At 39.1% G+C, this 72,089-nt stretch overlaps 2 protein-coding genes across 5 annotated transcripts; one reads left to right on the top strand and one right to left on the bottom strand.

Moving 5' to 3' along the window:
• Positions 1–3,543: 3,543 nt before the first annotated feature.
• ZNF248 (zinc finger protein 248) lies at positions 3,544–24,507 on the bottom strand. Of its 3 annotated transcripts, XM_035008538.1 has the most exons (7): positions 24,410–24,505; positions 23,552–23,623; positions 22,718–22,819; positions 22,576–22,617; positions 12,952–13,078; positions 12,572–12,667; positions 3,544–7,959 (listed from the first exon to the last, which is right to left on the bottom strand). In XM_035008538.1, the coding sequence occupies exons 4-7, from the start codon at positions 22,588–22,590 to the stop codon at positions 6,461–6,463; spliced, it is 1,737 nt and encodes a 578-aa protein (XP_034864429.1). In that variant the 5' UTR covers positions 22,591–22,617; positions 22,718–22,819; positions 23,552–23,623; positions 24,410–24,505; the 3' UTR covers positions 3,544–6,460. The 3 variants fall into 3 exon arrangements, with proteins under 3 accessions (XP_034864429.1, XP_034864430.1, XP_034864431.1); XM_035008539.1 differs by lacking the exon at positions 23,552–23,623 and having other exon boundaries at positions 24,410–24,507; XM_035008540.1 differs by lacking the exon at positions 24,410–24,505 and having other exon boundaries at positions 3,544–7,956; positions 22,718–24,082.
• A 6,963-nt stretch (positions 24,508–31,470) lies between these two features.
• On the top strand, positions 31,471–60,175 carry LOC118012944 (zinc finger protein 33B-like). Of its 2 annotated transcripts, XM_035008529.1 has the most exons (5): positions 31,471–32,020; positions 35,034–35,096; positions 43,800–43,926; positions 44,185–44,280; positions 55,726–60,175. In XM_035008529.1, exons 1-5 carry the CDS (start codon positions 31,865–31,867, stop codon positions 57,966–57,968), a joined length of 2,685 nt encoding a protein of 894 aa, XP_034864420.1. In that variant the 5' UTR covers positions 31,471–31,864; the 3' UTR covers positions 57,969–60,175. The 2 variants fall into 2 exon arrangements, with proteins under 2 accessions (XP_034864420.1, XP_034864421.1); XM_035008530.1 differs by lacking the exon at positions 35,034–35,096.
• The last annotated feature ends 11,914 nt before the right edge of the window (positions 60,176–72,089 follow it).

The raw sequence follows: 72,089 nt of genomic DNA, 5'->3' as shown, positions 1-72,089 counted from the left end.
CTCCCCCAAACCCATTTACTGACCTCCTTCCCCACCCCAGGAACCCCAAAACACAGACCCTGGGTCCATCTGCAGCTTATCTTTTTTTGCAAACCCTGCCTGACATAAAACAATAAAACTAGAAACTTACAAAATAAATTATAAATAAAAATAAAATGAAGCTAAGGACATGAGCCAACACTAAGCAAGAAACTGAAGATGAGCAGTCAATAAATAGTGTTGAACTGCTCAATGTCTCTAGAAAATCAATTCAAGATTATGTAAGGTTGGAAAAGCCTGTAAAAGAATAGGATCCATTATGGAAATGGGTTTGGAGAACTCACATTTCCAAACTTTGGATGGATCTGAAATTCATATAGCTTTTCTGGAGTCAATTTCATCAGACCTGAAAATGAACTTACCTTTTAATCCAGAAATTACAGTTTTAGAAAGAAATCCAAAGAAGAAAACTTGGAGGAGTGTAGAAAGGTATATGCCCAAAGGTATTCCTCCACAATGTTAATTTATAATAATAAAAATATTGGAAGTCACCTAGATGAGTATCAATAGGTTATAGGTAAAATGGCATTGATCCGTAAGAGAGAATCCTAGGTGGTCATTAAAAATGACCACATAAGGGCAGAAAAGCCAACATGGACAAGATGTTAATCACATATTATGAAGTGAAAAATGGGAATTTACAGTATATATGTTATCCTAATACTGTGTGCATGAGTGTGTATTTCCAAAAAGAACACTGAAATAGAAGCAGCCAAACCAAAAACCAGAGACAAAACTATAACCCACCTATGGAGAACAACAGGGAGCAGTATTACTATTAATTTTCCCATATAAGTAAAATTGAAGAACACATTTCAGAGAACGTAGTCTATGACTCCTGTGTAATATTAAAGTCATTTTATTTATATTTTCTAAGCATGATTACTTTTTCATTGTTACCTGCCAAACTAACAGCATGCTGTTTCATAAGTAAAAGTTTTTCACAGGCTTCCATAATATCTGCTCTTCTAAAGTTACTGAGGTTCAGGTATGTTTTTCATCACAACCACTAACATTAGCAGTTTTAAAACTTGTGGATACATTTTATAAGAATTTTTAAATGTTTTAAACTATAATAATATATAATACCTGCACAAATCACCGAATCATCTGGTAAGGGAAAAACCCCCCAAAACATAAACAATAGTTGTTCATCCATAGGTTATTAAAAATTACATGGTTTATTTCTCTTCAGTAGCAATTACAAATACAGCTTTTTTTTTTTAAGTTTTTTTTTTTATTTATTTATTTGAGACAAAGAGAACGAGAGAGAGAGAGAGCACATGAGAGGGGGGAGGGTCAGAGGGAGAAGCAGGTTCCTTGCTGAGCAGGGAGCCCGATGCGGGACTCGATCCAGGGACTCCAGGATCATGACCTGAGCCAAAGGCAGTCGCTTAACCAACTGAGCCACCCAGGCGCCCCAAATACAGCTTTTGCAAATCACTGGGCATGACAGCTTTAAAGTTGTCTAACTCCAGGCAACAACATATCATTTGGAAATGGCATGGATACTTTTGCTTGCAATATACAATTTTAATATTCCGACAGTATTTCTGATTTGCCCAAGTCAAATGCCCGTAAGAGTCCGGTCTATTATAACTTCTCCAGAGGTAAACAAATATGGATTAAAATGCATGGAAAAAGGCCTAGGATACATGCTGAACTAAAAACCACCAGTTATTTTAGGAGAGGCAACTATTGAGAGGCGGGGGAGAAGACTCATGTTATATTTTCCTTAGAATATTTATGCCCTCTTCCCCCAACATGGGCAGCTGGTATGGACCACTGGCACAGGAGCACCCAGTCCTAGGAAGGCTAAGGAAGTCCGACTAGCCCCTGGGCCCTAGTCATGGTTGCCATGCTTCTCCAAGTTCCTTTTCTATTTTAAAGTATGTGGTTGGAGACCCAAAAGAGCAGGATAAGCCTTCACCAGGGGCTGGAGTTCAAGTAGTTCTAAACTCCCCTGCTGTCCTCTGAGGATGTGAACTTCTTTGGGTTGGGGGTGGGGGGAGTGAAACGAGAATTTTTGGCCTGTGTGTCACTGCAAGTAAGCTGAAACTAAGGCCTGCTCTTTCAGACGGGGATAACTATTCCCATCTTTTACATGAGGAAACTGAACCAGAGAGGCTCAACCATCCCAAACTATGGACTCCAGACATGGTAGAGCCGGCAAGATATCCAGCATCACTTTTCCAATTCCCCAAGTATCTGAGGGGACCTTGCTCTTAAAAAGTAGTGCCTAAGAGGAGATATCAGTTCTTCATTGTCTGAAAAAGAAGCCTGGGGAAGTGCAGAGTCTGAAAGGAGGGGCAGGTGGGGAAGAGGAAGGAGGCAGGAGATTACGTAGTGTCCTGTCACTCAGTGGTACATGAAGATTCTGTGGAAATAACGGGAATCAGAACAGGCTACGCCTTCCCCAAAAACACAAAGGACGAAGGAGTTGGGCAAGGGCAGCTACAACTGCAGGTGCCTACTGGGAGCAACAAGCGGCATGGTTGAGGGCATCTAGGATACCCAGGGGTTGAACCTTTCCAGAGGCAATGGCTCTCCCTTTTCCTGCCAAGTACAGGCTGGATGTGAAGTGACGGGGCACATCAGGCACGGGGAGGCCAAGTTCCACACAGAAAATGGGCCTAATTCCCAAAAGAGAGGTTCTAGAGAGTTTACCAGGAAACAATTTCCAGGCACTGAGAATGTGAATCGCTTAGTCATTTCAGAAGGCCATACCTATGACCCAGCCATTCCTTTTCTGATTTTGCACTTCAGCATTAGTTTTTAAGTTCTGGGAGATGACCCAATCACTGGCTGTGAAATCAGTTTAGTATATGGGAATAAGCATTTCTTTTAACAGAATGTGGTACAATACAAAATAAAGTATCAAAGTGTATTACAGGTAATTAGGGTGCTGTTTCAGGAAACAAAACCATAGGTACTTAAAATTGTTGGTTATACATGTACATGTATTACACACACACACACACACACACACACTCTCTCTCTCTCTCTCTCTCTCTCTCCCCAGATAACCAAATGGCTCACTCCCTCCACTGTAGCCTTCCCAGTGAGGTCGTCCCTTCTCCATGCTATGTAGACTGAAACATCTTTCTGACAACTTTTCCTATTTTCATTTTACTTTACAGCACTTATCGCCGTCATCTTCTCCTTTGCAAACATTTTCTTGATAGGACTTCTGACAGCAACAAGGATACAAACTATCTGGTCACAATGACTTGTGAAAAAATAGTCTAGGATAAGTTCTCATTGGCCTATTTTGTAACAAATGACCATTCCTGGATCAATACAAATGCGGGTCCAGGAAGAGATGGTATCATCTGGGATAAATGTCAACTCTTGTGTTCACAAGGACGGGCTATCTTATGGGAAGAATGTAGAAAAGTTGCCTCAAGCAGACAAAAAGTAACAGCCACTACACCTAATATTTAAGTACATGCTAAAAATGCCCTAGCAAGTGGACAAGGAAAAGGGTAAATTAATCAAACAACGCAGGGACAACTGGCTATTTATTTGGAAGAATACAGAGCTGCTTATCTCACAACACATGTAACAAGAAACACCACACAGGGACATATGAAAAATATCATTTAACATAATGTCTGCTTCATGCATGTCAACAGACATACCTGCCACAGTGCTCACTTCCAAAAGGAATTTACTTGTGACAATACAAAAGCACAATGAAGTAGAAATACTTAACTTTCAACTAGTAGAATAAGTTTATTTCTAATACTGAGACTTTACATAGGAGTTTACAGAAATAAAAAAAAAAAAACACCGTGCTGCTTATTATCCATTGGCTCCACCTAGACCTTCTCTCCGCTTTCTCTGTGCCCACCTGGGCTAACCTGCAGATCGCATCTGGTTGGGTTCTCCAAAGGGAGGCACCAGCAATTCGGTGCCACAATGCTGGTGGGGACAATATCCCCTCGGAGATGGTCTCTCCTCCATGAGAGCAACTCTTATTGGGCTCTGGTGACACTAGTTTCTTTCCATCCTTTGCCCCTTTGTGAGTTAGAATGGTCACGGCTTCTGGGTGATGCTAGTCTCTAGGTGCTTCAGTATCCCTTGTTTCTGGCCCACACCACTGTAATACGTCTACCATTACAATCCTCTTGGTTGGGGTAGAATTCTGTTTTTCATTAGAAGCAGGGCTGATACAAAAGCTATCATCCTATTAACTTGTCAAAAGAAGTCATTCTTCCCCCAAATCACTGTATAGAACATGAATACTTAGAACTAAGTACTTGTCTGTACCAGCTGGAATGCCTTCAGCTAGAAGTAACAGATAGCCTTAAGGATAAATAAGCAACTATTATTACCACAGTAACAGAAAGTCCTAGCCAAGAACAGGTCCAGATGGAGTTGTGCAGCTCAGTGACGTCTGAGCCAGGCTTTTCCCATTTTGTCTACTGTTATCTTCAAGCTATTACCCTTCAGGGCCACAAGCTATAATTTGGTATAACATACATACATGAAAAAGTCCAGCATAAGAGAGACAATCTCTACTTGTGTCTTCTCATGTTACAATAGTTTATCACTGAGATCTTTCCCAGAAGTACCGCAGAATATTTTCCAAACATCTCAACAGAATCACTAGAATAGCATCTCCACGATTAACTTAGATTAATCTGTATTTACTCCTAAATCATCTGGGGGAAGAATGGAAAGAGAGACAAAACAGAGCCCAGCAAGTAAGCAGCAGAGTAGTGGGTGGGCAATGTCTCTTGGAACTGCTCATCAGTGTGTTCCAAGGAGGTGTGGGAAAACAGTAGGACAAAGGAGGCAGGGACAGTGTATGACACCCTATTATTTTAAATACAAATACATAGTTCCTGGGGCACATACAACAGATCATGCCTAAATAGATACAACAATGAAATACCAAGAGTAAGAAAGTGGCATTCGAGTACATACCACTATTTTTTATTTGTGGAGTGCAGTGAGTATTCCTGTTCATAAATGATGTTAACCTTTGCAAAATTCATTTAAACCCCGTTATTAACAGCACTTACAACATTATAGGACCCCAGAGGCAGCTGAAAAACCTCAGAAAAATATTATTTGGCTTCTTTGGGAAGTAGTAGTAGATCAGTAACAATGGCCATACTAATTCCTATTTGCCAGCAACATCAGAGGGAAGGTTGGTGATGTGGTTGTAAAATAACATATACCGGCCAAACGATAAAGAGACTCAGGTAGTATTTACAATTAAGACTGGTGCAGAGGTAGTTAAGAAACCTCACAAAAACAAATTTGGGGTTCTTTACTGAAGAGGCAGTTCAGCAATAATGGCCATAGCCATTTGTTTATGTCAGGAAATGGGAGAGGGGGTATGTAGTTTGTACTTTAAATTGTCCAGATATATTTTCATATATACACAGTGGTGTGCTGGTAAGTATTTGACAACAGGTTCTCTGAGAAAATAAAAACCCCGGTTTGTAGAGTTTGCCAATTTCCAGGGCATAAATGCTCCCACTAAAGCCAAGCTACCAGAAGTACGACACTGAGTGCAGAGGTGGGAAGAGATGTGCAGTAGCACATTAGATGGTATTTTTACCATGTGACTTGATAATATAAGTGACCTAAAGAACAAAGAGCAAAATGTTATAAAGTAATTAAGAAGTGATGAGTGTGAGTATTTATTACCTTTTTAATATAATTTAATTTTTAAATAATAACTATGTTTAACAACCGGCTCACAAAATTCCCGAAAATTTAACCATCGGCAGCTGCAAGCCAGTGTGAGCTTACTCTAACACACCACTGCATACATGTGGGTACATGTGTATAAATATATTTACATATACGTATATATACATATATAATTATATCAACCTATAAAGAGACTGGTGGTATTTAGTGTGGGTGATATAAATATAGACCATAATAGCTATTTAATTAAGGGATATTTTCTCTTCACAAGTATGTTGGACTCCAATATGCAAATCAAGCATACCTCTAACTTCTGCTATATTACTATACCCACATCAGGCCTTCAAACATCAGGGACTCTTCATAAATGTTTAATGTTGTTGCGATTCAACTTTTTTTAAGCTTCAGATTCCACTGTGAATATGGGTATGAATGAATACCATCCACTATATTTACAATAAAATTTGGTATCACATCTGGAATATGACACAACAAATTCTAGACAAAGATTTCTACCACATTCTTTAAGTGAATAAATTTCCCCTCAATATAAATTTTCTGATGAAAAGTTTCAGTTTTTCTTGAGAACTTTCACATATTCAAAATATCAGTAAAGTTTTATGCTAGTATTAATTATCTGAAATATGGTAAGACATCGCTTTCTAGTAACATGAGGCATTCTTTGGGCTTCATTCTCTCATTTTTAAAAATGGTGTAAGAATTTGAGAGGGCATGTGAAGGCTTCTGGACATCAGGATGTTGAGAGAGCTTTCACCCTTGTGTGAATTCTCTGATGTTTTGTGAGTACCGACCTCTGACTGAAGGTTTTCCCACATCCATCACACTCATAGGGCTTCTCTCCTGTGTGAGTTCTCTGATGTTTAGTGAGAGCTGATTTTTCACAGAAGGTTTTCCCACACTCGTTACATTTATAGGGTTTCTCCCCTGTGTGAGTTCTTTGATGAACAATGAGGTTTGACTTCACACAGAAGGACTTCCCACATTCGTTACACATAAAGGGTTTCTCTCCTGTGTGTGTTCTCTGATGGACAGTTAGGGCTGACCTGTGGCAGAAGGATTTCCCACATGTATTACATTCGTATGGTTTCTCCCCTGTGTGTGTTCTCTGATGTTCCGTGAGGTTTGACTTTACACAGAACGTTTTTCCACATTGCTTACATTCATAGGGTTTTTCTCCTGTATGTGTTCGCTGATGGTTGGTAAGGTGTGGTTTCTGACAAAAGGATTTCCCACATTCCGTACATTCATAGGGTTTCTCTCCTGTGTGTGTTCTTTGATGTTGAGTGAGGTTTGACTTCTCCCAGAATGTTTTCCCACATTCACCACATTCAAAGGTTTTTTCTCCTGAGTGACCTCTTCGAAGCTGGGTGAGATGTGACTTCTTGTTGAAGTTATTTCCATTTTCATTGTGCTCATAAGGTTTTTTGCCCATGTGTACTATCTGACGTTTAAAGAGGGTTGACTTTTCCCACGTTTTAGGACCTACTTTATATTCATGGGGAATCTTTCTTGTATAGGTTCCCTGATGGATAATGAAAGTTGAGTTATCACAGAAGGTTTGCCCATATTCATTGTATTCATAAGGAGTCTCTCCTGTAAGAGTTCTCTGATGTCCCAATCTTAAATCTGTATAGAAGGACTTCCCACAAATATTGCATTCATATGGCTCCATCTCCAAATGAGTTCTCTGAGATAAACTGAGTTCTAAACTGTGGATGAAGGTTCTTCCACATGCATTATATTTACAGAGCGTCTCTCCTATCTGTATTTTCTTGTTTGTGAAAAAGGCCGCTTCCTCATGGAAGGTTTGTCCGTTTTCATTATACTCAGAAGGCAGGTCAAAAATTGGCTGACTGAGGTCATGGCTATGATTGAGCACATTCCTTTTTTGATTATATTTATAACATTTCCCTCCAGGAGGTGTTTTCTCATGCTTAATATCAAGGAGCAATTTCTCATATACATTAAACTCATCAGGCTTCTTCCCAGAATAGCTTTTTCTACTAATAATTAAGCCTGAAATATTTTTCAAACTCATTTCACACGAGTCACATATCTTATATGGAAAATTTCTTGAAGGAACAGAATCTGTGCCCAGATTGAAAGCTTTTCTTACTCTATCACCACTATCTACATTTAACGTTTTGTTGGTGGTGAAAGCAAGTTGCCAAAAATGTTCGTCTTCATTGTCCTGGCTGCTCTCTATCAGGTCATCAACTTTCCAGTCTTCTAGAAATGAGAAAAATAACCACATCTTATGAATCCTAGTACACTTCTAATGGGACTAAACTCACACAAATGCCCTTTTATGTAGTCGATTCTTTTGTTTTAGGCTCAGTTTCCTGGTGTGAACTAAAACCAAGCAAAGGTTTCCTTTATCCTCCTGGTCTCAGTGGAAAGTAAATACATGCTGCAGTGGAAACAGGGAATGGAAACTGGCAAGGACATTTAACATTTTAAATATAAAACCTTCAAAACTGGACGGAAAAGGGTGAAAATTCAAAACACAGGGAGCTGGGAGTGGCTGACTCGGGAAACTCAGAGAATGAGGTGAGCCAGACAGAGACACTGAACACTAAATAAAGTGATGTGGAGACTAGTGGACATGGCTTTCAGAGGATGAACTATGTGTGGTGGAGACAGAACAGTTCCGTCCTAATCCCCTCATATACAGATTCCTGGGGTAGGATTCTGGCTGGAGCACATGATTCTACTCTGCGCACCAACACCAAACTTCCTCGGGTTCAACCAAGAAGTCCTATAGCCCAGCATCTTTCTTTTAACTTATTTTATAAGAAATAATTATTTTTTTTTACATGCTGTAAGACGCAGGCTAGAGAAAGTGAAATAAAATCAAGATACACAGTGAGCAAGGATTAGAGATTTTCTGAAAGGTGTCCACTTAGAAAGCAGGAAACTCAGAAAATTGGAGAATTCAACAAGGGAGCTTTTAAAATAAAAAATAAACTACAAATAGACTGAGAATCAGTAGAGGAAGAATTCAGAGACATCACGGTTCATGTCCTTATCCTCTCACAGCTTGACTACTACAGTAGGATTCTCACTAGTATGCATGTTGCCAGTCCTTTTTTCCCCTCCATTTGATTTATAAGAATCAACATAAATTTCTGAAAGCGCCTCCTTCCTCATTTTTTAAGGAACACTGCTTTACCTCAGACTCTCACTCTCCATCTAGCTGAGATTCACTACACCACAAATATCCAAAAGGAAATACAAAACAGATGAGGGGCAGGCCATCTCTGCCGAAGGACCAGGTTCACTTTGTTTTCTCACAGCTGCTAATGAATCTGTCCTGACCATCAAGTCATACATTGATTCACTTCAATCTGCTGGATTACTTCTCCCCAAAGCCATTTTATGTCTGAGGCAATGTTGATCTTTAAGTCTGCTATTATACCTAGGTTTATCTTTTGTATCAAGGTTTTCTGCTTTTTTATCTAGCCTCATCTGTAGTTTTTACCTACTAGTGAGACCCATAAGGATCATGTTTCTCTACACGGTTCTGAGACCTTTGGTAAACTTTATCAGAACAATCCTTGGCTGTGCTTCACTGTTGCTACCCAATGCAACAGTGTCAATCACGTGAGAAAAAACTTCGATGGCAGTCCTGAGCCCACTGCTCCAAGGGCCAAATAGTAGTAATTACTAGCCAGCAAAAACAAATCAATACAAAACAAACTTTCCACCAACTGGATTCACAGTTAAGTGTCCAAGCCACCACATCACATGTCCAAGTAACAGTATTTCTGTACAGCTCCAGATGGGCCTCTCATAAACCACTCACTCCCAGAAACACAATGCAAACTGCATTCCAGCCCTGGCTCTTCCTGGAACCTGGACATCCTTCCGGAAATGCTGCTTTCTTTCATTGAAAACAAGCCAAAAAAATAATAATAAAAGAATAAATGCCAACAAACACTGCAACACCCCAACCACTTTCAGCCTTCACTCACTGTCTTTAAAAGTTTACTGCCTGTAAAATTCACCATAATTTGGTGATGAAGTTCTTTGCTCAATGCTACACCCTTTGTCAAGACCACAGTCTAGCTCTTGGCAGGTGTTACCAAAATCCTGCTTCCTCTGACCTCACAAAAGAGACAGAACATGAATAATTCATAAATGCAATGTGCATATGAATTATTTCCAACCTGTACGTGATGAACTGTAATACACGAGGACAAAATGGGAATGTGCTTTTTGGAAAAGTACTACGGGATGCTTTCTGAATGGATGAAAAAGAGTGATCTCTTCCAAACTTGGCTTCACAGTTAATCAAAAAAGTAATTAGTAAACTATCAGAATTAGGAAAAGAAAGGGCCTTCTCTGTGGGAAAACAAAATCTCAATAAAGAAAGAAACCCTAAGCAAGAGTAATATGATTAGTTCTGAGTTTTGAGGATATAGCCACTAGTGGGTTAGGGTCATAAAATATGGGTTATTTAAATTACAGGGAAAAAAAATGAGCTCTAATTTAAAATAAATGAGATAACAAGCCATTACTATGCACCACTCAATGTTTAAACACTTTACACATACAATATTAAGTATCTGAGAAGCAAAGTAAACAAGAATGAAAGCTGTAGATAGAAGAGAAAGCATTTATACACGAAATTTAAGATACAAGACAGTATGGGGTTTAGAGGAAATTCTGGAGAGCAGAGAGAAAAGAAACGAGACAGGTAGAATAGGAGGACCACATTATAATAGTCAATGAAAGGAGACTTTAATTTTAATTTCATTTCTTAGTAAGTAGCAACTTTGCCAAGCTAGTGAAAGATAAATCGGATGCTTCAGGTAAGAAAATAAAAATCATTTAGGGATTAGATCAAGCCAGGAAAGAGAGAACACACAGTTCTGGTTTTGAGTGGGATCAGTGAGAAGTGAGAAAACAAAGAGACGTGAAAGCTGGTTTTGAAAGGTAAGCGACCCCGGAGTATAAGGACACTAGCAATAGGGGATAATGGGTTTAGTGCACTGATCCCGGAGCTGCCATGTAAGATAGTAATAGGACGCTAGGATATTCCTTACCGGATTCCTGAGAAACCAGGCTCTCCGGTTTTCATAGTACTCAGACTGTTCCTCAAGCTCCTCTTGTGATGAGATTTAATAGATTTTCAGGCCTCGTAAAAGAAGAATTGTTCCAGGACCACTGATCTCATGTGCAAACCACCACTTTCTAGGAGTCTGCAAACTATGACTGCTGAGCAAAGGTCCTTGAACTACAACTGTTTTTTACATTTTTAGAGGGAAAAGACAGAAGAGGCAGTAGGGAGGAGTGAGCGGGAAGAAGAAAGAGGGGAGGAGAGGGAAAAGGAGAACCAGGCAAGAGGAGGAGGAGGAAGTGGAGGAGGAGGGATCACACCCAGACCGCATGTGACCCACCAGACCTAAAATATGTGCTACTGTCTTTATATAAAAGTCCACCAACCTCCGACCTGGAAGCTCTCAGCCAACCTTGTGCCTTTACCACCACCCACAGCTGACGCCTCGCACACGGGCCCTACTGGCTCTGGCCTCAGCCACGAACCAACATCCTTTTCAACACACAGCCTGGGCTCTAGCAGTTCTCTCCAGCTTCTCGTGTCCAAGTTTAGGTATGTCGTAAGTCCCCTATCATCTAATTTCCTCTCAGTAAATGGCACCCTGATTTACCCAGTTGCTTAAGACAAATCAGTCAAGTCATACTAGACTCCTGGCTCTCTTCCACACTATCAATCCAACAGCAAATCTTGTTGGCCTCATCCTCAAGATCTACATACAAACCTACCACTCCTCAGCACTTCCAACATCGCCTAAGGATTATCCTCTCTCCTCTGGAGTATATAATAGTCTCCTAAGTGGTATTCCTTCCTTGCTCGTGCCTAAGCACCACCTAACCACCAGATTGTATTTAGTGCATAAACTATAAATCAGATCTGATTATTTAATCTGACTTAATTTACTCAAAAAAAAAATACAATGATTTCTCACATCACTCAAAATAAAATTACCATGATCCATGCTACTTATGACATCACCTCCTATCACTCTCCCCAACACGTATTCACCTCCAGCCACAATGGCCTCCTTGCCATTCTTCAAACACTCTAAGAACACCGCTGAGAAGTTTGGCATCTGCCTGGAACAGCTCACAGTTTCACTTTACTAGGGTCTCATCCCTCCTTTGGACCTCATCAAACAGGCTTTCTCTGACTTCCTTACCCATTAGCACAGGCCATTATTCTCCACCCCGTCCCCACTGTTTTAACTCTCTCCACAGTGCTTACCACCACAAATACTGTATGTACATGTTCACGCGCATATGCTTGTGCATGTGCACACACACACATACTTCTTGTCCCTCACTGTAATACACACTCCATGAAAAAGGGATATTATTCTTTTACCTAAAAACGTAACTGGATCATAGTGGGTACCCAACACATATTTGTTAAATGAATATGTTAAGTATAGCATGAATACACACCAGGTAACAAAAGGTGTCCGAAGAGAATAGAGGGAAGGTGAACAATTTTAAAAGATAAGCTAACCAAGAAAAATCACCTAAGATGAAGCCAACTCAGTTTGCATTATAGGTATTAGTAAATCACTCTAAAATATCATAGGACAAAGGAAAGCATTTATGAGGGGAAAGTGACATGTGGAGGAATGTGATTAAGGTAATGGAGGGAGATGTGAGCCAACTGTCCTTTGTCACTCCCAAAGGTCTAAAGTTTAAAAAAGAAATTTCTGAAGAATATTTCACAAGTGATAAACCCTAAACCAAAGGCCTAAGATCTCATTCCCTTGTTTTCCACCTGCCTGTGAACTCACTAACTCACCTTGATGGCAGTGGCTTGGGAATCCTGCCTCTAATATCCAGGGCTCTTCTCCTTGCTCTATCTTGAAGACCACTTCTGGCTTAGTAATGCAATATCCTGTTGAGAAAAAATAATACAAGATGATAGCTAAATAGCCTGGCTTCAGGGACTCTGAAAAATGATGGGGAAGAAAGGTACAGCCTCAGGAGCTGCCCAAGGGAGATGCCCAAATGAACCAACCCCTGAGGAGGTTAAGAACACAGCATTCTGTATGGTGGCCAGAGAGACTGGTCATCTCAGGGCCTTGAATCTCAAGCATCGATCAAAATTCCACAGGCAGTTCCTGTTTCAACAACTAGAAATGCATGCTAAGGGTAGTCACAAGGAAAAACAATTCTTACCTACTGAGACAAAATGGCTGTAATTTTCTAGAATCACATCTCTGTATAGTATCTTCTGAGCAGGATCCAGCAGATACCACTCTTCCTGAGTGAAGTCCACACATACATCTTTGAATGACACTTGTTCCTGTAATGGTATAATCCTTTTCTATATGAAGCCGTCAGAACTATATGACATGGAAGAAATTTAAAAGGGCTAATCTCTTTAGAGTTTGCTAAAAACTGACAGATAGGATGCCTTCTTTTGTGTTAACTTACTCTGTAGGATAAAAGAAATATCTCGTACAAACCACGTTCCCACTAAAGGCTTAGAACTGTTCCCCTTGCTGCAAACACTACTGATGAAAACAAACACCATTCCTGTTCTCAAAGTGCTTATGATCTGATGAGGAGACATATACATTAACATTTATTAAGTTTTTTTTTTTTAAGATTTTATTTATTTATTTGAGAGAGAATGAGATAGAGAGAAAGAGCCTGAGAGGGGGGAGGGTCACTGGGAGAAGCAGACTTCCTGCTGAGCAAGGAGCCCGATGAGGGACTCGATCCCGGGACTCCAGGATCATGACCTGAGCCAAAGGCAGTCGCTTAACCAACTGAGCCACCCAGGCGCCCAACATTTATTAAGTTATACACAAGAGCTAGCGGGATGCACACGGCAGACTGCAAAGGAAAGCAGACCAAGAAAAAATTAGTTCTTTAATATTATCATTTATATGATATAAAAAATAGACAATAAAACAGACAAAGCAGACCAAAGGGGATCCAAATACTGGAAATAATAAACAAGAACTTCAAAATGGATTATGATTAATATGTTCAATAAAACAGGAAAATATGAACAAAATAATTGGGAGAAGTTCAATGGATATATGGTATGTGTACTGTGCAGAAAAAAATTACTAGAGCAGGCTGAGACTGGTCTGCTTTGAAAGGTCTGCTGCTATGAGGGTATCCCTTGGCTGGCATCTGGGAACTTAAATTCCCTAATAAGAATGGTTCACTAAGCCTAAACTGTTTGTGTAAGCAATATGGTTTATACTGCACACATGCATTCCTTCTAAGTCTGGAAGTTTCTGTGCCAAGCAGAGAGTACCAATGTGATCAGCTCCCGAATAAAAACATTGAGCCCTGGGTGTCTACTGAGCTTCCGTGGCAGACATTTCAAGTTTGTTGTCAATCTCATTGCTAGATTTGGGAGAAAACTCTTAGAAGTTTGCTCCTGGCTTCCTCTCAACTATGCTCTGTGTGCACCTTTTCCCCTTATTGATTCTGCTTTACCTTCTTGCACTTTAATAAGTCATAGCCATAAGGAGAACCACTTGCTGAGTCACCCTAGTATAGTAAGTCACTGAGCCTGGGGATGGTCTTGGGGACCTCTGATAGATGTGTATACAGACATAGATAAAATGGGCATTCTAGAGCTGAGAAATACAACACTGGAATTAAGAACTCATTAAATGGGTTCAAAAACCTAGTAGAGAAAACATATATCAATCTAACAAGAGTATCAAAACATGTATGTATCTAACTAAAGGGTACCAAAATACATACCTCCAAAACTGATAGAACTGAAAGGAGAAATACATAAATTTATAATCCTAGTTGGGAGGCTTCAACACTCCTCTGTCAATACTGAGAGATCAAGGAGGCAGAAAATCAGTAAGTATAAAGATGATCTGAACCACACTATCCATCAACATGATCTAATTGACAGTTACAGAATACCCTATCCGAAACAATAAAACACACATTTTATCATTCTATTCTAGCTCATATGTAACATTCACCATGACAGACCATAGTCTTGGCCACAAAACACATCTTAACAAATTTAAAACAATAGCTATCATACAAAGTACATTCTCTGACTACAATGGAATAGAAATCAATAAACAAGAGATATCTGGGAAATCACTCGAACACTTGAAAATTAAACAACACACTTATAAATAACCTAGAGTTCAAAGAGGTCTCGAAAGAAATTTTTAAACATTGTACATGAAATTAAAATAAAAATACCACTTATCAAAATTTGTGGGATGAATTGAAAGCAGTACATAGAGGGAAATTTATAGCAGTGTATATATTAGAAAAGAAAAATTTTAAATCTGTAACCTAAGTTTCCATCTTAGTACACTATAGAAGAAAAGTAAATTAAGCCAAAAGCAAGCAAAATAAAGGAAATATTAGAATAAATCAATGAAATTGAAAACATGAAAAAAAAAGAAAATTAATGACACCAACAGCTGCTTCTTTGAAAAGATCAATAAATTAATAAACTTCCAGAAAACTTAACCAAGAAAAAAGAGAAAAGAAACAAATTGTGAATCTCAGAAATGAAAGGTCAACACTACTGATCCTAAGGACATTAAAATAATAAGAGAATACTACAAACAATTCTATTCCTGAAAAATTAACTTAGTTGAAATGGATAAATTCCTTACAAGACACAGCTACCAATTCATACAAGGAGAAATAGATAACCTGAACAGATCTGTATCTGTTAAAAACAAAATTGAATTACTAGTCAAATCACTCCCAAAATACAAAGTACTAAGCTCAAATGGTGTCACTAGTGAATTCTACTAAACATTTAGGGGAAAAATACTAATTCTCCACAATCTCCTGCAGTAAATAACACTTCCAAACTCATATTATAGGGCCAACATTACCCTGATTCCAAAACTAGATAAAGACATGAGAAACTAAAGACCAATAGCTCCCATTAGCATAGACACAAAAATCCTCAAATATTGGCAAATCAAATCTGACAATATATACAATGAATTATAAACCATAACCAAGTGGAATTTATTCCAGGTATGGAAGGCCAGGTTAATGTTAATAATAATTAAAAAATCAATCAATACAATCCAGCACATCAATAAGAAGAAAAATTACATGATCAAATCGATTGATGAAAAAAAAGCATTTGACAAAATCTAACAGCCATTCATGATGAAAATTCTCAGTGCACTAGGAATAGGGGGAATTCTCTCAGCTTGATAAAGACCATCCACAAAAACCTTACAGCTAACATCATATTTAATGTTAAGAGACTGGACACTTCTCCCCTAAGGGCAGGAATAGGGTGAGGATGTCTTACCTCAATGCTCCTATTCAACTCTGTACTAGAAGTCCTAGGTAGTGCAGTAAGACCAAAACCAAACCAAACCAAACCAAACCAAAACCAGAAATAATACATATGTGATTGGCTCTGTATCCTGTTTCATTATCTATTTTTGTGCCAGTACCATACTGTTTTGATTACTATAGCTTTGTAGTATATCTGGAAATCCGGGACTGATCAATTTGTGAAACAAATCCAGCTTTGTTTTTTTTTTCCTAAGACTGCTCTGGCTATTCAAAGTAGAATAGAACAAGGGCGCCTGGGTGGCTCAGTCGTTGGGCGTCTGCCTTCGGCTCAGGTCATGATCCCAGGGTCCAGGGCTCAAGCCCTGCATCGGGCTCCCTGCTCCGCGGGAAGCCTGCTCCTCCCTCTCCCCCTCCCCCTGCTTGTGTTCCCTTTCTCGCTGTGTGTCTCTCTCTGTCAAATAAATAAATAAAATCTTTAAAAAAAAAAAAAAAAAAAGTAGAACAGAACAGAGAGACCAGAAATAAACCAACAGTTATATGGTCAGCTAATCTTCAACAAAGGAGGCAAGAATATCCAACAGGAAAAAGACAGTCTCTTCAACAAATGGTGTTGGGAAAACTGGACAGCTAGCCACATGCAAAAGAATGAAACCGGACCACTTTCTTACACCACACACAAAAATAAACTCAAGATGAATTAAAGACCTAAATGTGAGACCTGAAACTGTAAAAATCCTAGAAAAGCACACAGGTAGTAACTTATTTGACGTCAGCCATAGCAACTTCTTTCTAGATATGTCTCTGAAGAGAAGGGAAACAAAAGCAGAATCAAACTTTGGGACTACACCAAAACAAAAAGCTTCTGCACAGCAAAGGTAACCATCAATAAAACAAAAAGACAACCTACTAATGGGAGAAGATATTTGCAAATGATATATCCGTTAAGGATTTGATAGCCAAAATATATAACTCAACACCAAAAAAACCCCAAATAAGCTGATCAAAAACTGGGCAAAGGACCTGAATAAACATTTTCTAAAAAAGACATTCAGATGACCAAGAGACACATGAAGAGATGCTCAACATCACTAATCACCAGAGAAACTCAAATCAAAACCACAATGAGATATCACCTCACACCTGTCAGAATGGTTAGAATCAAAAAAAAGAAATTACAAGAGTTGGTGATAGTGTGAAGAAAAAGGAACCCTTGTGTACTGATGGTGGGGATGAAAACTGGTTCAGCCATTATGGAAAACAGTGTGGAGGTTCCTCAAAAAATTAAAAATAGAACTATCCTATAATCCAGTAATTCCATTACCAGGTATTTACCCAAAGAAAAGGAAAACACTGACTGGAAAAGATATTTATATGGCAGCACTATTTACAGTAGGTAAGATGGATAAAGAAGATGTGGGGGGTGTGTGTGTGTATAAAATGGAATATTACTCAGCCAGAGAAAAGAATGAAATCTTGACAATTCCAACAACATGGATGGATCTAGAGGGTATAATACTAAGTGAAATAAGTCAAAGACAAATATATGATTTCACTCATATGTGCTATTTAAGAAACAAAACAAAGCAAAAAAGAAACAAAAAAAGAGACTCCCAAATATAGAGAACAAACTGGTGATTACCAGAGGGAAGGTAGGTGGGAGGAGGGGATGAGACAATTGGGTGTATCACTGGAAAGGAAAAACAAATTCTCTTTATTTGAAGTCAATATTATTATCTATGTAGAAAATCTCAAGTAACTTACAAAAAGAAAGAAAAAAATCTACTGGAAGTAATAAGGAAATATCAAAACATCACAGGATACAAGGTCAATAAAAAAAGTCAACTGTTTTCCTATATCTGAAAATACCATTTACAATTGCACCCCCAAAAAAGGTACTCAAGTATAAAATCTAACACAATATGTATATATAGAAAAACACACCATTTGATGGAAGAAATCAAAGATCTTAAGAAATGGAGAGATAGTCCATATTCATCAATAGGAAGACTCAATATGCCTAAGATGTCAATTCTTTCCAACTTAATCTATAAATTCAACACAATCTAAATAAAAACCCCCAGCTATTTTGCAGATATTGACAAAATGATTCTGAAGTTTATATAGAAAGACAAAGGATCTAGAATAGCCAACACAATGTGGAAGAAAAATGAGAATTCACATTGCCTGATCTTAAGAGTTACTATAAAGCTACCAGTAACCAAGACAGTGTGTTAGTGCTGAGAGAGACACATAGATCAACAGAACAGAGCGTCCAGGAATAGATCTACCAAAATAGAGTCAAATGTTTTTTGACAAAGGCATAAAGGCAATAAAAGGAGAAAAGATAGGCTTTCAACAAATGGTGCTTGAACAACTGGACACTCATGCAAAAGAAATCAACCTAGACACAGACCTTACACAAGGATTAACTAAAAATGAATATGAGGTCTAAATGTAAAATGCAAACCTTTAAACCTTCAGAAGAAAATACAGAACAAAGAATATAGGAGAAAAATCTCTGTGACCCTAGATTTGGTAATGAGTTTTTAAATACAACAGAAAAAGCATATTCCATGGGGGGCGGGGGAAGCATAGGTTGAATATTATTAAAAATAAAATCGTCTGCTCTGTTAAAGACATTTCTAAGAAAATGAGAGGACAAGGCACAGACTGGAAGAAAATATCTGCAACACATTATCTAATAAAGGATCTGCATCCAAAAAATACAAAAGAAGTCTTAAAGCTTCATAAGAAGAAAACAAATGACCCAATTGAAAAATGGGCAAAAGATCTGAACAAACATTTCACCAAAGATATAAGGATAACAAATATATATATGAACAGATGCTCAACATCACCTATTAGTGGGAAAATGCAGACAACATGACATTATTTATTAGAATGTGTTAAATTAAAATTTAAATCCAAAATTATGACAATACCATTTCAGGTCCAGAATCAGAACAACAAAGATTCTGATTTGTAGTTGGTAGGAACACAAACTGATACAGCACCTTTGTAAAAAATAGTTTGGCAATTTCTTGCAAAGCTATACATACATACATACATACATAAATACATACATACATACAAAACTGACCCAGCAATTTCACACCCTATGTGTTTGAAAACTTATGTCTGCTTAAAAACCTACACATGAATATTTCTAGCACCTTAATTCATAATGGCCCCAAACTGGAAGAATCAAGAGTCCATGGGTTAACAACTCTGAAATCATGTATGTGTATTCTGGAATTGAACTATCAAATAAATGAAATTCAGATGATGTCAGCTGGATTCTCATTGTTAGAGTGGAGATTACAGACAAACAAGGAGAGAAGGTTACAATGTTCCATGTGGTAATGATTACAACGGGAGACAACAGTGTGAACTAATACTTAGCTTAATATACAGATGGTTACATACTGAAATATTTACAGACACCTGTATATACATGAGAGAGTATACGCGTGTATTTCCTCTTTCAGTTAGCTGGGAGGGTCTGCGAGCAATGACACACCAGTAGCAGCAGACACACCTAGTCCCCCAATCTTGGTTTCTCATACTATGCTCCGATGAAAAGAACCAGAGCTATTTAGAGAGAAAAAAAAAAGGCTAATTCTAAAGCAGGAAAGATGTAAGATGAACCTGGAAAACCTACTAACAGGGAGGAAGGAAGAAGTATTCAAACAATAACGGGGTGTGTCAAAAGACACAGGAACCAACAAAAGGTACCTTTAAAACATTTTATTTACTTATTTTTGAGAGAGAAGGAGAGGGAAAGAGAGCATGAGCAGGGGGAGGAGCAGAGGGAGAAAGAGAGAATTTCAAGCAGGCTCCACGCTCAGCAAAGAGACCAGGACCCTGAGATCATGACCTGAGCCGAAATCAAGAGTCAGACACTCAACCGACTCAGCCACCCACGTGCCCCTAGAAGATGCTTTTAATAACCAACCTGGAATAACTTGAGCAGCGAAAGAAAACAAGGCAGCATTGTACTATAACCAAATATAAAATAACTATCCATGAATTCATGCTGATATAAATAAATGGATTAGTAAATAGGAGAGAACAGAAAAATCTCCTGTGAAGAATTCCTGATAATTTATGTAGATACTCCAGCAGGAAGGAGGTATCGTGTAACTCCCACTTCTTTCCAAAGAGTACAGTATGAAAACAGAGGAAACAAAGAGTAGCTTTACTGCTACTCGTGACCACATTACTTCAGCTAAGTGATCAACAGTGATACATCACTGTAATAAGTCATGTTAACAACACTTACCCTTGATATGATGTGACCAAATGACGTTATATCTCTGTGGTCTTCCTCCAAGAAGCCCATAACCTCAGTCTTACATTGAAAACAACAGCAGACAATTCCCAATTGAGGGACATCCTACAAAACAACTGAATGTACTCCTCAAAACTGCCAAGGTTATCAAAAACAAGGAAAGTCTGAGAAATTGTCACAGCCAAGGGGAGCTTAAGGTAACGACTAAGTGAAACATGGTATCCTGAAACAGAATACCTGCATGGGGGAGAAAACACCAGGGTCAATTATCAAAATATAAATTATATACCATAAAATAATAGTTTGCAACCTATATAACAGACAAGCATTAGTATGTCTAATATATAAAGAGCTAGACACCAAAGAAGAAAAAAAAAAAGCCAGAAACCTAAGAGCAAAATGGGCAAAAGATATGAACAGAGGGTTCACAGAAACATAAATACATCTTTCAGATACATGAAAAAGAAATTTAACCTCACTCATAGTTTAAAAAATTGCAAATACAAACTTTATAAAATACCACTTTTTATCTATCCATTGCCAAAATTCCCGAAGTTGAACCACATGTTCTATGGGAGAAGCTGTGGACAAAACAGCACTCACTCAGGGTCAATGGGAGTGACACAAAATGATACCATAATCCCAACTGATCAAGTGTATCAATTATATTCACCCTTTGACCTGGCAACGCACTTCTGGGAATTTATCTGAGAGAAAAAACCTATATGTACAAGGTCATTCATTAGAATATGGTTTGTAGTGGCAAAAGGTTTGAAATAATTCATAAGTAATAATCACCAGTTTAATAAACAATGGAACATTCATGCTTGAATTACTGTGCAGTTATAACAAAGAAAGAAGCAATCCATGTTCTGTTAACAGAAAGATGTCTGGGACAGGCTGAAAAAAGTGAAAAAAAGCAAAGAAAGAATGGAAAATTGTGTATAGACTTGCTACTCAAAGTGTGGTTCCCTGAGCAGCAGAGTCAGTTTCACCTGGGAGCTTTTTAGAAATGCAAAACCCAGGGCCCCACCAGATCCACTAAATCAAAATCTGCATTTTAACAGGATGCCAGTGAGGTACAGGTGCATCTAAGTTTGAAAAGCCTTAAGGATGATGGATTCCCTTCTAAATAAAAGTAGGGGGCATACAAGAATATTCTTTAACTGAAAAAAGAAACACTGGGAGGACAAACAAGAAAGACAGATATCTACAGCAGGATGACCCTATATTCCAGTTTGTCTGGGACTGTCCCAACATATGCCAGTTGTCCCGTCATAACTTTATAGAACCTCTTTCATTCTCAGTGGAAGTGTCTCCATTTAGATGAGAAATAAATGTCACCCTTCCTAGAGGGAACATCACTTAACCTTTTAACCATGTTAATAAATTACTAATTCAGAAGTATTTTATTTAAAAAAAAGAGAGACAAAACCAGTCAGGAAAAAAGATAGACTGAAAAAAGCAGTGAGCCAAGGATGGGTAAGCAATAAACCCAAGGAGAGGCAACGTCTGGGGCAAAAGGGAAAGACAACTTCGTGAGGAACAGGAAGGGAATGTAGCAGAGTTAAGAAAGGAGAGCTAGGAGGGAGATGTCAGAGACAACAGAGACTGAGGACTACGCCATAGGTAGGTCAAGTAAGACAAAGACAAAAACTGGATTTGACTACAATTTGGTGGCCTTTTCCAGAACTGCTTCAGGTGAGTGGTGGTGGTGAAGGAGCAAGAATGCATTCATGAGGTTGAAATGCAAATGAGAAATGCAGAGACCAAAACCAGAACAGTCTGCTACTCAAGCTAGAAATACAAACAAGCTGACGCAAACAGTCATGGAGAGTTATCTGGAGGATGTCCGGTCCCTCCATTCTGCCAGATCTTCAAAGTCTCATTCCTGGATTAAGCAGGACCATGAGAGAGCTGTCTACTCAAACCTCACTTTTGGTCCCCTGAAAAGCATCCACACATCTTTGGCACGGTGCTGTGTCTATCAGATGATTACAGGCAATTTCAGTGTTTTGATTAGAAAGATCAGAGAAAATTTTACAACTTGCACAACTCCGTAAAATTAAGAGTCCTACATCTAATTCTACCAACTCTTTGAATTTGCTACTCTCGACATATTTCCCTTCAAGTAATTCTTGCGTAGTTCTCTTTTCTCGTAAAAATATGAATCCTTACAAACTTTAGAATACCCATTTTAAAACAAAGTGGGAATAAACAAACAAAAAGCTCACCTGGGATCTGTTCATTTTCTGCTCTTAGTGAAGGAGGGAGAGCTGAGGAAAAAGGAAGGAAGAAGGAAGTTAGGAGAGACTTGGCCTGCCTTGCAGTTCCTGGATTTACCTGCCTACACAGCTCCACATACAAGATACTTACGTGTCCATGTGTGGCTCCGATATATGTTGAGCTTAGACATGATACTTTTCACTGAGTGAATGTAAACATTTGTTTCTTATTGATTTATTACCAATTTAGGTTCTGTGACACAGAAAAATTAAAAACATGAGAAGATGAGTTTAACATTTAACAGTAACCTAAAGGAGGAAACACTATGGATTTGTCAGAACTGATGTGGTAGGGAAAAATTAAAAATCTCAAGTCACATTGTTAATCTGTTTTCCTGTTAACACTATGAATCCCTTGAGGTCAGATAATCCAAGACACCTCTGAAAAAAAGAGATGGGGGTGTTTAAGGCAAGATAAAAAATTGTTTAATGTTTGTTCTAACCTTCTTACAACTTTTAAAAGGTCTTTTAATTAAGAAACTATCTTTGACTTAACAGTGACAAAACGGGCAGGGGCTTGGGAATTTGCAGACCTGACTTTTAACCATGGTTCTGCAACTAACAAACTGCATGATCTCCGTCAGTCACCTTCTCAGACTCAAAATCCTTTTTTCATTTTTCAAATAAGGTCAAAGCAGATAACCTCTTGCCTGCACTACCATCCTGCGCGTCTATAAAGCCAGGAGAGCGGGAACCTCAGCATCTTTCTAGATGCCATTCTCAGCATTTTTCTAGATGCCATCAACAATGGGAAATACTGAACGGAAAATAAGGGGAGTAGGGGGTGTTCGGGGAGGGGTGAGGACAGAATTTCCTTCGCTATGGCTGGTGAGCCTTTCATTCCCGACCATGCCCTCACAAACTCTCTAAAGAGGTCACATCTCCTGTGTAGCCTGCGTGCCCACCCCTCTCAGCTCCAGCTCACCTCGCTCTTCTTAAATTTGTCCCAGACCTTCCACCGTCACACAGACTTCGATGGCTTCAGGATACTGTCATGCTTATACATAACAAATAACAAATGAATACATAATAAATAATAACTGGGGACCTGGGGAATGTTAGAGCCAGGAAAGGGCCTTGGTGGCTAGCTAGTCCAGCCTCTTCCCTCTTCCATTGCACAAATGAGTTAACTGAGCAATGAAGGCCCTAGAGACTTGTCCAAGCTCCAGCCGCATGTATTACATACGTAACAAACAAATACAATAACAGCTAGCAAAATGTGAGTGCTCAGAACAATGCCATGCCGCAAGAATTACTGATATCCACACTTTACAGATAAGGAGACCGAGCCGCATGTCAACTACTCGGTCAGAGCAATTCATTCACATCTGACGCCCTGCCTGGTTCTCCTACAACCGCGCCCCTCCTAGTAAGCCCGGCGCACATACGACGCACGCACACACGTCACAACGTCAAGCGCGCACGCACGTCGCGCACGCGCACTCACTCCTCCCCGGAGCCCCCACCCCCTCCCCGTGGGCCCAGCGCACACGTCACGCACGCGCACTCCCCACCCGCGGCCGCACGACGGCGCAGCCAGCTTAGCGCTGGGGCTGGACACCGGCGGACCCTCCGAGCCCGAGAGCCCACGTTCCCACGCGGGACCCTGGTCCCTTAGAGACGCCCCCGCCCGCCGTCCCTTCAACTCTGTAGGCGCCGCAGACGCCTGGGGTCGCTCCGGTGTCCGCGGAGCTCCTACCCACCACCCGGCACCGCCGCCCCCGCCGGACCCCCGAGCCGCGCAGGGCCCTCTCGGCCCACGCCCCCACCCCCCGGGGCTCACCCGCAGTTCCCTCGCCGCGTGGACCCGGAAGCCAGGGAAGGTTTCCCACGAGGGGCTGGAGGCCGGGGACGGACGAGCCGGGAGGAGAAGGCGGGGATGCACATGCGCAGACGGAGGGAGCGGCGCGGCGGCGGCGGGTAGCTGGAACTCCGCTCCTCGCCGCTGGGGCTGGGAAAGTAGCTCTACCCTTAGAAGGGATGCCTCACCTCTTAGTCGTAAAGAGTAAGCTAATAGTGCCGAGCTAGCAGGGTTTTAGTGAAGAGGCCTTTAGACGTAGATCTAGCAGGTAAATTGTTAGTACCTCTCTCGAGATTCTCTTCCCCGGTGTGCACCATGCCCATTTCTTGAGAAATCAGCTGGAGAGTTTCTGCCGACTTTGCTGAGTTGAGAGATTACTGAGATACCCATGCCTGCTGCCTGGAGCCAGGGTGCTTTCTGTCCTTGCCTCTCGACCTGTGCATCAAAGCAGTGCACCTTTTAGACACAAGCCGAGAGAAGGAAAGCTGTGCTTGAATTTCATTTATGTGCGTGGTATCTGTGGCCAGCATGGTTATTCTCGAATGAGAGAAGCAGCGAGCTAGCAATTCGGTATTAATACTAAAAACCGTTCATGTGTAAAAAACTGTTCGTGTACCAAACTTGAAAGCACGCTGTCATCTCCCGCAACCTCCCGTATATACTTCACCCAACTTTCCCCAATGTTAACATTTTACAGAGCCATGGTACTTTTATCAAAACTAGGAAAGTAACTCGGGTGCAATTCTATTAATTAATTACAGAGTTTATTCAGATTCCGTCAAGTTTTCCACTAACGTCCTTTTACTGATCCAAGATTCTATCCAGATACCGCAGTACATTTAATCATCATGTCTGCTCCAATCTGTAAGAGTTTTTTCGTCTTTCCTGGTCTTTCATGACCTTCACATGGTGGAAGAATAGTCAGGTATTGTGAAGAATGTCCCTGAATTTATGTTTGTCTAATGTTTTCTCCTTATTTGACCGAGGTTATAAATTTTTAGGAAGAATCCCTTGGGAAGATGTGCCCTACCTATATATCAGGTGACACATGATATCAACTATCATACTAACCTTTTTTACTTGGTTAAGATGGTATCTGACAGGTTTCTCCACTATATAGTTAGGATTTTTCCATTTCCAGTTTGCACTTAAGAGTGGGTTGCTAAGTCCAATGCACACTCAGGGGACAGAGGAAATTAGCTCCATTTGGAATTTGTGGTCATATTTTAAAACCACCACGTGTATTAATAAAGTTGAAGGGAGACCCTCTGAGGCTACCCAAGCATACTGTTTCTATTTAGAGTTTTGGCCACTAATTTTAACTTTCATTGCTGGATCTTGCCTGCAACCACTTTTACTGTGGTGTTCTAAATGGTGATTTTTCTATTTTACTTCTTCTATATTTATTGGGATTCTTAAGGAAAGGTTTTCATTTTCCCCATTTATTTATTCCATCATGTATTTATGTCAGTACAGGCTCATAGATAATCTATTTTTTTCTTCTCCATTGTTAATCAACCCATCTTTCTCACCCAACGCTTCGATCCGTTTTATGTTTTACAACTTTGTCCTTTTCGGAATGTCAACCGAATTATATGTATCTCCTGAGTTTGGCTTTTTTCACTTAGCAAAATTCATTTAAGACTCATTGGTGTTGTTGCTCCTTTTCTCAAATCAGCATATATATGTATCTCCTGAGTTTGGCTTTTTTCACTTAGCAAAATTCATTTAAGACTCATTGGTGTTGTTGCTCCTTTTCTCAAATCAGCTCCTTTCTCCCCACTTTTTTCATTTCATCTGATGCTATTATATTATTATGTTGCTCAGATTGTTCCAGCTTGGGCATTGAGAGCTATCACAGGTTAGCTTTTGGGTCCTTTTAACAAATCCTTATCATTGTTTCTAAAGCACTTCCTTACTTTTTGACATACAGGGTGCTCCAGGCTCCTTGTATTTTCTGTGTCATGAGATCAAGTCCCGCATCAGGCTCTGCACTCAGTGTGGAGCCTGCTTAAGTTTCTCTCTCTCCCTCTCCCTCTGTTTATTTGGATGGTAGTGCTGTTTATGTTGAAATTCTTACTGATTTTCTTTCCGCTGAAAAAAATGTCAATGTCTCCAATTAGGGACTTTTCTATTTTTTCTTTCGGTTCCATCAGTTTTTGCCTCCTGTCTTTTGAAGCTCTGTTGTTAGATGCATACACATTTAGAATTGTTATGCTTTCTTGGATAATCGGTCTCATTTACATTGTGTAATGTTGCGCCTCATCCTGGATTATATTCCTTGTGGTGACATCAGTTTATCTAGTATTCATAGAGTTTTTTCAGTTTTGTTTTGGTTAGCGATTGCATGTTATATTTCCATTCTTTTCTCTAAACCTATGTTTATATTCAGATGTAGTGTGGGTTTCTTAAGAGAATAACCTTAAATATTTCTTTAAGCACTTTATAGGTGGCATTTTATTTTTTTCTGCTTAGTTTCTCGTGAGAATGCTTCTGAAAGCTGCTGAAAGTTTTTGGATATTATTTGCTTTTGTGTGAACATCTCCGTGTGAGGATTTATTCATGGTAATCTTTTTGACGACTATTGTACATGGTGTGAGTGTACATTTATAACATTGCATGAGCAACCATCACAACTGTTTTCAACATGAGCCAAGACCTAAATAAAAACATTATTGTTGAGAATAGTATTTGTAAATACATTAATGTGAATCAAGAACAGCATCACCTTGGCCCTAGTGCTCCTACTCCATTTGCTTTAAGTGGGAAAACTTGTGTGGGCCCTGAGGCTTATAGGGTCTTCTTGGGGTTGAGGAGTCTCTGGGTTTCTAAAACCCCTGAGGGCCTAAAATCTTGTGGACTGGGGGTGTGAATTATAAAATTCACTGGGGGTGTATATTAAAAAATCCCCCCATTGATTTGGTAGGGCCAATAATGCTCTGTAAGTGCCGGGGACCTAGCAGCCATGGGGGAAGCAGCAGTGACTTATGCTCATTTGAGCATATACTGCATTCCTAAAGACCGTATCTACCTTCTGAGGATGTTGTCTTCCAGTTGGCAACATAAATGAATCTTCAGTAAGCCATTCCACTTTTCAGTTAGACCAGCTGTTTCAGAGTGATAAAGTATTTGGTAAGACCAGTTAATTCAATGGGCATGAGCTTAATGCTGCACTTCCTTTGTTGTGAAATGAATTTCTTGACCAGAGGCAGTGCTATGGGGAATACTACTATAGTGAATAAGGCATTCTTTGAGACCACAACTAGTGGTGCTGGCAGGAGCATTGCAGATGGGAAAGACAAATCCATATCCAGAATATGTATCTGTTCCAGTAAGAATGAATTTCTGCCCCTTCCATGATGGAAGAGGCCAAATATAAACATCCTGCCAGGAGGTGGCTTATTGGTCCTCCCAGATAATGTTGCCATATCAGGACTTGGTGTTGATCTCTGTTCTTGACGACTGATTTGGCACTTAGCAGTAGCATTATCTAAGTCAGCCTTGGTTAGGGGAAGTCCATGTTGCTGAGCCCATGTATAATGTCCATCCCTGCTACCATGGCCACTTTACTCATGGGCTAATTGAGGCCATGATCACTCTGGTAGATGGGGAAAGAGGCTTGCTGACATTCACAGAGCATACTATTTTGTCCACCTGATCAAAAATGCCTTCTGTAATAGATGCCCTTTGGTGGACATTAGCTATTAAGTTACAAACTGTGAAGGGTATGAGATTCTTATCTTACTTGCAAGCTAACAAGTTAGCCTGCCATTTAGATAAAACTGTAACTGGCTAAATTATTAGCTTTAAGAAAGGTAAAATCACAAATATACACTTGCACACAAATACAGAAAACACAAGGTCTTTGGGTCAGAGATAAAGGCAGTTTATTACTATCAGCAAAAGCACCAGCCAGAGGAACTTCATAGCACTGATTGTCTGACATACAGTACCCATGGGGCAACACAGTGAAGGCTAGTTGGTGCCTATACATGCAATGGAGAAATCCTGAAATTAAACAATGACTTTATGTAGAATTGCTGGTGACTTTTAGCTTGTGGATATAATGGATTACGTTGATTTTTTGATGTTGGACCAGCTTTGTCTACCAGGAATAAATTCTACTTGGTCATGGTGTATTTTATGGATAGGTAGATAGATATCTTATCCATATCTATATATAGTTGGATTCAGTTTGCTAGTATTTTGTTGAGGATTGTTGCATCTAAATTCGTGAGGAATATTGGTCTGTAGTTTTATTTTTGTACTTCTTGGTTGATATTGGTATCAGGGTAATAATATGCCCATGAAATTAGATGGGGAGTGTTTCCTCCTCTTTTATTTTCTGAACAAGATTGTGTAAAATTGAATGAATTCTTCTTTAAATGTTTGGTGGAATTCTCCAGTGAAATCAATGGGGCTGAATTTTCTTTTTTAGGAGATTTTTAAGTACAAATCCAGTTTTTAAAATGGTTGTAGGACTATTCAGATTGTCTGTTTCATTTTGGTTGAGTTTCGGAAGTTTGTGATTTTCAAGAAGTTCATTTCTTCTAAGTTGTTGAATTTATGAATATAAAGTTGTTCACTGTATTCCTGTAATATCCTGTAGTGATAGTTTCTTTAATTGCATTGATGATTTATCTAGCAATAAAGAACATGTTCATTTTTAAGTGTGATACAAAGAAGCTTCTAGCAAGTTAATACTTACACAAAAATTTGGTAGAAATACCCAGTTGCCCAAATCCACGTCGAACCTGGATATCTCCTAGTATTTACACTTTTCATATGATTTTTTAAATGTTTGCCAATCTCAACATGTCATAACAATATGTGATATTTTAAATATTTACATTTTGTTATTTCTCAGAATATACTTTAATATACAATAATTGGATTGCTCTTTTTTATTGTGTTTTAGGAACACTTTGTATGGTTTAGATGCAAATTCTTCTCTTTTTTGGCAAATTCTTTATCAGATATGTGTTTAGCAAATATTTTCTCCTATTCTGTTGTCTTTTCATTTGCTTAGCATTGTCTTCCACAGAGTAGATGTTTTTGATGTTAATAAAGTCCCACTTGCCCATTTTTTTTGTTTCATGGATGATACTTTTGTGTTGTATATAAAAATATATCACCAAAATCTCTTAGATTTTCACCTTTCTTCTTCTAGGTTTTTAGTTTGCGGTTTTACATTTAGGTCTATGGTCCACTTTGAGTTAATTTTTTGTGAAAAGTGTAAGTTTTATGTCTAGATTCATTTCTTTTGCATTTGTTTGTCCTGTTGTTCCAGCATTATTTGTTGAAAAACTATCCTTTCTCCATTAAATTAATTGCCTTTGCTCTTTTGCCAAAATCATCAGTTGACTGTATTTGTGTTGGTTTCTATTCTGTTCTATTCATCTTTGTCTTTATTTGCCAATACGTACTGTCAGAAATGAGTTGGCCATGGGTGTATGTGGTTATTTCTGGACCTTCAGTTCTATTCATTATTCTGTAGGTGTATCCTTAAAGCAGCACCACATTGTTCTCTTTTATGTAGCTGTGTAGTAGGTTTAGAAACCATTTGGTGTGAGTCATTCAACTTTGTTTTCAACATTGCTTTGGCTATTGGAGATGCTTCATATTTCCTTATGAATTTGAGGATAGGTTTTTTCATTTCTGCAAAATGGCTGTTGGAATTTTGATGGATAGTGCATTGAATCTGTAGATTGCTTTGAGTAATATTGCCATCTTAACATTATGTCTTCCATAACATGAACATGGAATGTCTTTCCATTTATTTCAGTCTACTTCAATTCTTTCAGCAATGTTTTACAGATTTCAGTGTATAATTTCTTTATCTCCCTCTTAAGATTATTCCTAGGTATTTTATGCTTTTGTATGCCTTTGGAAATGGAATTTCCTAATTTCCTTTTCAGATTATTCATTGCTGCTGTATAGAAACATAAGTGATTTTTTCAGTATTGATCTTGTATCTTAAAACTTAACCTAATTCATATATCAGTGCTAGTATAGAGAGAGAGAGAGAGTGTGTGTGTGTGTTTGCTAGTATTTTGTTGAGGATTTTTATAACTATACTGATAATTTTCATCTGTAGTTTTTCTTTGTGATGCCTTTGTTGTTTGTTTTGAATACGGAGAATGCTGGCATCATAGAATGAGTGAAGTGTTCTCTCCTTCATTATTTTATGGGAGAGTTGGGAAAGGATTGATGTTAATTATTCTTTTAAATATTTGGTTGCATTCACCAGTAAAGCCATCTGATAGTAGGCTCTTCTTTGTTGGGGTTTTTCATTTCTGATTCAATTTCTATTTGTTATGAATCTGTTGAGGTTTTCTATTTCTTCTTCAGTTTTGGTAATTTATGTGTTTCTTGGTATGAACATTGTTTTATACTTATCATTGGTGCATTTGTCTTTTACCTTACACGAGAAACAGAGGAGTTACTAAAAAAATAAATGATACTGGTTTTTTATATTTACCTGTGTAGTTATCTTTATTGGTACTCTTTATTTTCTTAATATGGCTTCAAGTTACTATCTAATGTCTAACGCCTTCCTTTTCATGCTAAAGGATGTCTTTTAGGATTTTTTTATAGGTCAGGTTCACACTGACTTACCTTGACTATTTGGTCAGGCTTTGTTTCCATTCACAAGGTCCTGAATTTTGTTTTGTCCCCAGGTCTGAGCAAGCACCGTGAACAGCTCCGCTGACCACAGTGGGAACATTTCACGTCAGACTACCCCATCATGCATTTTGCTCACCTCCCCCACTCACTTGCCCAGTTTCCTCTCAAAAGTTCCTGCTGACCCATCTTACTCCTCCCTCTAAAAGAAAAGTCTTTTTCTAAAGTTTATTTACTTATTTAAGTAATCTCTACACCCAACATCGGGCTGGAACTTACAACCCTGAGATCGAATCACAAACTCCCCCAACTGAGCCAGCCAGGTGCCCCAGAGAAGCCTTTTTCTATTTGATTTTGAGATGCTTTCAGATCCTGAAGTCAGAGCATTGTTCCGATTGCAAGTCTTTTTTGAAAAAAGTTTCTCCTTACCGAAGTGTGGATTTATTTTTATTTGACATTTGAAGGTCCTAGTTGCTTACCTTCTTCGCTGCTGAAATGCTATTATTTTATCTATTGTTTACTTTGAAACTATTATTTTTATTTTATTGCTAGCATTTCCTAGTATCTAATTCGTTTAGCTTTCTAGTATGTAAGGTACCCTTTCTACTTCTATTCATAACGCACATTGATTTACATTTTTGCCTCCTTTGGTCGCTTGGCGTTCAAAAAGGCACACTGGTTGTGAGACTATTTCTTCGAGGTACTGAAAAAATTCAGGGCTGCCTACAGAAGCGACAACCCCATGCTACCATCTCTGAATTGGTAAAGAAACAACGTTTCCGAAATTCCCCAAAGTCCTGGGCGAGCAGGCTTATGGGATCTGAAGTCCGGAAGTTTGTGAGCCCGCCGCACGTGGTCATGGGAGCTGCTCTTCTGCGGCTCCTCCTGCGCATGCGCAGTACCTCGCAGGCGCTTTTAGATGCTCCAGCATACTGTGGGAGACGGCCCGGAGTGTTCAGGATTCTGGAGGTCTGCATGCCGCTTTGGGAGTTGGTGCGGCCCGAGTGGGAGGAGGGGCGAGACCAGAGGGTTGGGAGATCCGAGAGGGTCCCTGCGTGGCTCCAGGGAGCGGGCGGGGGCGGCGATGCCTGGCAGTAGGGAAGAGGCTCGCGGACCCTGGCGGGACCCTCGGCTGTTCTATCCGAGAGACTGGGTACGAGGAGGCGTCGGCCGAGTGGAGGGACCACAGGACCGGAGAATTTCTATTAGGGGGAGGGATCGGCTTGGGAGGCAGGGAGGCAGGGAGGCAGGGAGGCAGGGACTCCGCACCCGGGGGGAGGATGTGGACTCCGCGTGGATCCCGCGGCGTGGTTTATGCGGTCGCGGGAGGAGCGCGCGTTGCGCATGCGCAATGGGTGCGCTCGGTCCTAGAGCGGCGGGAGTTGAGCGGGTGCTTTGATTTATGTAGGGCTGAACAGAGTATAAAAGTATCATCTGGGAACGATAACCTACGTGAGGCTTTACGTCTGTAAAACTGAAGATATTAATAACACCTGCCTCATGGGGTTGTTTAGAGGATTAAATTCTGTAGCTCAGTGCCTAGCAGTAAATATTAGCCGCTGTTGTTAATAGACTATTTCTTCTCACTGGTTACTTTATGCTCACAACCTCTCACTTAGGTCGGTATAGCTCTCTCTGCTGTAACAAATTAGAAAACTGAGATGGAGAGGAATGTTATATACCCTATGTCACAACACTAGCAGATAAACTAGAAGGCAATTTTATTTTTTAAAGATTTTATTTATTTATTTGAGAGAGAGGGAGGGCGCATGAACGGGGGGAGGGGCGGAGGGAGAGGGAGAATCAGACTCCCCGCTGAGAAGGGAGCCCAACCCAAGGACTCGATCCCAGGACCCCAAGATCATGACCTGAACTGAAGGCAGCCCTTAACCGACTGAGCCAACTAGGCGCCCCACCAGAAGACAATTTTATTTATTTTTTTAATTTTTATTTTTTAAGATTTTATTTATTTATTGGACAGAGGGAGAGAGAGAGCCAGGGAACACAAGCAGAGGGAATGGCAGAGGGAGAGGGAGAAGCAGGCTCTGCAGCAAGCAGGGAGCCTGATGCGGCTTTGGATTCCAGGCCCCTGAGATCATGACCTGAGCCGAAGGCAGATGCTTAACCATCTGAACCACCCAGGCGCCCCAACAAGACAATTTTAGTTGTTTCTCCAAATGTCATGTTCTTTGCAGCTTGCTGTCTTGGGCACAGTACTTAGCGGAAATAATTCGGCATGTGAAGAAACTATTTGAACGATTGAATCTTAACCATGTAGTATTTTTTTTTTCTGGGATTTCTAGATGTCTTCAGAGCCTTTGATAGAGACAGTATAATTGTATCTGAGTTAGGTTTGTAACAGTTCTCAGCAGCCTTGATTTGAGTTTATGGAAGGTCTGACCTGAGAATCTATGGAATATTGAACTGTGGGCCTGGGTGACAATTCCAGTAAAAATGAATTTGCCCCTCAGGTGCATTTTTCATCTACGTTAGAAAAGCGAAGTAAGAAGGAGGAGTCTCTAAATACATAATGTTAGATGGAGAGAACCATCCCACTATTTGAGGGTTTTTTTTTCTTTCTTTCTTTTTAAAGTAGGCTCAGTGTGGGGCTTGAGCTCATGACCCTGAGATCAAGACCTGAGTTGAGATTGAGTTGGTCGCTTAACCGACCGAACCCCCCAGGCACCTCTTGAGTGAATTTTAAGCAGAGGCAGTGTATTTCTCAGAGAGGAGCAGATCCTAGGTTTTCACAGCCTGTTCAGAATGAACAAGATTTGAAAATGTTGCCACATTCAGAAGCTCCCAGGCTGCCTAATGGAGGGAAGCCGGGACCAGGCCAGCCAGGTGGGAAGGAGTGAAGGACGGGTAGGTGACATGGAAAATAGAACTTCACTGGAGGCATTCCAGGGATTGTGGGAAAAGGCCTTAAAAGTAGATGTGAGGCAGTTTTGTCTCAACAATCCCAGTTCAACTCCCACTCTTTATTTTTCACTCTTCCCAGATTCTGAGCTCTTTGAATCTGGCATTTAAAGATGTGCTGATGAGTTCTTTATAGGACAGCAATACAAGAAGAGTTGTTTATTTTTCTTCTTGAAAGTTGAGAAATTGGTGCTGAGAGGGTAAGTGAATTTCTCTGGCTTTGTGTTGGGGTAGAACCCAGAGGAGGTGTTGAGTCTCCCCACCCCAGTCCATGCTGACCACATCATCACTGGTAAAACACATTCCTTAAAAGACAGCCATTTGAGAATCTGCATGTGCTTTAAAAAAACAATTAAAAAGGGGCGCCTGGGTGGCTCTGTCATTAAGCATCTGCCTTCGGCTCAGGTCATGATCCCAGGGTGCTGGGATCGAGCCCCACATCGGGCTCCCTGCTCGGCGGGAAGCCTGCTTCTCCCTCTCCCACTCCCCCTGCGTGTGTTTCCTCTCACTGTCTCTCTCTCTCTCTCTGTCAAATAAATAAATAAATAATCTTTAAAATAAAATTTAAAAAAACAATTAAAAAGTACCCTTACCTGAAAGTGCCTCCATCCTTTTTTTTGTAGCTTTGGTTGTGTTCTCTAACTTGAGAAGTAAACAAGGAAATATACATGTAACAACTTTTGTTGTACAACCTCTGCTGAAGGTTTAGTGTTCCTTCATTTAACGTATTGTAATTTGCTTAACCAATTTTCTCATTTTTAAAATTACTTTGAAACAGAACAGAGGGGTACAGACATTGTTTAAAAATGTCCTAGACAACAGTTCCATACACCCAGTGAAAAATTGCACACCCAAGCTCTGCATGGCCAAATCACAGTCATACGTGGTCATTTGGGTGCTTTATCATGTGTCGTTTCCTGCCCCTTCTGCAAGGTGAAAAGGATATTCTCCCACAGAGAGGCATTTCACCCAGGTGATGTTTGCAGCTTTTTAAGAAGGCAAGTCCAGGAACTGCAAGACAGTCTGTACCTCTAATGACTTCATTCCTCCTTTTCTATCCCAGCTCTGCCTTCAGAGATTTCTACATTTTTCCAAGAGAGACCAGCAAAATATGAAGAAGTCCTATGTGAGTTGTTGAAATCATTTTCTGCTTTGTTTTACAATGGATCTTATGAGGATAATGATTCATATTTGAAATAGGAAAGTAGAAATAGATAAAATGAACCTGAGGGGAACAGCATGACACAGTGGTTCTCAAACTTTAGTGTGCATCAGATCAAAACTGTGAAGTGTTTTAAACCATAGAATGGGGCCTGAGAATTTTCTTTTTTTTTTTTTTTTTTTTTGAGAATTTTCATTTTGAACAAGGTTGCAGGTGATACTGAGGTCTATAGACTAGTAGCATTGGATTAGCCGATCAATAGGGCAAAGGTGGCAAGGAGATAGACACATACACACACACACACACACGGATCATATGAAGTTAGATGGTTATCAGACCTAACTTGCAAATATTTCTGACCTTTTATTTCATTTTTATTTTTCTTTAAAGATTTTATTTGACAGAGAAAGACACAGCGAGAGAGGGAACACAAGCAGGGGGAGTGGGAGAGGGAGAAGCAGGCTTCCCGCAGAGCAGGGAGCCCGATGCACGGTTCGATCCCAGCACCCTGGGATCATGACCTGAGCCGAAGGCAAACACCTAACGACTGAGCCACCCAGGCAGCCCTATTTCTGACCTTTTAGCCACGACTCCCCTCGTGCCCCTGGGGAAAAAAAAAAAAACGTGTGTGAAGCATCCCAATTTCTTTTGGAACCTAAAGACTTTCTGGCATCAAAAGCTGAATAAAAAACTTTTGTTTCTATTTATATAAATGATGAACAACCTTCTGGTGACAAACCATGAACTAAATGCCTATAATTATCCTTCAGTGGAAGCAAAAGACAGCGTACCAAGCAGAACCCAGTTAATGAGGCTTTTTAGGAGACTGTATTACTGAAGCCCATGTAGACAGCTTTCCCATGGTCTTGGTTTGATTTTGTTTTCCCTTGATAAAACCTAAAACTTCTATAGAATAAATTGACTGCATGTCCTTAAAATAACTCCAAAATTCCCAGACCCTGACAACCACTAATCTACTTTCTGTCAGTATGGACTTGCCTCTTCTGGATCTTTTATATGTATATAATCATACAGTATGTATTTTTTTGTGTGTGTCTTCCTTCACTTAGTATAATGTTTTTAAACTTCATCCATATTGGAACATGTTACAGACTTCGTTCTTTTTCTTTTCCAGCTTTATTAAGGTATATTTGACAAAACTGTAAGATATGTAGTGAATATCGTGATGATTTTGGTATTTGTATACATTGTGAGAGGACTCCCATCTAATCTAACACATCCATCACCTCAGATGTTTCTTTCTTTCTTTTTTTTTTTTTTTTTGGTGAGAACATTTAAGTTCTCTCAGCAAATTTTATTTGTACAATACAGTGATGTCAACTATAGTCACCATGTTATACATTAGATTCTCAGACCTTCATTTTACAGTTGAATGTTTGTACCTTTTTACCAAGACTTCATTCCTTTTTTATTGCTGAAGAATATTCTGCAGTATAGATGGACCACATTGTTTTTCCATTTACTGATTAATGGACATTTGGCTTGTTTCTGCTTTACCACTATTGTGAATAGTGCTGCTCTGAACATTCACGTGCACGTTTTGCTGGAATACATGTCTTTGGTTCTTCCGGGTATTTACTGAGAAGTGAAAATGCTGGATCATACCTTAGTTGTAGTTTTAACTTACTGAGGAACAGCCAAACTGTTTTTCACAGTGCCTGCACAATTTTATATTTCCACCAACAATGTATGAGAGTTCGTTTCTCCTCATTATTGACAATGCTTGTTATCTTTTTATTATAGCCATCCCAGTGGGTGTGAAGTAGTATCTCATTGTGGTTTTGATTTGCTTTTCCCTAATGACTAATGAGTACCTTTTCATGTGCTTGTTGGATATTTGTATATCTGCTTTGCAGACATGTCCATTCAAATCCTTGGCCCATTTTTAAATTGGATTTATTGTAAGAGTATTTTGGGTACTAGATTTTTTTTTTTTTTAAGATTTTTATTTATTTATTTGACAGAGATAGAGAGCACAAGTAGGCAGAGAGGCAGGCAGAGGGAGAGGGAGAAGCAGACTCTCCACTGAGCAGGGAGCCTGACGCGGGGCTCGATCCCAGGACCCTGGGATCATGACCTGAGCCGAAGGCAGACGCTTAACCGACTGAGCCACCCAGGCGCCCTGGGTACTAGATTTTTATCAGATATATGATTTTCAAATATTTCTTCCCATTCTGTGAGTTGTCTCTTTTAATTCTCTTGAAAGTATATCCTTTGATTCACAAAAGGTTTTAATTTGGTAAAGTCTGTTTATCTCTTTTCCTTTGTTGTGTTTGCTTTTGATGTCATATCTAAGAATCCACTGTCAGTCTAAGATTGTGAAGATTCACTCCTGTTTTTTCCTAAGAGTGTTAGAGTTTCTAGCTCTTACATTTAGGTCTTTGATCTATTTTGAGTTAATTTTTGTATATGATATGAGGAAGGGGTCCATTTTCATTCATTTGCATGTGGATATCCAATTCCAATACCATTTGTTGAAGAGACCATTTTTTTTCTCCCAGTGAATCATCTTGGCACCCTTGTTGAACATCATTTGACCATAGATGTATGGGTTTATTTCTGGACTCTCAATTCTGTTCATTTGCTCTGTATGTGTATTATCATGCCAGTTCCTCCCGTTTTGATACTGTAGCTTTGTAGCAAGTTTGAAGTCAGGACATGTGAGTTCTCCAGTTTGTTCTCCTGAACAAATTCTTCTTAACAAATTTGTCAAGATTGTTTTGGCTATTTTTTTTATTTTAAAGATTTTATTTATTTATTTGACAGAGACACAGCGAGAGAGGGAACACAAGCAGGGGGAGTGGGAGAGGGAGAAGCAGGCTCCCCGCTGAGCAGGGAGCCCGATGTAGGGCTCGATCCCAGGACCCTGGGATCATGACCTGAGCTGAAGGCAGACGCTTAACGACTGAGCCACTCTGTAGTGCTACATGGAGATATTCCTCACTTCTTTTTCCAGTTGCTTAGCACTCCATGGTGTGAGTATACCATAACACATTCAACTAAACTAGTTCCTTAGTAATCAATACTTGGGTTGTTTTTAGTTTTTTTTGTAAATATAAATAGTGATATAGCCTTGTTCCTACACCTCCTCTTTCTTTGGCCAATGTGTCCTTGTAGTTGGTTCCCAGAAGTGGGATTTCTGGGTTAGATGGTAAAATCATGTAATTTAGCTAACTATTGCCATATTTCACTTCATGTTAGTTAATCACTTTGCATTCTGCACAGGATATGAGGATGCTTTTATGCCTATAACAAATTAAGTATGTGTGCTGTTAAACTTTTGGATTTCTTCCAGTCCAATAGGAGTGAAATGGTTCAGTATAATTTTTTTTTTAATTGTTTATTCTCTTTTATTCCACATTTTACCCTCTTCTGGTTTGGAAGTCATAAACCAGATTTTATTACCTTGGTGGTTACTCTTTGCATTAGTTTGCTGCAAAGGTTCAGTATAATTTTTATTTACATTTTTCTTTTTAAAGGGTAAGCTTGATTTTATAAGTTTAATGCCATTTGCATTTCTCTTCCTGTGAGTTTTCGCTTGACAGTTCTTGCCCGTATTTAGAGGATTATTGGTTTTTTCCTTTTTAGGAACTCTTTATATAGGGGTACTAACCCTTTCTTTGTCATGTAAATTGCAAATACTTACTTCTGGGTTGTCATTTTTCTTGTCACTTTTCTTTGGGTTTTATTTTATTTAATTCTGCAGAGGATTTGTTTGGTTGTTTTATAATTTTATGTTGTCAGATCTTATCAGTACTTTATTGCATCTGGATTTTTAAAAGTCTGATGCTCTACTGACTGAGCTATGGGGGCTCTGCATCTAGATTTTTAGATATGGTTAGGAAAGTTTTATTCTTTCTTAAGTTATGGGGGAACTCACCCATGTTTTCTTCTATTACTTACATAGCCCCCCCCTTTTTTTTTTACATTTAAGCTTAACTGATCCATTTGCAGTTGTCCTGATGTATAGATGAGAATGGATCCTGTTTTATTTTTCTTAACCTATTAAATTATCCTGCCACTCTTAGTGAAAGATTCTTTTTCCTACTTTATGATACTGTCTGTCATTTACTAAGTTTCAGATGCATTTTAGTCTATTTCCATTGATACGTCTTTCTATTTATGTGTCTGTACCAATTTATTTTATTTATAGGAGCTTTATGTTTATGTCTGGTACTGTCTGGTAGATTAGCTCTCCTCATTGCTCTTTTTTTCAGGTTTTTCTTGGCTTACCTTGCTTTTTTTCCAGTTCAAATATATAATCAACTTGCCTTATTCCAGGTTAGAAGCTTGATGGTATTTTTTTTGAGACTGCATTAAATTGCTCTATTAATTTATGAATCAAAATCTTGATGCTAACATTTCCTATGTGAGAAAATGGGCTAGCTTTCAGTTTCTTTAAATGTAGTTTTTAAAAGGAATGCTTTCATAGTTTTCTTTATGTAGGTTTTGTTCATTTTTTGTTACAACTTCATGCCTAAATATTTTTACTTCAACTTTCACATTTTACAAAGTTAAAAAATACAAGGATTTTCCTCACATATTTTCTTTATTTGTGATATACCCCTATTTGTACCCAAAGTGTCCTTTAAACTATGTTGGGTTTAGGATCCAATCAAAGATCATGCCCTTGTATTCTTTCATATTATGGACTTTTCTTTTTTAAGTACTGGTCACATGTCTTGTTAAATAGTTTCCTTGTACTTAACTGTGCTTTAGAATCATCTGAAACTCTTGGAATATTCCTGTACTGAGACTACACTCCATACCAGTTAGGTCAGAAACTCTGGGGGTAACACCTGGCAGTGTGCAGCCATGTTGAGAAGCATGATTGTAGAATGCCCCCACGTCTGTGTTGACTGATCTGTTTTTCCTCATGATTAGATTCAGAATATATATTTTTATTAGGCTCATTTATTGGATGCTTATTTATTTATTTATTTGAGAGAGAGTACGATCGGGGTGAGAGGGAAAGGTAGGAGCAGACTCCCTGCTGAGCAGAGCGCCTGATGCGGGGCTCGATCCCAGGACCCTGGGATCATGACCCGAGCAGAAGGCAGACGCTTAACCGACTGAGCCACCCAGGCACCCCTATTGTATGCTTTTTATATGGTCTGACTGTACCATTATTGATAATACTACCAGATATCTCCACTTGAAGAGTAGATTTTCTTTTCCCTTTTTGTAAACTAATAATCTGTTGGGTGAAACTTGGAGACAATGTGAACGTTCTTATTCCCAGTGACCTTTCATCCAGTGGTTGACTGTTTAGGTTGAGCACCTTTTACCATGTTAATTGGCCATGGGTCTTTTCTCTTGTGAAGTCATTGTTAGGTCCTTTTCCCATTTTTCCATTAGATTGTGTTGCTCATATTGATTTTAGAAGTATTTTATATATTCTGGATATAATCCCTTTATCATTTCAATATGTTGCCAAAATTTCCTGCTGATTTACTTTATTTATTTTATTTTATTTTATTTTTAAGATTTTATTTACTTATTTGACAGAGAGAGAGAGAGCACAAGCAGGGGGAGTAGCAGACAGAGGGAGAGGGAAAAGCAGGCTCCCTGAGGAGCAGGTGCTGAGCCCGATGCGGGGCTCGATCCCAGGACCCTGGGATTATGACCTGAGCCGAAGGCAGTCACTTAACCAACTGAGCCACCCAGGCGCCCTGATTTCCTTTTTTTTAATTAATGGTTTCCTTTTGATTAGTAGAAGTTCTTAATTTTAATGTCATGCAATTTATTTCATTCTTTTCCTTTATGATTAGTGCTTTTGGTGTCTTGCTTAAAATTTTTTTGCTTGTCTACAGATTGTGAAGATAGTTTTTGTGTTATCTTCTGGAAGTTTTACTGATCACATTTTAACCTATAATCCATCTGGACTTGATTTTCGCATATTATGTGAGATTGAGATCAAAATTGTTTTTTTTTTAATGTCCTTTTCTCACTGCCCTTCTGTAACACTTTTTTTTTTCCCCTTAATAAACCAGGTGTCCATGCAGTCCAGTTTCTAGACTACAAATTTAGTTCCACTGATCTTTCAGTTTATTCTTTTACTGATAGCACACTCTGGCAAATTACTCTAACTTCAGAATAAATCTTTATGTACACTAGTACATCAGTTTTTTACTTCATAATAAGTTACCTCAAATTTTACAGGTAAGAACCACACAAATTTATTATCTCACAGTTTTTGTGGATCAGGTGTCTAGGAATAGGTTAGCTAGGTTCTCTTAGGCATTAAAGCTGCAGTCAAGTTGTTGCCTGGGACTCCTTATCTAAGGCTTGGTTGGGTTCCCATCTGTACATATGTGGCAGAAATTATTTCTGCACAGCTGTAGAACTCACAGTAGCTTGCTTCTTCTTTGAGGTCAGTAGAAGAGTCTCTGATATTTGACGTTCTTTAAAAGACTCACATGGTTAGGTCAGGCCCACCCAAGTCAGTCTCCCTTGTAGACCGAAGTCAGCTGATTAAGGGATCTTAATTATACTTGCAAAATCTATTTTGCCATAAAATGTAACATAATCACAGGGACATAAGTCTCTTCCACTTAAGAGGAGTTTATATTAAGGTGTTGGATCCATTGGAGTTAATGTGAGATTCTGCCTACCATAATTAGTGTGAGTTTATTCATTCTGTTCTCCAAGATGGCTTTGGTTATTCTTGGCCATTTAAGTTTCTATGTAAGTTTGAGAATCAACTTACCATTTTCCACAAAGATACCTGCTAAGATTTTAATTCTGATTGTCTTGAATTTATAGGCCAATTTGTGGAGAAATGAGATTTTTTGTAATACTGAATTGTCCAAACCATGAATATAGTGCATTCCTCTATTTATTTAGGTATTCTTTGTTTTTTTCTCAATAATACTTTATACATTTCTGGATAGTAGTCTGTTCTTTTTCCTATTAACCAATTTTTACTATATGGCATGAGTATTGATTAGCTGTTTGTTTTGATAACCTGGGAATGATATGTCTCTGTGTCTGCTTGCAATATTTTCCACAGTGGTCATCTCATAAGTGGGTGGTATAAAACCTAGGAACTGTACAAGACAGTCTGTTCAGTTATGGGAAGAAAATATTCAGGTGTCTCCCTAGGTTTATTTTAATCCATAAAAAGAAGAATGAAGAAATCTAACGTACAGTGAAATGGATATAGTTAATAATATTGTACTATAATTATGTAATGTGATAAATATAGCTACATTGGCAATCATTTTATAAGCATATCAGAGTTACACAATGTTACATGCCAAATTTATTCAGTTGAAAAAATAAAAGTGACTTAGGAAAAATAATAACAAAGCAATTTAATATATAGACTGACATTATAAGTTTACTATTTATGAAAAGAGGTTTCCTAGATGGAACAGTAACCAACTATTTTGGACACCCTATTCTACAGGAGTTATGTCCAGAATTACTCAATAACATATTCCCTGAAGACTACTATAGCTCTTTATGTGAACATAGTCCCAACAGTACTTTCCTCTGTGTTCACTTACTCCTTTAACTACATTTTTTTAAAAAAAGATTTTTTGTATTTATTTATTTATTTTTTATTTTATTTTTATTTTTTTTAAAGATTTTATTTATTTATTTGAGAGAGAGAATGAGAGAGAGCACATGAGAGGGAGGAAGGTCAGAGGGAGAAGCAGACTCCCCGCTGAGCAGGGAGCCCGATGCGGGACTCGATCCAGGGACTCCGGATCATGACCTGAGCCGAAGGCAGTTGCTTAACCAACTGAGCCACCCAGGCGCCCAGATTTTTTGTATTTATTTGACACAGAGAGAGAGCACACACAGACAGAGGGAGCGGGAGAGGGAGAAGCAGACTCCCCGCTGAGCAGGGAGCCTGATGCGGGGCTCGATCCCAGGACCCTGAGATCATGACCTGAGCCAAAGGCAGACACTTAACCGCCTGAGCCACCCGGGCACCCCTTAACTACATATTTTAGATGTGTACATGTTTATGCTGTTGCCCCAGGTTCATGAATGATACTCTGTTATCAGTGAAACCCACCCTAATAGCAAGAATAGAACTTTTCTCCCCTCTGTAACCTCACTCTACTTTGCACATGTTTTTACTGTAGTAGGATGATATGCTACATGGTAGTTGGATGCTTAATGTTTCTGTCTGTCAGATTATATGCTCCTTGAGAACAGTGACATGGTTTTATTGGTTTTCAGATTCTCAAGGTAGGAGAGTTCTTTATGGCATGTAGGCACATGGTTGGGACATCAGTAACTTATCACAGTGGTGAGGAATGTCTCATGCTTTCTCCTCCAACCAAGTGCAAAAGTAGATGTGCCAGAACACATTTTCTACTTGTGAATAGTAAACTCCGTAACAATTCTCTGACAGGGGCGCCTGGGTGGCTCAGTTGGATGGGCGACTGCCTTCGGCTCAGGTCATGATCCCGGAGTCCCTGGATCAAGTCCCGCATCGGGCTCCCTGCTCGGCGGGGAGTCTGCTTTGCCCTCTGACCCTATCCCCTCTCATGTGTTCTCTCTCATTCTCTCTCTCTCAAATAAATAAATAAAATCTTTAAAAAACAAAAACAAAAACAATTCTCCGACAGCTTTTTCATGTCTTCCAATTGTGATTACTTATATTTGAACACAAATGTGCTGTTTCAGGGATCCTTATCATTTGAGGATGTGACTGTGGGCTTTACCCAGGAGGAGTGGCAGCACCTGGACCCTGCTCAGAGGATCCTGTACAGGGATGTGATGCTGGAGAACTACAGCCACCTTGTCTCAGTGGGTAGGGATTGTTTTCCATGTAGACTCCTAGTATGCGCTTCCTTTCTTGGTTTGACACCTGTAGAAGCTTTGTTGAGTCTAATAATATTTAGGCTTGAGATTCAAGTATTAAGCAGAAGGATTATTGAAACACCATAAAGAATGTTTTCTTCTTCAATGAAACATTGTAATTGGCCCCTGAAGACTCATTTTCTGTCTTCTTCAAGGACCCTGAAGCCTATGAGCCTAGCCCATTTCCCATGTCATTTCCCAATTTCAGGGTGTTGCGTCCCTAAACCAGAAGTGATCTTGAAGTTGGAGCAAGGAGAGCAGCCATGGATACTAGAGGAAGAGTCCCCAAGCCAGAGCTACCCAGGTGAGTTAGTACGTATTAAGCAGATGGACACCAGGTGACATGGTATAAATTGTTTTTATTCTCACGTGTTTGTTTATATGTTCATTTTCACATTAAACAAATACTGAGTACCTGCTGTGCCTCACTCAGATTTTAGGTGCTGAAACACATCAGCAAACTAAATTTGTTCCTGACCTCATGGAGCTTACATTCTGATAGGGAAAGATAAGAAATAAACAACAGCACATACATACACATACTGTACACATGTCAATAAAATAGCAAGGAAGTTATAGATTGAAAATAATGAAATGTAATACTTGAGAAAAGGAAGTTCAGAAAGGCATTTTGATGATATCAACTTGAATGAAATGAGGGTGATCATGGGCAGTCTTGATGGCAGAGGTGACACTAAATGTCAGTCCACCAAGGCAGGAATGTACTTTGTGTTTTTGAGGACACACAAGTATCAGTGTGGATTGGGGGAGAGGAGTGAGCAGAGAGTGGTAAGAGTTGGCATTGTAGAGGTAATGGAGCTCAAATTATGTAGGGCCATTTGGGGTATGATAAAGACTTTGATTTTATTCTGAGTAAAGTGAGAAGCCATTTGTATGATTTTACCTAATATAAATGACATATGCTTATTTATCTTTTAAATTTTCTCTCTGGCTGCTGGGCAAAGAAAATACTATTAGGGGCAGAGGAATGAAAGTGAGACCATCAGGACGGTATTTCAGTCTATGAAAAGGTGATGATTGCTTACCCTTGGTTGGAAGTGGTGAAGAAGATTAAAAGTGATTGGCTTCTGTATCTGTTTTGAAGATGGGACCTCTAAGATCTGCTGTGAGTTGGATAAGGAATGTGAGAGAAAGAAAGCAGTCAAGAACAACTCCAGGAATTTCACCCAGAGCAGTCAGATGAATGGGTACCAGTTCCTGAGATGTGGGATACTGGAAAGAAACAGTTTTAGAGGAGTCATTAGGAGTTTAGATTGCACATACCAAATTTCAGGTGATTATAAAATACACAGGTTTACATGGGAATAAGTATTTGGCTGTATGAGCAGAGGTAATTTAGGGAAGACCCCAGGTTGGAGATATTTATTTGGAAATTATCAACTTATGGTAGTATTTAACGTTTTTAAATTTAGTATTTGAAGCTAAGGGATCGGGTAACCACCTCTCCTTAAAGTTAAGCGTGAACAGATTTGAGAGGTCTGAAGGCCCCTGGGATACTAATGTTCAGAAGTCATGAAAATGAGAAGACTCAGCAAAGAGAGAAGAAGCAGTTTGGGGATAAGGTGGAAACAGAGAATGTGGTGTTCTGTAGCCAAGTTAAGACCGTTTGCAAAGACAAAATGAACTTCTTGAAGAAGAATATATAAAGTCAGCATTTTCTTTCTCTGCCCACAAATCATCCAGAGGCATTAAGGAAAGTGAGCAAGACAAGGTTCATTATATGACACTAGTGGATATCTGAAATCCCAAATCAATACAAATGTAAACGCAGCAAAGTGGATGAAAGGATCAAGGAGTGTATATATCAGCAGGTGGGTAGAAAACAAAAGCATTTCTGATGCTCACAGGGACCGGCAGCGCACTTTTCATGAGCAGAGTACATCCTCTGAGGCGTGAAACCTAAAACTTTGATGAACAACAGTGCTGTGAACTAGATGGCTGAGCTCCCTTCGTGACAGTTTGGTTCTGCAAAGCAGACATAGTAAAGCATAGAAGCACAGACCGTATTTTTCAGTTTCTGAACTATTTTCTCTATTTCTGTGACAGTGCAAGAGAGACTGTAAATGAGGGAAAACCACTTAACAGACCCCTAAATGTGCAGAAATAATCTTATATGCTATCTTAGAATTTGAAGCAAAAACGTACTTGATAACAATTGGTCAGGATGTGCAGACCTACAAAAATGCGGGAAGCGGGGGTGGGGAGTGAAGGCTGATTAGAAGGAGGGGATGGCTCCAGGGGGTGATTACCTCGTTAACTATAGCGCTGTCATTAGCACATCTGATTGCTCAGAGTAGCAGGATCTTTTCTGAGTCTTAATGTGAACCGCTGTGTGCCAGAGCAGCATGTCAGAAAGGTGGAAGGGAAAGGATAGTATCTTTTGTCTTATTCCTCTCTCTCATGAGATGAAACTGTTCTGTAGAGTTTTAACTACCTTTCTTTCCTGGATTGCATCAGTTTGTCTAGGCAGATGCTGGGGAAGTCGGGGCCTCCATGGGCCCAGTTCAGCCTCTTGGGCTTGTAGTTTCTGTGAAGTCAGCTCAACACTCGGTTTTCCTCAATTTGGAGCTGCAGCAACACCAGCCCCAGTGACCTGACTCAGTCATTACCAAGAGAGCAGGCCATTGCCGAGGCTAGTCTGGCGAGGAAGGAAGCACATCCTGGTTGATCTATAAACTGAGACCAGTACATGTGCAAAACACTTGTTCATAATGAATTATCTCACTAGCCTAAGACATGACTCTATTCCCTCTCCCAAGTAAACCTTTTGCAGTGTGTGCTGTTCCTTAAAAAGCTCACATCCTTTGAGCCCGAGTAATGGAAAAGGAACCAGCACAAAATGCATATAAAACTACTGAAAGAAAAAGGGGTGGAAAAGATCGGGAAGAAAGCTAGTTGGTGATAGAATTGTTATCTGATCAAAGTAGTCCTAAAGTAGATAAATTATGTGACCAAATATTAAATCATGAATTTCCAAAGGGTGAACTAACTGAATTAATTATCTCTGTGATACAAGAATTTAAGAAAGATATTAATAAGGGAATAGTAGCAAGCACATGGTGGGTGTCAAATTCAGAAAAGAGAACAGAAAATATAATCACAGTAAAGAAAGCAAATTGGGGAAATCCCAAGGAAGAATAGGTACTGTCAAATTTCTGTTCAGAAAGGTAAGCAAGAAGAAAATGAAATAAATTTTGAAGATTACATTAAAAAGAGAGTTCAGAAACATACCATACAGAGAATTCATTCCCCAAAATAGAAAGGAAAAGAAATAGAATATTTAAAATATTTCAAGAACACTTTTTGTGAGGGAAGAGATATATGATTAAATCTATATAAGAGAGCCAGTCCTTGTCAACATTAGGATATATTCTAATAAAGGCACTAGATTTCAAAAAACAGTCATTTTGACAACCAGCCAATAAAAGAGAAAGTCCAAATAGCCTCAGACTTCTCTATAAGTAAAATCTGTAGCTGAGAGTCAGAAGAGCAGTTTCTACAAAATTCTCAAGGTGTCACATTGAGAATATTATGCCCAGTTAAGAAGATATTCTTTTTTTTTTTTTAAAGATTTTATTTATTTATTTGACAGAGAGAGACATAGTGAGAGAGGGAACACAAGCAGGGGGAGTAGGAGAGGGAGAAGCAGGCTTCCCCGCGGAGCAGGGAGCCCGATGTGGGGCTCGATCCCAGGGTCCTGGGATCATGACCTGAGCCGAAGGCATACGCTTAACGACTGAGCCACCCAGGCGCCCCAAGAAGATATTTTTTTTTTTTAAGATTTTATTTATTTATTTGAGAGAGAGAGAGAAACAGCATGAGAGGGGATAGGGTCAGAGGGAGAAGCAGGCTCCCCGCTGAGCCGGGAGCCCGATGTGGGACTCGATCCCAGGACTCCGGGATCATGACCTGAGCCGAAGGCAGTCGCTTAACCAACTGAGCCACCCAGGCGCCCAAGAAGATATTCTTTAACAAAGAGCAAATCTTTTCTGAATAGATAGGAACTCTAGGATCTTTGTTCCTAGAAGCCTCTAAAGAATGAATATCAGGTAACCAAGGAATGACATAAAAAAAGGATGGTAAAAAGGCTGGTAGTGGGCTCTGAATTTAACTGAAGAACTAATTTTGTTTTTTAATTTTTTTTAAAGATTTATCTGGGAAAGAGAGAGTGAGCATGGTGGGGAGAGGGAGAGAGAAACAAGCAGACCCCGCACTGAGCATGGAGCCCGACGAAGGGCTTGATCTCACAACCCTGGGATCACGACCAGAGCCGAAACCAAAAGTCAGACAGTCAACCGACTGTGCCACCCTGGCGCCCCCAAAGAACTAATTTTAAAGCAAATGTGGGAGCCACATGACAGAAGAGAGTGTACTAGTTGTAAATCTGGGCAACACAGAAAGGCTATATATCTATATAGGTAAAAGGAAGCCAACAACAAATGGAGAGGAAAGAAGGAATACAAATAGAGTGAATTCTGTTATAACATGATGTGTGTATTCCTAAAAAACAAAAAAATCACTGCTCCATATAAAATAGTGTACTGAAAATCACAGGGCTAATGGGAAAACATCCCCAAAAGCTTTGTCAGTGAAACAATGAGAGGCGTGTTGAAGTCTGCAGCTATAATTTTGTGGTTATTTCTCCTTTCGGTTCTATTGATTTTTGCTTTATCAATTTAAAGAACTATTAAGTGTATAAATATTAGGATCTTTATGTTCTCTTGATGAATTGACTCCTTTATGATGATGTCTCTATTTCTAGTAGAACTTTTTTGTTCTGAAGCCTACTTTGATATGAGTACAGCTAGTCCACAGATCCTAGCTAAACCATTTATTGGCTTAGACAAGTCACTTAACCTCTATGAGCCTGTTTCCTCATTGTAAATTTAGATAATAAGACCTTTGTCACAATATTTGTGAGCATCAGATGAGGCAAGATATAAATACACAGTGCCTTGCTAAAAATAGGCATTCGGGATGTTTATACTTTTAACCAACATTTAACTGATGCCCTCCTAAAACCTTGGGATAAGTCAATGAATAAGAAAGTCAAGCACTCTGCTTTTGTGGAGCTTAGATTCAGGAGGGAGATGTAGAGGTAAGGACCACAGAGGAAGAAAGGATGCAAATAAATTAATCTTATAATTTCAGGTCATGCTGAATGCTATGAAGGGTTTTAAAGACAAGAAAATGAGATGATGTGATGGGGGATAAGTGGACTGTTTCAGCCAAGTGGCCAAGGGAGCCTCTTCAAGATTATATTTGAAAAGAACCTAAATTATATGAAAAATCTTGACAGCAAAGACCTGTGAGAAGAGCATTCCTGAGAGAGGCAGGAATGCCCTGGGCAGGAACATACTAGACTCATTCAATCAATAGCAAGATGGCTAGTGTGTTTCTAGCATGGCAAGCACAGTGAGCGACAGCATGAAATAAAGTTGGAGACATCAGCATAAGCTTGATCTTGAAGTTCTAGACCATGCTGCAAAATTTGAATTTCGTTTAAAAAAATGGGGGTCCATTGCAGTTTTTAGTAGTGACAGAGGCAATAATATAGAAAAAAAAAAAAAATTTTTTTTTTTTTTTAATCTCTGCTCGTGATTCCTGGCACACAGTTCCTAAAACCCTTGGATTCTCTGGCGTGAAAAGAGTGTCTTTTGTATACTGAGGTAACTGGTGGCTGGGGGCTGCTAGATCACTTAAGTCCTGGGGGTGGCCACCAGCAGTGGCCAGTGATTTAATCAATCAAGCCTAGGTAGTGAAACCTCCATAAGAGCCTCTAAACAATAGAGTGAGGGGAGCTTTGAGTGGTGTGCCCGAGAGAGGGCATGGGAGTTCCACACACCACACACATCCCCAAACTTTGCCTATATGTCTCTTCTATTTGGCTGTTCCAGAGTTGAATCCTTTATAATAAACTAGTAATATATAAGTAAATTGTTTTTCTGGGTTTTCTGAGCTGTTCTAGTGAATTATCAAATCTGAGGTGGGATGGCTAGTCATGGGAACCTACAGTTTATAGTCAGAAGTCCTGGAGGCAAAAAAAGAAAAAGCATAAATAGTCCCTTCAGCTTTTTTGTAATGTCTACATGGTACATCTTTTGCCATCTTTTTACTTTTAATCTATTTATATTTAGAGTGGATTTCCTATAGATAACATATGGTTGCATCTTTTTTAACTAATGTGGAAACCTCTTATTTTTTAATGGGAATACTGTAACCACTTAAGTGGTTGCCCTATGGAATACGATATCTTCAATTTATCAGTCTGATTTCAAACGACGTCATACTATTTTATATGAGGCTGTGCAATGTTATAACAATACACTTATGTTTCTCCCTCCCTTTCTATGTGGTATTTTACTTCAGACCCCACAAGGCAGCAGCTCTTTCTGCCTACAGGTCTTCATTTGTGCAGGATGTTTTCTCTAGTTACAGAATCTGGATCTGATCTATATAATTCATATAATTTCATTATATGAAATTTTTCATATAATTTAGGTTCTTTTCTGTCCATACTTGATTCACTTCACTGTCTTCTGGGTTACATACTTACTTCCTCCTCTGATTTTTAAATCTTTGTTCTTCTGTATTTATATTCTGTTTTCTCTTATTGCCTTCAAGATTTTCTTTTCATCTTTGGTTTTCTCAATTCTAATGTTTCCAGGTTTACCTTTGATTTGTTTTGGGGGGGGTTTCCTGGGTATTTTTCTTGTTGTTTTCTCAGTTTCCTGAATGTGTGGTTTGATGTATTTCATCCTTTATTTTTTCTTGGGACTCCAGTTACTTATGTGTGGCTGTATTTGATACTGTTCCCTAGTTCTTGGGTCTTTCATGTCAGGAGAATTTCCTCAGTGTCTGTGCTCCATTTTCAGCTTTGGGCTGCCCATCCAAGCCTGTGTCACAGAGGGTTTATCTCTACTCATATTTCTCTTCCAGCAGTCGACTGAGCTCATGCTGTTCAATGAGAAATAAAGCCAGCCACCGCTAACAGTGATAGATAAAGATTTTATTCAGTAGCTGTTGGAATAGGAGGTGATAAGTTTCAGTAAAGCTGAACTCAACTCCAAATACTGCTAAGACAGCTGGGGACTTACAGAGTCGGGGGAATCACTGGATAGAAGATTACTAAGAGAAATATCAACTGTAGGGGGATTCTTTTTTTTTTTTTTAAAGATTTTATTTATTTGAGAGAGAGAGAATGGGAGAAAGAGAGCATGAGAGGGGGGAGGGTCAGAGGGGAAGCAGACTCCCTGCCGAGCAGGGAGCCTGATGTGGGATTCGATCCCGGGACTCCAGGATCATGACCTAAGCCGGAGGCAGTCACCCAACCAACTGAGCCACCCAGGTGCCCCTGTAGGGGGATTCTTGCTGAATGCAGACCAGGCACTAATACATCAGGGGCAGGGTATAAGGAACTTGATCAGATATCAAGGGTGAGGGGATTGTCACTAGACCGACTTAAAAGATTCTTGCTAAAACTGAGCCCAGCCCCAATAGACCTGGAAGACCTAGTCAAGGCCTAGTTGAGAATAGGGCTCAGAGGACACTAACCAGGGTTTAGTCAACAGGAGAGTTCGTGTCAGAGTGGATCATAAAATTTGGGTTGATAATGAAATAAATTATAGAAGCTGTACCTTTAGTTATGTAATTTCATTGTAAAATTCTAATGGAAATACTACAGGAAAAGAGAAAATGAAACCCAGAAGAATGCTTGAGATAAGAGAAGGAGTGGTAAGTGGTAAGAGATGACAAAACATAGAGGTAAATCTGAACAATAGGTATATAAAGTGACATGATATTAATGTGTATAGCTAAAAAAACATGTACACAAAGCAATAACTGCATATAAATGAGGTGAGAGGTGATCAAATTGAGTTTGATGCTTCTGTTCTTCAGGAAAAGAGGTTTAAGATACTGAATTACTCCAGATTTTAGGTTAAATATTCATGGTATGATGTGATGGATAGCCACCTAAAGCTGAGAAACAGGTGTGTATAACTTCTAAAGTTGTAAAGAAGAAAAAATGGAAAAGATACGAAATTATGTCAAAAAGAAGGAAGGAAAGTACAATAGAATCAATAGTAAATTGTGACAAATATAAAGTACCAAGTGAAATGTGAGAGACGACTTGAATTTTTTTCAGTAATCATAAATGGAAACAGACTACATTTACCTGTTAAAGTACAAATTGTCAAATTGGATCTTCAAAATATAGTAATACCTTGCTATAGCTAAGATAATAGGTTTTCATTTATTCTGCTAACTACATATTATATTTTTAGCATCTTTTACCCACTTGACATTCAGTGTTCTATACCTGCCCATATACAGAATATAAAGGATATCCTGATCCCTTCAATGTGGCAAGCAGTAATATCACAATTAGCATTCACAAATCATAAATTTTCCCTGCTTCATTTGTTACCTTCTATGAGTCTTCTCTTGTAACTTAGTATCATTTTATTTTTCTGTTTTCCTTTCTTACTAGTGTTAGGTCACTATTGTTATATTTTTGTAAACTTTAAAAAATTCTTTTTATATTCTCACTTGCACTGATACCACCCAAAGCACTTGGGCATTCTGTTTTACTCTTTGTTCTAATTCCTAAATGCAATTACACTTTGCCCTACAAAGCATCTAATTTATCATGTTAATATCTTGAGTTGTATTTTCCCCAATACGTAATATAGCAAATTTATGTTTTTCTCATTTAATGACCCTTAATATTTTTTTACCTTTTTTAAAAAGATTTATTTATTTATTAAGAGCAAACACACATGAGTGGGGTGGTGCAGCAGAAGAGGGAGAGAGAGAATCTCAAGCAGACTCTGTGCTAAGCATGGTGCCCTAAGCAGGGCTCAGTCTCACAACCCTGAGATCACAACCTGAGCTGAATCCCAGGAGTCGAACACTTAACCAACTGAGCCACTCAGGTGTTCCAGTGACCCTTAAATATGACTACATCTCATCTCTGTGGCACAGAACTGGTGCTAAACTCCCATTTAATCCTTATTCTTAGGATTACCCACAGATAATGCTTTCCTGCCATACAAGTCCACATTTCATTCCTAACATACTTGGGGATTCTTGTGAATTAATACATGATAAGTACATGGAACAGTGCTTGGCTCATGGTAATGGTTACTTTCCCTGTTAACTTTTCCTATTGTTAATAGCGTTGTCATTGTTTTTAAGCACGTTTTTAAATTTAAGCTCAGCTTTCCACAGCTTTTGTAAAATGTTCCTTCCTTGCTTTGATTTACATTACCTAGTATGGAATCTGATTCCTGATAGTGTATGGATGTTGAATGAAGAAGCTATTACTGGATTATAATTTCTTCAAAGAGAGCATATCTTATTTTGTCATATAACATATAATGGATATTGGATCATTACTTAATTCATTAACTGTGCCTCTTGATGAGTGCAAGAACCTTTATAGTCAGAAAATACTACAAGGAATTAATTTCTAAATGCACATGTTGGGTTATAAACCTGTAGATTCTTTTTTTTTTTTTTAAAGATTTATTTATTTATTTGACAGAGAGCAGAAGCAGGGGTAGCAGTGGGTAGAGGGAGAGGGAGAAGCAGGCCCCCTGCCCAGCAGGAAGCCCAATGTGGGGCTCGATCCCAGGACCCTGGGATCATGACCTGAGCCGAAGGCAGACATTAACGACTCAGCCACCCAGGTGCCCCAAACCTGTAGATTCTTGTTCAAAATTACAGATTTGTAGAAAACTTGAACTTTGTTTTGAAAAAGCACACCACAAGGACCATTACTTTCATGTCCACTCATGTATTCAGAGGAAATCAGATATAAATACTTCTGACACCATAGGTTGTAGTTGGGAAAAGAAAAAAGACTACTGAGTATTTCAAATTTCAGCAGTTAACAGGGTATGTTTATGTTTAAAGGGGGTATAATCCAACATTCTGATAGAATGAGATGTATAGAATGTGATTAATTTTAAATTTCAATGTAAGTAGGACTCGAAATGGTAGAGATGTTTGTGAAGACTTATTATGAGACAGTGTCATTTTCCTAAAGAGTGAAGTTCTGAGCAAATCCAAAATGGGAATGTAAACCAGCTGAGTGAAAAGCCTTGGTTGAACTTGAATGATTTTTGGCAAGTTAATAGTCTGGCATTCCTAGAAAGAAGACATTTATTATGGACTAGTGAAGTGATCACTTGAGTATCTAACATGTATGTGGTTAGGGACAAATTACCCCCCACCCCCGAAATTATAACTGCAGCGTGTTTGCTCCTGATGGTGCTTGGAGACAATGGGCTTTGAATAGGTTTTGTTTTTGTTTTTTTTTAAAGATTTTATTTACTTGACACAGAGATAGCAAGAGCAGGAACACAAGCAAGGGGAGTGGGAGAGGGAGAAGCAGGCTTCCCACCAAGCAGGGAGTCTGATGCGGGACTCGATCCCAGGACCTTGGGATTATGACCTGAGCTGAAGGCAGCTGCTTAATGACTGAGCCACCCAGGCGCCCTGAATAGGTTTTTAAATAGGGTCATCATTGTTATGTTGTATGTACTGAGCAAGAAGGTAACGTGAAGTATAGCTGAGAATTCTTAGGGTAAATAAATATATCATTGAATGTTTTAGGTCAGGTCTTCCATGGTTATAAATCAACCCACGAAATGTAGAAATCTGGGTGTAAAAGAAAAAAATTATTAATATTATGTCAGAGCAAGTTTACAGTGGGGAAAAATTAGCATCTGGTGGTAGCATATCTGACAAAATAAGTTTGACTATACCACAACTAAAACAACTGTTGGGTTTGGTCATGTTTCAGTCTTGTTCTCATCTTTTTGATTTTACTTTTCCTGGTAGACATTTGTATTTTTTATAAGTAACATGAGTAGAGGGAAAATTAGAAACCACATTACAGGACTCTATTCACAAGCACAAAGAAATCAGTACTTTCAGAAATTTAATTTGATATTAACAGTATACTAAATTAACATATAACAAAACAGAAGTAATTTTAAAAGGAGAATGAAACTGTAAACATGTAAAGTTTAGAGAGAATTTAGCTGCACTAATGTAAGTATGAGGAAAATTATGTAAAGTCTGATCCTTCAAAATATCAAATTGTTTCTCTATTTCTTTCTTTTTTTTTTTTTTTGAAGATTTTATTTATTTATTTAAGAGAGAGAGTGAGAGAGAGAGAGCACAAGAGGGGGGAGCGGGAGAGGGAGAAGCAGACTCCCTGCTGAGCAGGTAGCCTGATGCAGGACTCGATCCCAGGACTCCAGGATCATGACCTGAGCCGAAGGCAAGTCGCTTAACCAACTGAGCCACCCAGGCACCCTAAATTGTTCCTCTATTTCTTTAGGGCACTCTTATCTACTAAGTTTCATGGCCTCTCTAGTTTTCTGCATTTCCCCTTCCTAGATGAGCCATTTTTTTTCCAAGTCTATTTTCTTCACCGTGCTTTTTATTTATTTCTAATGTATATATTAAGTCTTGAAATATGTCTTTGAAAATTGCCAAATGTATATGTGTGTGTTCTAAGTTTCTATCCCCCTTTTCCACCCTGTCAGGTTGTATTTTTTTTAATCCAAAAGGATGGGGCAGTATGACTATTTGGATCACTCTTATTTCACAAAACCAAGTCAGTGATGTAAAAGGGCATTTGTTTTAAGTGTAATTTCATCATAATTATGATATGATTCATGGCTTATGGTTTGTTTGTTTTTCTCATTTCTAGAAGTCTGCAAAGTTGATAACCAACTAGAAAAGAATCAAGAAACCCAGCACAGACATTTCTGCCAGCCTCCATTTATCAACAACAAAACACTGACTATGCACAGAGGTAATGTATTAGGAAGCATTTTTAATTTCAGCACAGACACAGTTCCTTCCATAAAAATACCCTGTAGGTATGACTCGTGTGGTATGAATTTGAAATGTATTTCAGAATTAATTATTAATAAGAAAAACTATTTAAGTAAGAAGCCTATTGATCTCAATACATATGGGAAATTGCTCCTTCATATTAACCATGAACAAACTCAAATGGGAGAGAAACCTTGTGAATTCATTCAAAATGGAAAATACCTCAGTCATAATGAAGATTTCATCCCATATCAGAGAATTAAAAATACAGAACAATCCTTTATTCAAAGCGATAAGGAATATGGGAACGCTTTCCATGAGAAGGCAGTTGTCATCCCATATAACCAAGCTCACGTAGGACAGAGTCCTTGTGAACATAATGAATCTGATAAAACTTTCTGTAATGATTCAGCCCTCATGGTCCATAAGATGGCACAAAGAACAGAAAATCCTTATGAGTTTCATGAATATGCTAAAACTTTTGAGAAGTCATCTCTCTTGGAACACAGAGTTCATTTAGAGGTGAAAGGTTATGAGTATATTGAAAGAGTGGATAATTTCAATGGGAGATCAGACTTTCCTGACACAGGAGAGAGAATATTTGAATATAACAACTTGGGAGAACCTTTCCGGGAGAAGTCAGTTCTTAATGTAACTCAGAGAACATACATAGGAGACAAAGTCTGTGAATGTAATAAATGTGGAAAAGCATTCTGCAAAAAGTCAAAACTCACCAAACATCAGAAAATACATACAAGAGAGAAACTCTATGAATGTAAGGAATGTGGGAAGTGCTTCTCTCGGAAATCTCTCCTCACTTTACATCAGCGAATCCACACAGGAGAAAAACCATACGAATGTAAGGAGTGTGGGAAATGCTTCTCTAGAAGTTCACACCTCATAATTCATCAGAGAACTCACACAGGAGAGAAACCCTATGAATGTAAGGAATGTAGAAAAAGCTTCTACCATAAGTCCTATCTCACAGTACACCAGAGAATTCACACAGGGGAGAAGCCCTATGAATGTAATCAGTGTGGAAAAACCTTCATAAGCAACTCAGTCCTCACAATACATCAGAAAACACACACAGGTGAGAAACCCTATGAGTGTAATCAATGTGGAAAATTCTTCTCTAGAAACTCCTACCTTACAGTACATCTGAGAACTCACACAGGGGAGAAGCCCTATGAATGTGAGATATGCAGAAAAACCTTTTGTCACAAGTCAGATGTCACTAAACATGAGAAAACTCACATAGGGGAAAAACCCTATGGATGTAATCAGTGCGGGAAAACCTTTAGTCGCAACTCAGGTCTAAAAGTACATCAGAGAACTCACACAAAGGAGAAACCATATGAATGTAGTGAGTGTGGGAAATCCTTCTCTGAGAAATCAGTCCTCACAGTACATCAGAGGATCCACACAGGGGAAAAACCTTATAAGTGTAATGAATGTGGAAAAACCTTCTACAATAAATCAGACCTCACTAAACACCACAGAACTCACACAGGTGAGAAACCTTATGAATGTAAGGAATGTGGGAAATTCTTCTCTAGGAATTCATACCTTACAGTACACCAGCGAACTCATACAGGAGAGAAACCCTGTGTGTGTAAAAAATGTGGGAAGACCTTTTGCCATAAGTCAGATTATACAATACATAAACGAACACACAGAGGGGAAAAATCCTATCACTGTAATCAGTGTGGGAAAACCTTCACTTGCAGTTCAGTCCTCCGATCACATCAGAGAACTCACACAGGTGAGAAGCCCTATGAATGTAATGAGTGTGGGAAGTCATTTTCTGAGAAATCCATTCTCACCGTACATCAGAGAATACACACAGGGGAGAAACCTTACAAGTGTAACGAATGTGGAAAGTCTTTCTATCATAAGTCAGATCTCACTAAGCATCAGAGAACACACACAGGAGAGAAACCCTATAAATGTAATCATTGTGGGAAAACCTTCAGTTGTAACTCAGGCCTCAAAGTACATCAGAGAAGACACATAAGAGAGAAGCCCTATGAATGTATTGAGAGTGAGAAAACCTCCAAGAAATCAGTTACCACAGTACATCCAAGGTTACACACAGGGGAAGAAAATTTGTAAATATAGCAGTGAGAGAAACCTTTCTCTTGTGATTCATACCTCAAAATACCACAGAAAATTCACAAAAGACATGACTCCTATGAATGTGCAGAATGGCAAATCTTTTACCATAAGTCATCTTCCAAAGTAAACGAGAATACTCATAGTGGAAAATACTCTGAATTTGGTGAATGTTTAAAAATCTGTTGTAAGTAAGACAACTAAAAGTGACTGTAGAAGAAACCCTGTTAATGCATGTAGGAAATATGGGGAATTATTTTTATTATGAAGTAGAGCTTATTAAAGAACTTACATAGGAGATAATCCTGTCAATCAAACAGATGAGTGAAAATGTTCTTCCAGAATTTGGCCATAAATAACAATCAGACCACACTTGGGAAAAAATGTCAACATCTTGTATTTTTTTGAGACCTTCTTACACAAGTTGTACTCAATGTATGTCAGGGAAATAATAGGGAAGATACCCAAAGAATGCAGCAAATGTGGTTGAGCCTTTATCAAGAAATGCCATTTTGTTCATCAAGACAAATGATATTGGAGGAAATCATAAAGATGTTTTGAATGTGCAGACTTTAACAAAATTCAGACTTTATTATATGTGAAGATTTTATTGAAGGAAGTATGTCTTTAGGAAATATGGACAGAAATTGTCCTTTAGATACATTATTCTTAGTTATGTTTTTCTCTAATCTCAAATTTTTTAATAGAAGTAAAGCTGAAGATAGACCTTTTTAAAAACATTAACTGGAATGCGAAGCTTTTTGAAAAGAACAAATAAACTGAATAATCTTCTCAGACTCTGATTTCACTTTGGGAGAAACACATGTCACCCCGTGGCCCTCCCTAGCATGAGCCATCATGGGTTTTTGATTAGTCTGTCCCCAAACTATGCTGTTACCTCTGCGAAGAATGCTTGATGGTCTGGTTCATCCTGGGGTCTACTCGAGGGGTTCTCCCCGTGGACTAGACTCATACCAGAATGTACACTGCCAGCAGCCAGGGACAGTCTGGAGGACGTATCTGCTTCCTCTTCTTAGGTTCAGGAACCAGAAGAAACATTGAGTGTGTTAATGAAAGTAGACTACTGTAGGGCATATGACCTTCGTGTCCCAGCTGAAATTTCCAGGAAGCTCATCATAGCTCAACTTTCTTGAATTCAGGCCTATTGACCCAGTGATAGCCCACCTTTCCAGGGGGTGTGTCCAGTTATGAGGAATATCATAACCATTGCTGTGTCTGCTGCAGGTTGGAAGTAATGTACGAGAATGGTTGAAGTATCTGCATACCATCCTCAAATCCATTCCATATCCTATAACTTCTATCACCTTCAGCACTTTTCTAAATTTCGTTAATATTGATCTCACATCTCATTACTTTTACAGTAATATTTTACATGTATTTCTCTGTGTGTGTGTGTCTAACATTGTTTTGCTTGTATATCAGTGGGAACACATGTTTTGCAACTTGCTTTTGTCTTCAGGTGCATGGTTTTGATATTTATACATATTGACATATTTAGCTTTAGTTGATGCATTTTAATAAAGCATGATATATGACTATAACAATATTGTCTATTTTCCTGTTTATGATTTTCAAAATTTAAGAGCTTTGTTATTAAAATAATAATCCCAAATTTTTAAAAATCAACTCTGGGCAATAATTTAAATATGGTTAAATATACCAACTCAAGTTTTAATAAGAGTATACTCATACATATGACTGCTACAGTTTAGAGAGACAACACCCATTACCCAGAAGGGTTTCTCATTCCCCTTTCCCAGTCACTTCTGGGACTCGCCCCCCACCACGGCCCCTGGCAACCAATGATCTGCTTTCAGTAACTAGGTTAGACTGATTTTTTAAAATATCATTTCACATAAATGGAGATATCCAAGATGTCCTCTTCCTTGTCTTTTATTCAGCATGATTTTGAGATGCATCCATGTTTTAGCATCTGTCAGTAACTCCTTTGTTTTTTATTAAGTCATATTTTATTGTATGCTTAATTACAGTGTATCCATTCTCTTTCCAGTTTTTGGTTGTTATGAACATAGCTGCAGTGAACTTCATGTGCATTTTAATGTAGGCATGTTTTTATTTCTCTCTGGTAAATACTTAGGAGCAAAGTTTTTCAGTTTGTAGGATTAGTATATGTAATGTCAGACTTCTCTGAAGTGGTTGTTCCATTTACATTTCTGTCACCAGTGTGTGAGAGCTGTTCTAAAATGTCAGTTGGTTGATAATGTTTTGCAAATTATACGTATCTGTGCTTAATTTCCCTTTCAGTTGTTTTATCAATTCCTGAGACAGGTATGAAGTTTCCAGCTGTCATTGTGACTTTGTGTTTTTCTATTGTCGGTTTGTCATACAACTTGAAGCTCTTCTTTCTCATTCTGTAATTTTCTTGTTCATTCCTGGCAAAATTTCTTGTCCTGAAATCTGCTTTTTTTTGATATTAATATAACCACTTCAGCTTATGATTAGTGTTTGCATGCTATGTCTAATTCCATCTTTCTTTAGTCTATATTTGTCATTTAATTTAAAGTGAATTTTTTCTATAGGATAGAGTTGACTCTTGCTTTCTTATCCTGTCTGATAATCGCTGCCTTCTGTCTTAATGCTTTTATTTGGAGTAAGTTCTTAGGTGAACATCTACCATCTTGCTATTTTTTTAAATTGAAGTTTTTATGAGAGGAATGTAGATTCACATGCAGTTTCAAGAAACAATACATACAAGTCCAGGGAACACTTTACCCAATTTTCACTAATGGTAACATTTTGCAAAACTATTGTATAAATATCCCATCCAGGATATTGACGTTGATCACAGGCCTTAGGAACATTTCTCCAGGTTTTCTTCTTTTCATTTGTTTGCAGGTATATATTTAGTACAGTACAACTTTGTCACTTGTGTAGCTTGTGTTTATCTGCCACTGTAGTCAAAATACTGTATAGTTCCATCATCGTAAGGACCTCTCGTGTTGCCCTTTTATAACTGTACCCTCTTTACTCCTCTGTGCTCTGCCACTGTCAGTTCGGACATGTTACATGGAGATACACGCATGTCACCTGTGGGGTTCGTTTCTGTCCCTACACATAACACCTGAGTATTCATCCAAGTTACTGTATAAGTGGTTCATGCCTTTTTGTTCCTGAATAGTGTTCCGTGTTATTTATTTATATATATATATAGTTTGTTTAACCATTCATTGATAGATCTGGGGTTTTTGCAGTTTTTGGCTATTACAAATAAGCTGCTATGAATGCACCATTTTGTATTCCCACCAATAATGTGTAAGTCATCTAGTTTCTCTGCATCCTTACCATCGTTTGTGTTAGGACTATTTTTTGTTTTAACAGTTCTGAGAGGGGTGGCTTAGTTAAGTGTCTGCCTTTGGCTCAGGTTGTGATCCCTGGGTCCTGGGATCAAGTCTTGGTGTCAGGCTCCCTGCTCAGTGGAGAGTCTGCTTCTCCCTCTTCCTCTGCCCTCCCCCCATTTGTGCTCCTTTGCTCTCTCGCTCTCTCTCTCAAATAAATAAATAAAATCTTTAAAAAATTCTGATGGGGCGCCTGGGTGGCTCAGTTGGTTAAGCATCTGCCTTCGGCTCAGGTCATGATCTCAGGGTCCTGGGATCAAGCCCCAGATCGGGCTCCCTGCTCAGCAGGGAGTCTGCTTCTCTCTCTCTCTTTGCCTCTCCACCTCCTTCTTATGTGTTTTCTCTCTCCCCCAGCCCCCGTCTCAATTAAATAAATAAAATCTTAAAAAAAAATTCTGATAGGTATGTAGTGATAGCTTGCTGTCATTTTATTTTTTTTAATTTATTTTTTTTAAGATTTTATTTATTTGTCAGAGAGAGAGCACAAGCAGGAGGAGTGGCAGGCAGAGGGAGAAGCAGGCTCCCCGTTGAGCAAGGAGCCCAATGCGGGACTCAGTATCAGGACCCTGGGATCATGACCTGAGCTGAAGGCAGATGCTTAACCAACTGAGCCACCCTTGCTGTAATTTTAATTTGCATTTCCCTAATGGTGTTTAAAATGTTTTCAACTATATATTTGCTGTCTTGTTTTGCTCTTTGTTGAAGTGGTTCTTTTTGTCTTCTGCCCATTTTCTAACTGGCTTGTGGTTTTACTGATGAGTTTTGAGAGTACTTTGTATATTCTGGATTATAGTTCTTTGTCAGATACAGGCAAACCTCAGAGATATTGCAGGTTCAGTTCCAGATCATGACAATAAAACAAATGTTACAATAAAGCGAGTCAGATGAATTTTTTGGTTTCTCAGTGTTTATGAAAGTTACGTTTACACCTTACTGTAGTCTGTTACGTGTGCACTAGCACTATATCTATAGAAAAAAATAGTACGTACTTTAATTTAAAAATACTTTATTGCTAAAATATGCTAATCATTGTCTGAGCTTTCAGGGAGCTGTAATCTTTTTGCTGGTGGAAGGTCCTGCCTCAGTGTTGTTGGCCGTGAACTGATCAGGGTGGTGGTTGCTGAAGGTTGGGTGGCCGGGGCAATCTCTTGTGGCAACAATGCAAAGTTTGCCACATCAGTCAATGCTTCCTTTCACGAACAGTTTCTCTGTAGCATTTGACAGCCTTTTACTCACAGAACTTCCTTCAAAATTGGAGTCAGTCCTATTAAACCCTGCTGCTGCTTAATCAGCAAGTTTATGTGATAGTCTGGGTCCTTTCTTGTCCTTTCAACAATCTTCACAGCATCTTCAGAAGCAGAATCCATTTCAAGAAACCACTTTCTTTGTTCATCCATAAGAAGCAACTTCTCATCTGTTCAGGTTTTATCATCATGAGATTATAGCAGTTCAGTCCTATCCTCAGGCTCCACTTCCAGTTCTAGTTCTCGTGCTCTTCCCACCACATCTGCAGTGACTTCCTCCCCTGAAGTCTTGAACCCCTCAAAGTCCTCCATGAGGGTTGCAGTCAGCTTCCTCCAAACCCCTGTTATGTTGGTATTTTGACTTTTTCCCATGAACTACGTGGGAATCTGGAATAGGGCATCCTTTTCAGAAGGTTTTGAATTACTTTGCCCAGGTCTATCAGGGAAATTACTATCTATGGCAGCTATAGCCTTCTAAAATGTATTTCTTTTTTTCTCTTTTTTGAGAGGGGGGGGGAGTGCAAGTGGGGGGAGGGGCATTGGGAGAAGGATAGAGAGAAGCTTAAGCAGGCTCCATGCCCAGCTTGGAGCCCAACACAGGGCTTGATCTCATGACCCACGAGATCATGACCTAAGTTGAAATCAAGAGTCAGATGCTTAACTGACTGAGCCACCCAGACACCCCTAAAATGTATTTCTTAAATAGTAAGACTTGAAAATCAAAATTATTCCTTGCTCCTTGGGCTGCAGAATGGATATTTTGTTGGCAGACATGAAAACAAGATTAATCTCATTGTCCATCTTCATCAGAGCTCTTGGGTGACCAGGTGTATTCCTGGTGAATGAGCAGGAATCTTAATCTGGGTGGTACGTCAGTAATTGACTTAAATAGTATGATGTAAACAGATGTGCTATTACGCAGGCTTCATTGTTCCATTTATAGAATACAGGCAAAGTAGATTCAGCATAATTATTAAGGACCCCAAGATTTTTGGAATGGTAAATGAACATTGGCTTCAGTTTAAAGTCACCAGCCCTTACTGAGTCAGCCTGTCTTTAGAAGATTTGAAGCCAGGCATTGACTTCTCTCTAGTTATGAAAGTCCTAGATGGCATCTTCTTCCGATAGAAGGCTGCTTTGTCTACATTGGAAATCTGTTGTTCAGTGTTGCCACCTTCCTGCATTATCTCAGCTCAGTCTTCTGGAGAACTTGCTGCAGCTTCTCCATCAGCACCAGCTGCCTCGCCTGGCACTTTGATGTTACGGAGACAGCTTCTTTTCTTAAGTCACGAACCAACATCTCTGAGGTTCCAGCTTTTCTTTCATAGCTTCCTCGCCTTTCTCCACCTTCACAGAATTGAAGAGAGTTAGGACCTTTCTCTGGAGTAGTCTTTGGCTTAAGGGAATGTGGCTGGTTTGACCTTCTATCCAGACCACACAGACGTTCTCCATATCAGCAATAGGGCTGTTTCGCCTTCTTATCATCTGTGTGTTCACTGGAGTGGCACTTTCAGTTTCCTTCCAAAACTTTTCTTTTGCATTCATAACTTGGCTGACTGCCACAAGAGGCCTAGCTTTTGGCCTGTGTTGGCTTCTGGTGTGCCCTTTTCACTCAGCTGAATCATTTCTAGCTTTTGATTTAATTTGAGACATGTGACTTTTCACTTAACACTTGACACCGTAGGGTATAAACTGGCCGAATTTCAACATTGTCTTGTCTGAAGGAGTAAGGAGGCCCGTGGAGAGGAAGAGAGATGGCGGAATGACTGGTCAGTGGAACGGTCAGCACACACACATTCATGAATAAGGTTGTTGTCTTGGATGGGCACAGTTCTGGTGCCCCCAAATAATTAAAATGCTAACGTCAAAGATGACTGATTACATCACCATGACAAAAATAATAACAATGAAAATCAAGTTTGAAGTATTGTGAGACTTACCAAAACGTGGCAAAGAGACGCGAAGTGAACAAATGCTTTTGGAAAAATGGTGCCAGTAGAGTTGCTGGACCCAGGATCACCACAAAACTTTAATTTGTAATGAATGCAGTATCTCTGAAGTGCAGTAAAGCAAAGCACAATAAAACAAGGTATGCCTGTATTTGAAAATCTCTCAAACTTGGCAGACAACATAAATATACAGATTGAAGAAGGAAAGTTAACCACAAGAGAATAAATTAATACAAGTCCATGCAGAGACACATTTTAATCAACCTAAAAACTAGTAACAGAAAAAATCATGAAAGAAGTTCAAGAAAAACTGTGTATTAACGTTTAGGGAACCCAGTACAAATGGCAAGAGATTCCTCACCTGAAACCTTGGAGGCCAGAAGTATATGGCATAAAATTGTTCAAGCCATTAAATAATTGTCTACTATGAAGTCTATATTAAAAATAGCCTTTGGGAATAAAAGGGAAATATTTTCTCAGATAAAGGAAAACAGAATGTGTTGCAGGATGACCTACCTTCAGACAGTGGCTAAAAAGTTTTTCAAGAAAATGATAACAGAAGGAGTCTTGGAAATTCAGAAAAGAAAGAAGGAAATGGGTAAAAATATGGGTAAGTATAAAACTATTTTCATAAGCTTCTTAAATTATTTCATATTGGAAGCAAAAAAAAACATACCACCTGATGTGGTACTCTATATAGATGAAAATACTAAAGACAATTATATTTCAAAATAGGACCTGTAAAGAACATAGGTAGTAATTTCCCATATTTCATTCAGTGATAAAACATCACTACCAGTGGACTATGAGCAAACAGTAAGAAGATGGTACCAAAAAAAATACCCTGAATGTTAATTTTGCCCCGCTCATCCCTCAACAGGGTCTATTCTGAGGCGCATCCTTTGGAGTGATTCAGAGTCCACGGTGGTGTTAGACACTGTTCTCTCCAGGGGCACTTTATAAACTTCCCCTCCTTAACCGTCCAACTCTCTGCTTTCCCTCTCTGTTTTCTCGAGGTGACCTTCAAAATAAATTATCTGTGCCTAATTCCTTGTCTGTCTCTGCTTTTGTACAAACCCACCGTAGTCCTGTTGGTGCCAGAAGTGGTCCTTGAAATGAGAACTTGAGTTTTGGAATCTAAAACTTGATCGCTTATTGGTTACATTTCAATGAAGGCCACGTTGCCGATAGTGTGAGGATAACCCTCGTCGTCCTGTAATAGAAGGATTCTCCCGTGTGGTAGATGAGGGAGAGGACGGGTAGATTTGTCCTGTGCAGTAGCTGTAGCACTTTGAACAGGATGGGGCGATGATAAGTTTATGAAGTTGTGAGAAGTGAGTTGTGGAGTTAGTGACTTCTCTGCCTTAGAAGCCTCGAAGACACAGGTTCAAGGTAGCTGTCAACACAGGGCACAGTGAAGGATAGTAGACCTCCATAAAAGCATCCAGAAGATTCCTGTGTCCTGAGAAGTGAGGCTGTGTCCTGTTAAGTCATGCCCGAGGTTTAACTTCAGGGTGGCAGGAGATGGCAACGGTGCAGGTGTCCCAGACGTCTTGTGCGAAACAGGAGTGGAAAATTGAGATGTAGAATGGGGACATTCGCAGCTGTTCACCCAAGACTCTTGAGCGCAGAGATTCTTTGAAACTGTTTAGGCTGGCAGAAGCAGCCATTTCTCTTTAATAGAGAGAATACCCTACCCCTTCCTGGAGACTGCAGATGACTGCCATGAGGCAGATGCCTTTCACAGTCATACTTGGCCTTCTCGAAAACTACCTCATTTCCTCCCTTAATATTTAATGTAGCTATTGATGGATTTAGTTCTATACTTTCACTATTTATGTGTGGTCCCTCTTTTTTTGTTCTCTGATTTCTTGCCCTTTTTCTGTTGAATTTGAATATTTTTAGAATTCGACTTTAATTGGTCTGTTGGCTTTTTAGCAATATCTCTTTGCTTTATATGTATAGCAGTTGCTAGAGCAACTACCTCAGTATACATCTTCAACTTTTCACCTTCTAGTTGGAGTTAATAAGGTACCATTTCACGTAAAATGTCGAGATCTTGCAACCGTAAAAGTCCATTTTCCTCCTGCCTGGCACTGTTCTTTTTGTTATGGTTGTTGTATGTGCATTATAAATCCAAGACGAGGTCATTTTTGGTTTCTAGTAGTTACGGACTGAATGTTTGTGTCCCGCCAGAATTCATTTGTTGAAACCCAGCCTCCCAGTAGGATGGTAGTAGGAGTTGGGGTCCTTGGGCATGAATTAGGATTAGATGTAGTCATGGGATGGGGCCCTCTACTTGCTCTACTTTTGACTGTTAGTGTTGCCACCTGGCTTCTGCGGTGTCAGAATTCCATCATCTCCTGTGGCCTTTGTGGGAGCAGTTCCATAGCGGCGTCTCCTACCATTAGTCTTGGCCTGCAGAGCACGGTCATCACTAAGCTCGCTTGTTGTACCTGTGCTCCTGCCACTGGTATGTTCCTTCCCACTTAAGTGTCCTCTGGGCCCTACAAAGTTGGCATGGACTCTTTTGAGAGGACCAGCCCTGTGACCCAGCAATTCCAGTCCTCTTTGTAACTCCTGGAGCTTTGGTTTTAAAATTATAGGATGATATCTATTAATAGGCTGTCCTTCAGTGGATTTGGGCAAAACGTGTTCATATACAAGGCTGAAATAGAATATAAACAGTGCATTATAAATAGTGAGGGTATCTTTCCAGAAATTTTTTTAGGATATACTTCAGTTGTATTTGTGTATACTATAAATATTTTATTTTTTTTTCCTTGTCTTTCATGCTTTTACTCTAGATAGCGACGTGCCTCATCCGATTATATCCCTACAGTGTTTTCTCAAGTATAGTGTCATTTGAGGACTTCGTTGACCAGCCCCCTCCATCGATTCTCTAGCTTGCTTTCTTAGTTTTCTATCCTCGAACTTACCACAGTCTGCCATAACAAGTATCTTACTTTTTGACCCCCTACCTGTCCTGTCTTCCCCAACTAGAATTAAACCTCTGTGAACTCTGTGAGCGCATGGAGTTTTCTTTTGTTCACTGCTGTAAACCCCATGCCAAGAATAGTGCCTGGTACATAATAAGTGTTTAAACATTGTTGAAGGTATGACCACATTTAAGTTCTTATTGCTATTGGAGAATACTGCATTGCTTAAAGGGAACCGAAGTTCAAAAAAAAATAGAAAAAAAACTTTAGAGAAACTCCCATAATGTGTCCAAGACTTAGTAAGTGCTCATATCAATAAGTAAAAGGGTAAAATAGAATTGATTATAAAATAACATCATGGGTAGAAATGATATTGTTTCATGCAAACGTGTTTCAAGTTGATACGCATACATTCGTTAATACATATATAAATATATAATTATGTATACTGCATTTATCATATATTCACATATCACATATTCCCACATATATCCACAAAGTTCACTTCCTCATTCTTCAGCTATTTGCTGGACTTTCCTTCTTCTCAGACCTTCTCTGACCCCCTTTTACGATTGAATTCCCTCTCTGTAATTCGCTATCCTTTTTTCTTTTTTAAAACAACACTGGCCATCTTGTGTACTATATATGTAACTTTTTTATATTTCCTAAACTCTGTTCCTCTCCCAATACCCTGCCCACCACAATACAAGTGTTACTAAGGTAGAGCTGTTTTTATTCACTACTATTTCCAAAGTGCCTAAAATAGTTCCTGATAAATGGTAGGTACTTAATAAAGTTTTGTGAATGAATTAATATGTTTTTGTGGGTGTGTTGGTCATGAAGTATAATAAATTATTTCTTATAGTGTGGAAGTTTTTTTAAAATGTTTAAAACACTCTATAAAATTCTTAACTCAGTGGCAAAAGTATGGGCAGTAATTGTATTTATAATAGTGAATTCTCTTATTTCATATAGTGAAATTACATTTCACTAATAATAAAAAATTGGAAACTAAATGTTCAACAACTGAAACGGTTCTTGTAGTTTATAAAGTATATTATATAATAGTTTAAATATTCAACTTGAGCTATATACATAGATCAATATGGATAAATCCAAAACCATAGAATTGAATAGCAAGTTTCAGAAGAGCTTACATGATACCACACTGATAGAAAACTTGCAAAGCAAATAATATCTATTATTTCTAGATATAAACTCTAGATGCAAAGTAAGAGTATAAGTAAATAGAGAAGATAAACAAGTTTAGAATAGTTCAGAGTGGAAAGGTTGTAGTTTGGGGAATGATTTTGCAAAGATACCCATGGCTTTGATTTTTGTCATCTTTTACTTGTTAACGGGGATAGGTGTTCATGTTATCCTCCATTCTTTTCTGTTTTATGGGGAAAAAAATTTTTTTTAAATGACCAGGCTTCCAATACCGTGAAAAGGTTATCTGTAGCACAGAACCTTGCACCTCTCCTGGCCCTAGTGCTTTTCTGGGAATTGGACTGTTAACACCGAGGGCACATGTCATGGAGGTTTCCAGAAACGGCAGCTCTCTAGTTTCATGGTATGAACATTCTGCTCCTAGAAGAGGCAGGGACGGTCTGAGGTACCGGTATCAGCCACCACCTGTGGGTGCTCTCTGCCTCTTCAGGGGGAGATTTTGGTCAATCTTAAGCTCTCCTAAGGAGGATTCTAGGATGAAATAGATTGGCAGGCACTATGTGGAAAGCTGAGGCCAGTCTTGTCACACACATGTGAGATGGGCTGGTCCCAGTCTTGCAAGGACTCCCCCCAGGGTGTGATGAGAGTTGGAGGGAAAGAGAGAATTTCAAGCCAAGGGAATGATGGGATGAGATGAGATGGTGAGATGTTGCTTATGGTGTTGGAACCTCTGAACAGCTGTCTATAATTAGGGAGTCCATATTCCGTCAAAAAGCTAATTAAGAGCTATTCTGTACACAAATTTACTCATACCACATAGTTGTGCTAAAATATAGGATTCATTTATGAGGATAAATGGGAAATCATAGATACAATGAGAACAGTGAATCTTAACTCTTCTGTTTTTTTTAGGTAAATTTAGTAGTTTGGCAGCTAACAGAAATCGTTCTGGGAAGTCTACCTTTAAGTAGCCTACCCAGGACATCCAAGAAAATACTAATTTTTATGGATTCTCTGAAAAAGAGTGAGAGTTTAACTCTTAAGTATTATTCACAGGTTGCCTCTTACACAGTGTCAGCGTTCTTCTCCTAGCACCTCCACATTAGTTAGATCTGTACCATTTGCCTCACTAGAGTTTCTCCGTTTCCCTCATTTTGGTCAAAATGGGTTTGACCATGAAGCCCTTAATCTCTTTAGTGCAGAATCACCGTTTACTGTTGGCTGAGCATCCTGGCTGTGTAGCAGTGGTTTAGCACCTGGGAATCAGACATATATAAAGATTCTGTCTTTCTGTGCAATACTCAACATCAATGTTATTTCTTGGTATTACTCCAATGAATGGATGTATTTTAGTCTGTGGGGCCTTTACAACTTAAGCTGTTTTGTCCATTTGTTCCAAAGGCAGAAATAAATGGATCAGTAATTTTTATCCATGGTTTTATTCTTGTAGCATTTATTATTAAGCATATAAATACAGGAAATGATCCTTTTCAATGTGACTTTAAGACTGACATTGATTGGTGTCTGTTTTAACATATATAATCTCATTATAGAATATGCAGAGGTGTTTCTGGTGACCTTACTTTAGGAAATGCAGTTCTTACCTTTCAGGCATACAGTTTACATGGCATTAGATGTTTGATAATCTCAATTTATGAGGGGAAAATTCAAGCTATTTCTCAGGTCATTTAGTAACAATTTCATGAGAGTTTATAGGGATTTTTAAAAGTATAGATCACATTGCCATTATCATGAGGAGTAGTCATAGGACCTTAGGCTAAGGAATATTGAGCTTTTCTGAAAGCATTGTGTATTAATCATGTTTTTTCTGTATTTTATGTTTGGCAACTTTAAAAAGCTTGCTGGCCAGGGAGAGCCTTCCTCTCTTAGAGATGGCAAAGGGCTGATCCTGGAGCTCACCTTTCAAAGGTAAACCAACTAGTCCCAGCCCCAACCTCCTCCTCTAACTCTCTCACAGCAACCCAGTACTTGCCCTGCCCTATATCAACCAGACAACCCAAAACACCTCTTTGGCCCAGAGCTATAATGCTCCATGAGGGAGGGTCCAAAGCCAAATCAGAACTTTATAGATAAAGCAAGATCTGGTCACTTGTTGAAGGGGACCTATTCTCTATTCTCTTAAATAGAACCATTACTGTAAAAAAAATGTCTGGACAATTTCCCCATCATTGGGGTTTAGTCTTTTTAATTTCCAGTATACAGCTGTAATTGGGGTGGCAGCACGAGACAGTGTAGTTGAGCTAGGATTGCTCTCTTTCATGGGGGTAGATTGTTGTATGTGGGTAAAGCCTTTTTTGACATCAGATTAAACAGTGGTCATTGTAGTGTTATTAATGTGGCAAACTTCTAAGGGCTTCGTATGCTGCACAACTTTTTGAGAAAGAAGAGACTAATCAATATCTAAAGCTTGATTTATGGCTCACTTTCTGTTTCAGTTATCTATTACTGTGTAACAAAAACACCCAAAACTTAATGGTTTAACATGATTATTTCTTGTAGAGTGGGTGGTTTCTCTGCTGCACATGGCATTGGCTGAAGTCTTGTTTGGCTGGCTAAATTCAGCCAGTGATGGGGCTGGCTCAGAAGGTCTAAAGAAACTTTGCTCACATGTCTGGAACTATATGGGGCTTTCTCCTCATAGCTTGAGTTTCTTCACAGCTTGGTAATTTCAGACTAGTTGAACTTTCTGCATGATGATTAGCTTCAAGAAGGAAAGTGGAAACTGCCACACTTCCTAAAGTGTTGGCCTGGAACTTCTGCCATATTCTACTAAGCTGAAGCAAGTCACAAGGCCAGTGCAGACTTAAGAGGAGGAGAAAAAAAAGAATAGCTTTTTAGAATGGAATAAGAGAAGGAATTGATATTGTTTTCCTTTGACCATCATACTAACCAAAGAAGGGCTATACTTATAAATCAGTCCAGGAAAGTAAGAAGTGATACAAGTTTGGGAAATAGATTCAGGGATTGGTGGGCTTTCAAAAACAAGAATGTTGAGGGACTGACTGGCTTTCCGTTGTAAAAGTTTGGTCACTGGGCGCCTGGGTGGCTCAGTTGGTTAAGCGACTGCCTTAGGCTCAGGTCATGATCCTGGAGTTCCGCATTGGGCTCCCTGCTCGGCAGGGAGTCTGCTTCTCCCTCTGACCCTCCCCCCTCTCATGTGCTCTCTCTCATTCTCTCTCAAATAAATAAATAAAATCTTTAAAAAAAAAAAAAAAGTTTGGTCACTGGAATGAGGCTGTAGCTGACTTTCTGACTTTCCAGAACATGGTCATAGTGAATGCTGTTGCTGATTGGCCTTAAGAAATGTGAAACTGTCAGGCTGGCTGGCCCTCATAAGCATGTGTGCATCTGATGAAACACCCATCAGTTGATCTGGTGATCAGTTGTCTCTGATCTTTCGATTCTTATGGTTACTAATTCA

This window comes from Mirounga leonina, unplaced genomic scaffold (assembly GCF_011800145.1).
Source record: "Mirounga leonina isolate KUSES-001 unplaced genomic scaffold, KU_Mleo_1.0 Mir_152, whole genome shotgun sequence".
In the NCBI taxonomy this organism is placed as follows: domain Eukaryota; kingdom Metazoa; phylum Chordata; class Mammalia; order Carnivora; family Phocidae; genus Mirounga; species Mirounga leonina.
The sequence above is the reverse complement of the archived record's forward strand: the minus strand, read 5'-3'. Positions and strand labels throughout refer to the sequence as shown.

Excerpts from the sequence above, each read along its gene's own strand:
- ZNF248 (XM_035008539.1), bottom strand. Across the intron at positions 12,668-12,951 it reads CAGCCATTTTGTCTCAGTAG|GATATTGCATTACTAAGCCA; the intron begins GTAAGAATTGTT and ends TTTTCTCAACAG. Across the intron at positions 7,960-12,571 it reads CCCAAGCCACTGCCATCAAG|AAGACTGGAAAGTTGATGAC; the intron begins GTGAGTTAGTGA and ends TCTCATTTCTAG.
- LOC118012944 (XM_035008529.1), top strand. The coding sequence starts at position 31,865 with ATGGGATCTGAAGTCCGGAAGTTTGTGAGCCCGCCGCACGTGGTCATG. Across the intron at positions 35,097-43,799 it reads AAAATATGAAGAAGTCCTAT|GGATCCTTATCATTTGAGGA; the intron begins GTGAGTTGTTGA and ends GTGCTGTTTCAG. Across the intron at positions 43,927-44,184 it reads CAGCCACCTTGTCTCAGTGG|GGTGTTGCGTCCCTAAACCA; the intron begins GTAGGGATTGTT and ends TCCCAATTTCAG.